The sequence below is a fragment of the Sciurus carolinensis genome, chromosome 8 (genome assembly GCF_902686445.1).
Source record: "Sciurus carolinensis chromosome 8, mSciCar1.2, whole genome shotgun sequence".
Lineage (NCBI taxonomy): Eukaryota > Metazoa > Chordata > Mammalia > Rodentia > Sciuridae > Sciurus > Sciurus carolinensis.
In genome coordinates, this window is record NC_062220.1 from 85,848,242 (window position 1) to 85,920,330 (window position 72,089).

The following is a 72,089-nucleotide window of genomic DNA, read 5'->3' on the forward strand; positions in this document are numbered from 1 at the left end:
TTTGTATTTTATTTAGAGACAGGGTCTCACTGAGTTGCTTAGCACCTCAGTTTTGCTGAGACTGGTCTTGAACTTGCAATCCTCCTGCCTTAGCCTCCTGAGTCACTGGGATTACAGGTGTGCACCAAGGTGCCTGGCCCCACTTTTTTTGTCTGTGTATAGATGTGTTTGTGTGTGTGTGTGTGTGTGTGGTGTGTATAAAAGGGGAGTAAAGCGCCCTTGGGTTCAATCCCCAGTATGAAAACACACACACACACACACACACACACACACACACCTCTGAGTACTACATATTTGGGTTTCTAACATTTTGTCTTTATAACAATTCTGTGATGAACACCTTAGGCTCACTGTTCTCTAGATATCCCCCAGGACTAGCTCTGTTTCAGAGAAGAAGGATCCAGTCCATTCACGACCATTGTGCCTCAGAAGTTCACGAATTATTTACCCAATTCATTGTGTTCACGATCTGTACTTTTTGTAATTTTCCAGGCAGGAAGAAGGAAGTAGTACTGGGATTCCACAGTCTTGGTTAAAAGAGCTTTTTCTGGCTGCTTAGTGAAGGGGATAGAATCCTTTGTTTCTTTCCTCCAGGTCCTGCAGCTCTGGGCTGCAGAGGGCTGGAAGCAGAGAAGACAGAGTGTGCAAGTCACCATGGAGGGAGATGGAGAGGGATTTGTGTCCGCCACAGATGAGACTACTAGCATTTCTTGCAGGGAGCAAGTGTTCATCTCTCAGGTGTGTTTCTCTACCTGAGAGTCTGCCTTGCGTCAGGAGCACAGGGGCCCAGCAAGGACATGGAACATATTTGAATACTCTTGCTCATATTAGATAGTTGCCCCTGAAGCGTGTTTGGAAGTAGTTCTCTTTCCCCCAGGGTTCTTTGATCTAGGCACCAAGGTTGTAATTTCCTCCTAAGGGTCACCTGAATACATGATCTCACTTCCACTGAGTTCTCTTCATCATAGAGCATAGCATCCGTGGTGATCCTCAGACAGATGAGAATTGATAATATTTCTGAATACCCATAAGGAAAAATTTTCTAAATAATGTAGTAAAGCAACAAACACAACGAAAAATGTACCTAAACATGTCTTACGTGTTTTACATACATTCAACAACTTCACTCTTGAGTACACACAGGTAGAATTAATATTTAATCATTAAGTACCTGAATTTATTACAATCCTATTCCATCACTCTTCTTTTTCCCTAAGTGTTTTTTATATTCTAGATTGTACTTCAACCCCAAAGGACATACTTTTGGGAAAATACTCCATTGAAGACATTGTCAGAGCAACTTTTATTATTCATTAGTGTGTTTTAAAGTGGACTTCAATAGAAATGCTTTTTGCTAAAGTAAAACTACATCTGTTTCTATGATCTAATTGTACAATTGGTTAGAATTTCTATCTATCAGTTCAAAGGGAAACTTGGTTTCGGTGGATTTGTTTTTAATAAAAATGTGTTATCTATGATAAATATATTTCACTTTGTTCAAATGGATTTGATTGGGAAAACATATTGAGCACAAGTACTGGTAGAGCTTAATTTCATTGCTTTGAGAAAACGTATTGAATGCTGGTTTGAATTAAATTCTATTTGTTTTAATAAAAGTGTATTGGCCTGAGTGTACATATATTTGTTTTAGTGGCAGTGCATTGGATCCAATAAAACTATATTGGCTTCACTGCTTGTGTCTCCTGTTCAGTGAAAATGGATTGAATGGGAAAACGAAATAGGCATGAAGCAGCCGGCCCCAAGGTCTCCTTTTGGTGAGAGTATCCAAATAAACTGGGAGAGAGGGGACTTTCCATGGACTTTATATCAAGATATGCTTTTAAATTTAAATACCTTTTACTATCAAGGACTCTGATGTGAGACTGAATTGCAACCATAAAGAAGGCAATTTTCTGTGGCAGGCCTTTATGGAGTTATGGAGCTGCCCAGGGTACCAGAGGAAGAAATTCTATGCCAGCCGGAGCAGGTTTGTCAACATCCCCTGAGTTTTATATGGGCCTCATTGGTTCCAGTGAGATGCTGTCCAGCAAGCATTCCTAAATCCCTTCAAGGAACAGAAAAGGGATAATGAGTATTCCTAGAGGATGATGCTGGCCCATCAGCATTGAAGCGGGTCTGACTTTGAACCCATTACAAAGGGGGAAGAATTGAAACAAGTGTTACCCTGAGACACATATCAGAGTTACTAGGCTTTCCAAAGATTTCAGATCTTCACAGAGGAATCAGCTCTCCAGAGGGCGCTGACACTGGTTTACTATCTAGAAAATGGCAGCCTGTGTGAAGTCCCACCACCGCGTTGTATAACTGCATGGGGCTCCCAGGTGCCCAGGCCACAGAAACTCCTTTCCATAGAGCTTTGGCAAAAGCCAGAGTTAAAATAATTGGGATTAATAATAAGTTTGACTGTCATTCTTATGTAACTGTCTCTCTATTAAAAAAGTGTGCTCTCTGAATTGGTTTTCCCTGAAGAAGATGAACTTGATCCGACTCTTCTACCTACTTTCATTTAGCCTTGATGAGAAATAAATGCAAGCAGTACTTTCATTAACACCTTTGCTCCAAATAAGTGTGCTAACAAGCTCTAGACATCAACCTTCCCACTAATAACTGCTAATTCTTAAGTACCATCATTACTAAGGAACCCTAAGTCTTTGGTGTATATTTGCTTATTTTTTGAATGCCTGAATTCTTACAAGACTCTACAAGGTTAAGAGAAGAAAATTTATTCATGGATTTTTTCTCCCCCTGTGGAAATATTCCCAGCTATATATTTTAAATCAAGAAGAAAAAGGAGTTGAATGCTGATAAAGGAATTTCCTGTGTTGTCCTTGGAGATATATGTGGGATTGTGACTCTGAGGGACAGCGAGTGGTTTACTTGGTCAGAATGCAGTATTGATCCACCAGATGATATAAGTATGATTGGGGGTGGGGGGATGATTTCAGGAAATCCCAGAAGATGGGTGGGGGAAATGAGACAAAGAAGGAAGGCAGCTAATAAAGGGTATGCTGTTAAACACGTGACTGTTGTGGTGAGCTGCAGCTTGATCTTGCTGTAGAGATCTGGAAGCCCATGCAGAGCCTGCATCTTAGAATTACTCCACCCAAGGGGCAAGGGAGCTGAAGTGTGTACACACCAGTGCATATTTATATATCAATTCCCGTCCTGATTGGTTGAGAGCTGCTCCTGGGAATGTTAATTCTCTGGTGCGTGAGTCCTGGCAAGTGAGCAGGTGCAATGCACTTTATCTACCAGTAAAACAAAAACAACAACAAAAAGCCCAAATAAACAAAACAAAACCCCTAAGTCAAAGAATGCTGTTGGAATTGGGAAGGCAAAGGGTAAGGAGAAGCCACCACCAAGGTCTGCTTCCCAAGAAGCCCATTTTACAGATAAGCAGTTTTTCTAGTGGCATGCAGCTAATGTGTGGCACAGGCACAGCGCATGCCAGACTCTGTATCCCTCAAAAGTCAATGGCTTAGCCCCTTAACACTGCCCTGGCCAGGCTTTCCAGCTGAGGAGGCTGGCATGCCTTCCCAGATTTCAAAACCATATGTCAGGTGGCGCACCCCTATAATCCCAGTGGCCGGAAGATGGAGGCAGGAGGATTGAGTTCAAAGCCAGCCTCAGCAATGTGGTAAGACCCTAAACAACTCAGTGAGACCCTGTTTCTAAATTTTAAAAAAATATATTAAAAAGGGCTGGGGATATGACTGGGTGGTTAAGCATCCCTGGGTTCAATCCCTGGGACTAAGCAAACAAACAAACAAACAAAACACCATGTGTCAAGGGTTTTTCCCTAAGTCAGAGGCAGGGCCTGGGTATCACAGGTAGGAAATGGGACTGGAGGGCTGTACTGCCTGAGCAGCTGTCTCTAGGAATGGCCAGACACTACTGTTGATCTCAGGCCAAACTGAGTCTTAGTATCTCGGTATCTGTTTAGTAGACACTAAACTCAACTTGCCCTATGGTAGATCTTTGATTAATAGTTAAATGCAAATGACCACATGATCATGACCTCCTGGGTCGTTTTCCGCAAGCCAGGGGCTCCCAGCTGTCTCCCACCTCCGCCAGCCCCCGCGTTGTTCAGCAGGTTGCTCTCTGTCATGTTCATCCTTCTGCGAACAGCTCTTCCATTTCAGCCACGCTTGCTAGAGCTAGCTGCTTTGTAAAGTAAGTTATGATGACTTTGTGCTATAAAATAAAACAGCAATCCTCACAGCTGTTTTGATTCCATTTAATGAAATGGTGGTGACATCTGAATGTCATAGTAGCAGAGAGGCGGACGGGTTGTTGCGGCTGCTGAGAGGAGAAAGATCAGTATTATTCCCTGGGCTAATATCTCATATGACAATTCTGCGGTTATCACTGTTCTGTGTCAGTTGATGGCTGCTGCCAGGCTCCCTCTTACCAGGGAGAGACTTCACGCGTATCGGCAGAACTCTAGGTTTGTTGGTTGGTTTGTTACAATAGGATTTTCGATAGGACAGCCAGGGTGGAGAGGGTGTCTGGTCTCGAGAAGATGGAGTGAAATATTTCCACAGAAAGAAGCACACAACTAACAATTCCTGCCATTCAAAAACTCAAACAGTGTACTATCTCCAGAAAGCCACCAATGTATGTGTCACCCCATCAGAAAGTGCTGGAAAAATCTTTGGTTTCTCCTTTCTTCATCACACATAAAGCAGAAAGAGCAATGCTGGGAAGGTATCAGACTGCAAACGTGGAGGCAAGTCAAGAAGCCAGTCTGGTTCTCAATCAATTATGCGAGAGTATTATCAAATCAATGAATTCACAGTGTGAATGCTCGCGGCAGATGGACGAACACTTGTCGGCTATCTGGAGCCGCGAGAGAGTCAGATTTATTTTCAAAGCTTGTTTGTCTCATTTCTCCTGCCTGGTGCTGGAAGGCAGAGCATGCAGCTGTGATTTTTCAAATGCAAGAGATCTCCAACTATTTTATAGCATGTGAGATTGAGCTCCATGAGCTAAACTCTCTAGGACTTCTGTCTTTTCTTTCCTCAGAATGAGGACAGAGTGGTATGGGTTTAGCAAGGGGTCTCTCTCTTTCTCTTTCTGTGCCTGTAGTTCTCAGCAATGAAGGAATTAAGTTGGATCATTCCATGGCTAGCCTCCCAAGAAGTTCCTGGTTTATGATGGTGGGAATTTGGTTCACCATGACCTCAGGGATGGGGCTTACAGGAAGGCAAGAGGAAGAACTTCTGCTGAGGCATAGCTTGTGTTAGGTTAATTGGTTAGTCAACTGTTATTATAACAAAATACCTGAGATAATCAGCTGATAAAGAGAGAAGGCTTGTTTTGACTCATGGTTTCAGAGGTTCTAGTCTGTGATTGACTAGCCCCATTGCTTTGGGCCTGTGGTGAGGCAGCACATCATGGTGGGAAGTGCATGGTGGGAGAAGCCCATGGGCTGGGGATGAAAAAAAGAAGAGAAAGGACTGAAGTCCCAATATCCTCTTCAAGGACACAACAATGACTGGAAGATCTCCTTCTGGGCCCCACCTCTTAAAAAGTGTCAAGCTGGGGAGCAAGCCTTCAACACATGGGCCTGTTGGGGACATTTGAGACCCAAACCACAGCTGATGAGCTCTTTAGTTCACAGTGATGCTACCAGTGGCCACCAGGTAGTGTGGACACTCCTTCCTGCCTCTCAGGGTTCTGGAATTCTTAGCTGGCAGAGAACCTGAGATGAGCTGTCACCTGAAATGAACTAGTCAGAATTGGTAACTTTACAGAGTGTGACATCCAGTTCAAAAGCACTTTTCAGATTCTCTCTTGTGGGAGGAATCATTGTTCCCATTTCGTGTTTTGAGCCAAGTGGAAGTTTGTTCATGGTTTTAAACTCAAACAAGAAGTCAAAGAACATGATGGCCTCCTGACCTGGTGCATGAAGAAGGAGACTTGTTAGACAAATTCTAAGTAATTCTGGAAAGTGAATTATAGCTCTCCAGGAATAGTGAGGGCTGACCAGAGTTTCAGGATGTGGATCTCAGTGTATTTTCTTATTCTTTCATTCATTCATCCATTCAATCAGTTGGTCAGAAAATCTGGAATAGGCCAGAGGTTCTGAGCCCTACCCCACCACTGATAATCAAATCAGATTTTCTGAGTCATTCTCTCATGTAGTCAAGACTGAATCTTTGTGCCAGGTAATGAGGATCCATATCTTTATAGCCCAGAGTGCCATGATGGAAAGAAGTTCAGCCTCTAACAGAGGCATGAGAAACTGCCCCCAACCCATATAGAGCAAGGATAGGGAGGAGTCCATAATGACTGGTTGGAGAATCAGACACTGAGCAGAGTTCAAAGAACTAGTGGGGATTCTGACCTACCTAGTCAAAGAATGGGAGAGGCAGTCCCTGTCAAATCCTGGAGAGTCTCCATGAAGCCTACTGGAGCCTATGCTACGAGGCAGGGCAGAGCGAGAACTAGGTGGATGGGGCAGGAGGTGCATTGGGCCTAACAATGAAAGCGTAGGCGGGCCAGCCTGGGGTGTTCAGACCATATTTTATACGAAAACCTTTTGAAGGGAATTTTGCTCAGATCAGATTTCAGTTTAATGAAAGGCATTCTGGCAGCTGAATAGAATGACAGGAGGATGCTATGAATAGTTACAGAATGAACAAACCAAACTCATTAAAATTGGTTATTTTTTCCCCAATTAGGGTTGAGATTTAGCTCTTGGGGAAAATAGATGGTGAAATTTTCTTGAAAGAAAAATTGCCATAAAACATCTACTGGGTTGTTTTAGACAAGCAAATTTTAAAAATCAAAGAATTGAGTTTGAAGTTGGAAAAATTAAAATTTGCTTCAAATGTATGTTTACATATGTATATGTGTGTGTGTGTGTAGGTGTGTGCATTTGATTCTCAAAAGAAATCACTTCTTATTTGGGGTATTTTTAGGGTGACTGTGTTTGATGAGCCCTGCCATCTCCCCTTCCAGGTGAAAAGAACTTAATGGTGTAGGGTTAATTATAGCCCAGTTTCTGAGGTTAGAGAAATCTGAATTTAAATCCTTCCCCTGACTAGTTGCACAACCTTGATAAATTTATTTCATGTCTCTGTACCTCAGATTCTTCAACTTTAAATAGTACCTCCCTGTCCTGTTACACAACTAAATACAAGTGTGTACTCATGAACAACTGAACATAGTTGGCACTTTGGAAGCATTCAACAATGGCAGAAGGAACCAAGCGACAAGAGACCCAGAACAAATGACTCAGAAAGGAAATTTGATGATCCACTAAGTGACCCCTATTTCTATTCTGTTCCGTTCTGGCATGATCTAGCAACTTTTATTTATTTTTTAATGGAACTCCTTGTCATTGCGTGGGTCAGAGTCTTTTCAACCAGTCGTTGTAACCTCTGTGCAGAAGAACTGTATGAATCTCGTAATCTCTACTGCAAGTTGCTGAACCAAAACCTTTCTTGCAAAATGACCCGCCTCTGCTCTGGTGCATCTCTCTGTTTTGAAGGCAGGGAGAATTTGGCTCCTTTGCTTATGATGTCTACAGTAACCCATCAGCTGCTGAGCTGAAGGATGTGTTCAGCGCTCCCCTTTCCCCTTTAATGTGCCATTAAATCAAATACTCTATTAGCAGAATTAGTTCATTCGGTGTCTGCACTGAAACATCCCGTGAATTGCGTGATGTCTCTCGCAAATGGCCCTGCACTCTGGGGTCTACTTCAGCAGTTTATATCCTGCGGAGGAGGGCCAAGCTGCCCAAGGATCCGACTGCCTTCCTCTAAGTGAAATATTAAGGCTTCCACAAAGGATAATTATTTGGATCATTTTACCATGTGCAAACCTGGTGAATTTCAAACATTGTCAATCAGGCTCTGGCCCAAAGCCTGCTGTCCTCACACCTGCAGCCCAAGACCTGCCTTGGCTGTGGCCTTCCAGCCCTCTCAGCTTCTCTGCACTATATAGGTCTACTCCAGAGGTTGGAGCCAAAATTCAGGCTTTTGCTGAGAGTTCAAACAAGAAGAGAGTCCCCCTTTCAAATATCAGGGCTGTAGGTTGAAACTCAGTATCCATATTTACATTCTCACTTACTTACAATTATCACCCCTTATGTGGTAAAGCAGACAATGATAACTGCTGTGCCTCATCACAGCAATCTCATGTTCTGAGAATTAGCAAGGACCTCAAGCATACCATGCTGTTCCAGCTGGGGCGTGTTGAACATCAGCATGAGTCTTTGACTGCCAGGGTGCTGGTTGCTGCTGTGGACACTCCGGCTGCTTCCTTCATGCCCAAGTGCATTTAGCCAAGATGCATTTATTATGCCCTCTTAAACTCAATGTGTTAGGGGAGTATTTGCTCTTATACCAGGAAAATCTTAAAGTAATGTACTGGTAAACATTTAACCTTTCCAGGGGAAAAGCATGGATTATAGTGTTTGCCAATTTCCCTGGTGTAAATACTACTACTGTGTTTGATTTCAAGTTACCAACATTACACTATTTAATGCAGAGTTGGAGGAGGGAAAGTATGTAACAATTCAATTACTTAGTATTTCCTTGAATGTAAATTCAAGAGTAGTATATACTAGTAAAATATAATAAAATTATTAGAATGGGATGAGTTTTGAATATCAGTAGTTTTCAAAAACATAAAGCATTTAATTATAAATGTGTATACCTTAGCTTTTAATGATGACTGTGTTAACAACTGATTTGTGAAAGCCAGCTCTTGCACACTACTGGGTTTAAGAGTATAAAATGATAATTCTTATTTACAGACTAGTTCAGTACATACTGGCAGTAAATATTCAGCAGTGGGCCTCCACATGTGGATTTAGGAACTCTCCATCACCCTCTAGGAATCTCGGAGCCCTTCATTTCTGGTCAGGCAGGATCTCACATTGGTGATTTTGAAGAGTTAACCTTGAACTTTTGTCCATGTTCACAGGATGGAATTCTATCACCTGGTTACATTTAACTGCAAGGGAGGCTGGGAAATATCACCTATTCATGTGTCAAGAAAGAAAGTAAATGGAATTTGTGGGCATCTAGTCTGTTTCCTCCATAGTACATCTCATGATTGACTTCTCACTGGCTGATTCTGGGAAACAGATTAAATAAGGGGGAAGCACAGCTGGTTCAGTTTTCCTTATTAAACATTCTTCAAGAGTTTAAGGGGCATAGATAGTGAAATTAATTGTTATGATATATGGCAATTAATAAGTAGAAGCATGCCCATTTTCAGAACCAGGTTAGATGTCACTTAACCATTACTGAGATATGAAAATGATCCTACTGGGACAGGATGCTATGGCAGTTGCATGAACTGATTTTTCTAAGCTCAATGATCCAACCATCCATACATCCATACATCCATTCACATATCTAACAAACTTATTCAGGCCTTGTGTTCACTCCTAGGGATAAAGAGTTGCTTAGGAAGTACTCATAGTCTAGTAAAGAAGGGGATCAAACGAGTCAAGGTTGAGATATGTGCTCTAGCCAAGAAGAGAGCAACTACACATCTGGGAGAGACACCAATTGGGGTTCTAGAGGAGTGTATGGGTAGAGTTTTCTAGGTATAGAAGGGGAAAGCCATTTCAGACAAGGAAGACAATTTGTGCAACCTTGATGGTACGCAACTTGAACTGACTTTTGAGAAGTCCTAAAGAAGGTTTTTCCATCTCTGTGGACAAATGTCTAGTTCTGAACCAATCCTGTGGTCAGCTCAACATGATTCTTCTCATTGGCCTGTGCTAAGTCACGTGCTCACCCTTGACCCTGGATGGTGGACACCCACTCAAAGATCAAGGACTAAGAGAGGGGAAGTAGCATTTCCCTAGAGGAAAATCAAGATATAGGACTGAAAAATAAGGAATGACTGCCAGGTCACCCCACCAGCAGCTGTCACTGTAGATAGGAAGAAGCATATGGACAGCAGTCCCTAGGGCTGCCATTTATAGCAGAGTGAGCCAGGGATAACAGAGGAAAAAACATTTTCTTTCAGTTTTCAATACTTGAATTAATGAAAGGATCGATGTAATAAACCCAGAGATGCTTTTACTAGATAGACCCAGATGGGAAACTGGGGGCAGAGGTGATTCCATCTCCAGTCTGAAATGTGAATCAAGGCCCCATTCTGTTTCCCCTCAGGTTCCTGACCTGGGTGGCTTCGTTCAGCGGTTTCATTGTGGTTGCTGTAATTGTGCCAAGTCATGACCCCACAGGGCTGAGCCAGGAAGGCTCTGCCCCAAAGCAGATAAGCCAGGCTGGTAACATGAGTATCTCATACCTCATGTCCTGCCTGGCAAATGGTTTCAGGGAAACCACAAAGCCCACAGCCTGCTGGGCTGCTTCTGGGAAGGGACCCACAGACTCTGAACTTCAAGAGAGTCATGACTTATGAGGTCCATATGTGGCAGGTATGGTAGGAAGAGCCAGACCTAGAAATCAGGCCAGGCTAGAATTGTAGTTCTACACTCCACACCCATGGGTCAGAGAAAATGGCTTTAGCCCTCAAACCTAAGCTCCTCTCATGTATCTGGGGATGACAATACGCACCTCTCAGGATTGTGAAGATTCAGTGAGATAACCCAAACAAAGCAGCCATCATGGGCCATGGCACAAAGGAGTTGTTATGATTTAGATATGAGGTATCCCCCAGAAGTTCTTGTGTGAGACAATGCAAGAAGTTTAGAGGTGAAATGACTGGGTTGTGAGAACTTTAACCTAATCCTGGCATTAATCTTCTGAGAGGAATTAGGTGGTGGTAATTCAAAGCAGGTAGGGTGTGGCTTAATTCTAAGGAGGTAATCTTTGGGGACATTAAAAAATGTCCCCAAATGGGGATTTATAAAATTTACAAATGGGGATTTATAAAATTTTGTCTGTGGTGAGGGGAGTCTTTCTCTTTCTGCTTCCATGTCCTGAGCTGCTTTCCTCTACCACACTCTTCTGCCATGATGTTCTGCCTCACCTTGGGCTCTAGGAATGGAGTTGGCCATCTGTGGACTGAGACCTCTGAAATCGTGAACCCCCCAGATAAAATTTTCTTTCTCTAATTGTTTCAGTGGCAGCAGTGAAAAAGTTGATTAAAACACAGGTGCTCGGTAAAGACAGTCTTTTCAATAACAAAAAGGTGGGTGCTTGCTATTTAATATGTAGTCACTAGGTACATCCGGTGTCTTCCCATACATTATCTCATCTGATCCCCATGACTGTTCCCAGTGAGTCTTACCTCACAGATGAGGAGAGCGAGGCCGACAGAGGCGGCCTGTTGCCAAGGGTCTCACGGTTGGTGAGCAGAGAACTGAGATTTGAATCCAGGCAGCTGCAGCCTGGGAGGCTGAGGGAGGATGGGTTTTCCAGTGGCAGAAGAATCTGTTGATAAAGGTTGGGAAAGGGATCGACGGGGCTTCTCTTTCCAGTGCTTGGTCCCTCTGGCAACTACCACTTGTGAGTCAATCTGGCTGCAAATCCAGATGTGAGTTCTTGAATGGTTGAGCTGTCCCAGGCTGAGTGCACATGGGAGGAGCATAAATGGTAAGAAGTACCCATTAAAAATTTACAGCCACTATCTAATTTTAGAGCCTTCATTTATTCAGTTTAAAATTGCTGCTGTATGTGTCACCAAACTATGAAGCAAACAGAATAGTGCCATCAGAAAGCACACTCCTTTGGGATGATGGAGTAAAAATGTCCAGTGGGGAAAATCTTAGTATTAAAGTACTCTGGTATCTTTCTTTCCTCTCATTTCACATCAGAAGTGATCCTGAGTTCCTTCTGGAAAGTACAGAAGGCTAAGCTACAAGAATTCTGGAGCATTCTCCTTGAAGTGGTCGTTGCATTTGTAGTGAAGGTCCTCTTGTAATTTCCAGCTGGGTAAGCAGTCTTGGAGGAGGCCATTGCCAGGAATACCAGATTTGACATTATCCTGGTGCTCAGCAGCCCCCTCGTGACCACATGGAGAGAAAACCGAGGAGATAGCATAGGGTGGCAACCCACTGTCACAAACCAGGCTGGCAGTTTCCTGCCATTGTAGTGATAAATTGCTACACTGGTTGAACTAAAAATCGTAATAATAATAACAATTAACATTTATGTAGCATGTACAATGCTTCAGTAAAATATTCTTTTAAGGTCACAATGTACCTTTATCATTATGTTGTCACAGTGTATCTATAATAATAGCAATACTAGCTAACATTTATTGAATAATTACTGTGGTTACTCTATCCACATTATCACATTCATCTTGGAAACTTCATGACCATGTTCAAAGTGGGAGCTTTTATTATTCCCAATCCTCAGCTAATAAAACAGGTTTACATAGTTAGTGGCTCAACTGTGTTGCAAATTCAGGTGTGTCTGCATCCAGGGTTTGGGTTCTTACCCCTGTAGCTACTGCTTCTCAGAAAAGTCCAGAGTGATATCTGTTTGCCCTTTGTTTTTATTAAGCACCTGATCATCCTAAAAACATGTTATGCTCCATGCACGGGCACCATGCACACACATGTCACCTCCAAACTCGTACCTGCTTATTTGCATGGTGTGTTGGGGTCAAAGTTTGGTCCGTTGTCTTCTCCACACACCTAGCTTCACTGTACTCTAGAAGATTGCTTAACTTCTCCAACATTGTTATGAGGTCCCTGGAAACTCACCAGAAGTTTGTACTCCAGTGAGAAACTTGATCCACCTTGTGTAGGGCAACAGGGAGAGGTAAGTTTCTGAGACCAGTGGGAACTGATCTTGGCCTGGAGTAAAGGGAATGGAAAGGACAGAGGACTGACTATACCCCAAGTTGAGACAAAGGGACTAAGACATTTCTGCAAATGTGCAGGGATAACAAGACCTGTGCACCTGGATGGGGTCCTCCCCTACCCTGTTGAAGAAGGTCTTTTATTGGGTCTGTTCAGATAAGACTTTGTTCTAGTCTAAGATGACCTTATAACTTATTATAACTTATTACCCAAACCTAGAAACTTTAAAAAAAAAAAAAAACATTTTAATTGACAAATAAATATCATGTATATTTAGCATGTGCAATGTGTTGTTTTGAAATCTTCATACATATGTAATGACGAAATGGAGCTAATTAGCAAGTGCATTGCTTCATATATATAGCATTTTTTGGTGGGGACTGAAAATCCTAGTCTACTTTCAATAATTTTCAAGAATAACATTAACATTGGTATTAACTAAATTGCACAAAAGATCTCTTGAACTTATTCTTCCTAACCAATAAGGTATATCCTTTGACCAACATCTCTCCAACTCCCCTGAGCCAACCCATGGCTCTGGTACCCACCATGGTACCATGGTGCTCTCTGTTTCTATGAAGCCAACTTTCTCAGTTCCACATATGAATTAGATTATGCAGTACTTGTCTCCGTATTGGGCTTATTTCACTAAGCGCTGTGTCCTCCAGGTTCATTCAGAGGGTCACGAATGACAGGGTTTCCTTAAACAAACAAACAAACAAACAAACAACAACAACAACAAAAAACGCTTAATAGCATTCCACTGTGTACAAGTATAGCATTTGCTTCATCCATTCAGACACCTTTGAGAGTAAAAGGGAACACTAGGAATACTAGACAAAACAGAAGGGGTAAACTGGGACTGTCACAGGCAAACCAAACCTCACAGTTAGTCTCACATCTTATAAACTGACCTGAGAAGACCAATGTATTGCAAATGACCTTTTTTTTTTCCTTCTGAAATTTTGACATCCCTTGGCATGCAGGCCAGCCCTGTTACTGAAGGTGTGTGGCATTGGGGGTACTGTCAGTAGAAACCCAGTAACAAACCCCAGGAACATAAACATGGACTGTTTTTAAAACAAACTTTTAGGGTGAGGTGCCTTATCCTCATACTGGATCATTTTTTTCTGTATCTACCAAATTTTGCAGATTTGCCTCCTAGAATATATGAAGGTTTTGTGAGATTCCTTCCTCAATGAAAGGAGAGATAAAAAGGAGAGAAAATTCAGTAGCCTGCTATGCATAGTTATGTCCTGCAGTCTTGTTGAGATGCCTATACTTCTGTGTATACACACACACACACCCCCAATATTTAGTTACACTGAAATTATTTTCTTGTCTTTAGAATACTAACAATAAAAAATGTGTTTGTATTATTGGATAACTAGGACTTTCTTACTTCTGCTTAGGAACCTAAAATACCTATTTCTATATATTTCATATATATATTTCATATATATATATTTCATATATATATTTAAAAATTCATTTTTAAATTTGAAAATAAAACACAGGACTGGGGATGCAAGTCAGTGGGGAGTGCTTGCCCAGCATGAGTGAGGCACTGGGATAGATCCTCAGCACTGAGAAAAAAAAAAAAGGAATACAAATACAATATCATTATAAAAGAGTCAAACAATACAGATGGTATATAGGGGAAAATGTGAAAAATTTCCCTTTATAGAACCCATATTCCAAAAGGCTCTTATTCCTATTGTTTCCACCCTTCAGAAATATATTATGATAGTTTGGTGTTTATCCATGTGGTCCTTATTCTTTCTTTTTTCTTTTTGGTGCCAGGAATTGAACCCAGGGGCACTTAACCACTGAGTCATATCCCTAGTCCATTTTTTAATCTTTCATTTTGAGACAGGACCTTGCTTAGTTACTGAGGCTGGTCTTGAACTTGTGATCCTCCTGCCTCAGTTCCCAAGCCTCTGGGATTCCTTTTTTCTTTTTCTTTTTCTTTTTTTATTTGTTCTTTTTAGGTATATATGACAGTAGAATGTATTTTGACATATTGTACATTCATGGAGTATAACATTCTAATTAGGATCCCATTCTTTTTTTTATTGTAAACAAATGGGATACATGTTGTTTCTCTGTTTGTACATGGAGTAAATGTGTACCGTTTGTGTAATCATAAATTTACATAGGGTAATGTTGTTTGATTCATTCTGTTATTTTTCCCTTCCCTCCACCCCTCCCACCCCTCTTTTCCCTCTATACAGTCCTTCCTTCCTCCATTCTTGCCCCCCTCCCTAACCCTAACTCTAACCCTAACACTTCCCACCCCCCATTATGCGTCATCATCCACTTATCAGCGAGATCATTCGTCCTTTGGTTTTTTGAGATTGGCTTATCTCACTTAGCATGGTATTCTTCAATTGCATCCATTTGCCTGCAAATGCCATAATTTTATCATTCTTTATGGCTGAGTAATATTCCATTGTATATATATACCACAGTTTCTTTATCCATTCATCAATCGAAGGGCATCTAGGTTGGTTCCACAATCTGGCTATTGTGAATTGAGCAACTATAAACATTGATGTGGCTGTATTTCTGTAGTATGCTGATTTTAAGTCCTTTGGGTATAGACCAAGGAGTGGGATAGCTGGGTCAAATGGTGGTTCCATTCCAAGTTTTCTAAGGAATCTCCACACTGCTTTCCAGAGTGGCTGCACTAATTTGCAGCCCCACCAGCAATGTATGAGTGTACCTTTCTCCCCACATCCACACCAACACCTGTTGTTGCTTGTATTCTTGATAATCGCCATTCTAATTGGGGTGAGATGGAATCTTAGGGTGGTTTTGATTTGCATTTCTCTTATTACTAGAGATGTTGAACATTTTTTCATATGTTTGTTGATTGCTTGTAGATCTTCTGTAAAGTGTCTGTTCATTTCCTTAGCCCATTTGTCGATTGGGTTATTTGCATTCTTGGTGTAGAGTTTTTTGAGTTCTTTATAGATTCTGGAGATTAGAGCTCTATCTGAAGTATGATTGGCAAAGATTTTCTCCCACTCTGTAGGCTCTTTCTTCGCATTGCTGATAGTTTCCTTTGCTGAGAGAAAGCTTTTTAGTTTGAATCTATCCCAGTTATTGATTCTTGCTTTTATTTCTTGTGCTATGGGAGTCCTGTTGAGGAAGTCTGGTCCTCAGCCGACATGTTGAAGATCTGGACCTACTTTTTCTTCTATAATCTGCAGGGTCTCTGGTCTGATTCCGAGGTCCTTAACCCATTTTGAGTTGAGTTTTGTGCACGGTGAGAGATATGGGTTTAGTTTCATTCTGTTGCATATGGATTTCCAATTCTCTCAGCACCATTTGTTAAAGAGGCTATCTTTTCTCCATTGCATATTTTTGGCCCATTTGTCTAGTATGAAAAAATTGTATTTATTTGGGTTTGTGTCCGTGTCCTCTATTCTGTACCATTGATCTACCTTTCTATTTTGGTACCAATACCCTGCCGTTTTTGTTACTATTGCTTTGTAGTAGAGTTGAAGATCTAGTATTGTGATACCCCCTGCTTTGTTTTTCTACTGAGGATTGCTTTAGCTATTCTGGTTTTCTTATTCTTCCAGATGAATTTCATAATTGCTTGCTCTATTTCTGTAAGGTACATCATTGGGATTTTAATTGGAATTGCATTGAATCTGTATAGCACTTTTGGTAGTATGGCCATTTTGACAATATTAATTCTGCCTATCCAAGAACATGGGAGATCTTTCCATCTTCTAAGGTTTTCTTTAATTTCTTTCTTTAGTGTTCTGTATTTCTCATTGTAGAGGTCTTTCACCTCTTTTGTGAGATTGATTCCCAAGTATTTTATTTTTTTCGAAGCTATTGTGAATGGGGTAGTTTTCCTAATTATTCTTTCCAAAGATTCATCACTTATGTATAAAAATGCATTAGATTTATGTGCATTGATCTTATATCCCGCTACTTTACTGAATTCACTTATGAGTTCTAAAAGTTTTCTGGTGGAATTTCCTGATTCCTTTAAGTATATAATCATATCATCAGCAAATAGAGGTAGTTAGGATCCCATTCTTGTGATTGCACAAGACGTGGAGTTTCGTTGGTGGTAAGATTCCCTTTTTCAATGTATGTGTAAGCTGAGCAAAAAACAAAACAAAACAAATTGAAAACCTCCTGTCATACAATTTTTATATTCTATTAGAGAAAATCTCTGTGTTACACTACAAAGCTTCTTCTCCCATCCCATACCTCACTTCCTCTTTGCCTATTGGTTGAACACAGTTTTCAAATTGCTAATGGGTTCTCAGGATCAGTTGTGCACTGAAAGAAAGAACCCGGGTTATGAAATCCATTGAGATCACCATATAGCTGAAGATGTTGGGCAAATTGTGTTCATCCCTTCCCAAGGATCAAGGGCCTGGGCTCTGGAGCCATCATGTTGCCCAAATTCAAATCCCACTTCCCCTCTAACTTAGTAGTTAGCTTTCAAAAGCCACTTGACCTCTCAGTGCCTTAGTTTCCTCATCTGTGAAATGGGGATACCATAATTTCTATCTCAGGGTTGTTATGAGGACTCAGTAAATTAATTCAATCCTGGCACACATACAACGAATGTTTACACACACATTGACTGCTACTGATTATATTCTTGTGCATATGAATTCACAGTTATAAGTCCACATGTAGGTGATAAATTTCCTGCCAGAGGAATAATGGAAATCAAATTACTATAGCCTAAGACCACACAACCTTAAAAATACGTGCAGAAACTTCCTTCCTCAGGATCTGTACAAAATACACAAAGAATTCTGCTTGGATTCATAATCACCGAAGTAACTCCATCTTTTGTTTCATCTTGCACCCCATTAATTCATTCTTTACACTTCAGCGTCTCCCTCTTTCCTTTTATTCTGTCTCTGAAGGTCAAGGCCACATGACCATACACCCATCCCACTGAAACCCTCAACTGTCCTCAATGCCACCACTCTCCTCCTCTCCCATGGGCTGTGAGTTCAGGTCCTAAATTGATACTTGGTCCATAGAATACCCACCACTGAAGCTTTAGCTTAATTGACTCTTTTGTTGATAACAATGACATTCAAAATCCTTTCTCAGGGTTATCCTCAAACACTCCTCTCAAAGTCTTCTTACTGTTCTCTAAGCATGTCTTTCATAATTCCTTCTCCAAGTCAACAAATTCAAGCTTCCAATGATCTGTGGGCAGGATGCTGAAGAGAGATTGCATCAGAAGACCTTTAAAATTCTTCCCATCCCTGTAAACCATTTGTAGACAGTCTACAAGTCAGGATTAATAATTGTTTTGCACTATGTGCTAACCATTACATAAATTGCCTTTGTTTTCTGTTCATTCATCCATTTAATTCCTTGTAACAGTCTTAGGAAGGACATAGTATTATATTATAGTATTTTAACGATGAGAAATTTAGTTTATGAGAAGATAAACCGTGGGTCCGAGCTTACCCAGCCAAGTTGAGCAGGACTTAAATCCAGAGCCACGAGACACTGAAGCCTTGCTCCAGTGTCTGTTAGGGTGTTGCCTCTCTGAGCTGTGACCTACCTGTGTGAAAGCTTCCCACGTCTATGCCCCACCCTTGCTCTCACCTATGTTTTTATTCTAATACATAAACAGATGAAAAGAAAACACTCATGGCTCCTCTCCAGAGTGGTAGCAGAATCACCAGAGGATGTACATCCCCATCTTGCCAGACCCTGGATTAGACTCTCTGCAGATATGCATTTTGGAAGATGCTCCTCAGTGATCCCCGTAGGCACCCCTGGTTAGAACCTTGCCAAGCAACTGTTTTAAGTCATGGTCTTTCTCTGCGGCCAGTAGTACCTGGCTTTGATGAATTGCTCTTAATCCCTTTGTTTTGGTAGAATCCAGAGAGTAAACTGGCAGCTGCATGTTCACAGGAAATGTAAGTATTTGACCACACAGAACAGTGGTGCATCTGGAGGTTTTTGGGTCCAGCTATAACCAGACGTGCTGTCCTAAACAAATGGATTGACTGCTTCCGGCACAATCACTTCACTTCTGCATGGTGACTGACATCCGGAGCTTAACCCCTGACAGCCAGCACATACGAGGCAAAGGAAACCTTTTAATTTATAGTAAGCAGAAATCAGTTCCTTTTTTCCTCCCTGCTGGTTCATTTATAATGCCAGATCCACTTGAAACAATAGAATCTTGTACAGTTTTCTTCTGTGAGAAATTTCTCAGGTAGATACCAAAACCCAAGAAAAATACATAGAGTTGTCAATACACCACAATTCCTACAAGAGATATTTCCAAAATTTGGAGCAGTAAAGATACAAGACTATTAAATAGTATTTATCGTTGAGTGAATCCTTTTTTCATTTTTTAAAATTTTAGACCACATTTGATAAACTGCAGCAGTAGAAAAATGTATTTACTACAAAAAAAATCTACCTTTTCTCACAAAGAATAAAGTTCTGAAGGTAGGAAATAAGCCTAATTTCCGTTTCATTAATAATATTTAAAATGAAGTCATGTTATAACTCTCCCTTTGAACCTTGTAGCTAGACAACTGGAATATTTATTTATTTCTCTTTCTGAGAAAATAAGAGTGGCTGTTACCTTTAAGCAACATACACAGTTAATTAATGAATGCAAGGAAAATGATTCTGTCTGCCTTTAAATCAGGCACAAGCATGTAGGATTTAAGAGATCTGACCTTAAAAATGAAGAAAATATTATTGTAATTACTCCATTTGCTAAAAACAAATGATGTGACATTTGAATTTAAGACTTCTATCAAAAGCAGTTGAGTGGCTCTAATCAGTTCACACCTTTACATTTTAATAGAGTTGAGTTTGAGCCATTGCATTCACAATTATTGAGGCTGACTTCATGCCTTTGAAATGACTTAAAAAGATTAGCATTCATGGATTATTTATTAGCTCCTTGTGAATGTATTTCCAAGAATGGAAACAACATATTGCATCAAAGTCTAGTTTCCAAGTTTAACTCTTTTAATTAACAGTGCAACCGCATGTTGTTGCAAAAGGCGTCTCTGAAGTCACAGGACATTTTGTCATGCTCTTTCCTCCATGTGCATCTTTCATGGCAGTCTTTGTTCCTTGCAAGCTCAGGGAGAATGCTAGCCCCAGCCCTGGCGGCCACCTGTGATATGTTGTAAACACCACGGTTTGCAGAGAGCAGGCTGCTTGGACAGGCGGCTGATCCTGGCCTGCCATAGCTATCACTGATAGGGAATGCCTGTCTCGGGCTCTGCAGAGAACTCGGTGACATGGTGACACTTGCAGTTTAACCCTACCACACTTTCTGCCTAGATAACAAAATTGTCATGCGTGTGTCCCTGACAGCAACCCCAGAGGAGCTGCAGGTTTGAGGCGGTGCTGGTGGCATGTGGCTGGCCTATCTGCCATCGGAAGTCCTGCATTGCCAGCTGGACTGTGAATCTACCTCCTACGACAGTAGAAAACAGTCCCAGTAGAGGACTCCCGGTGGGCAGGCAAGGGACAGTGAATCGTGCAGGGAAGGCCTAGTGCTAGTGGAAATTCAGGCCTCAGATTAAAGCTGACAAAGGCATATAAGCCTGGCTTTGGAGGCGAGCTGAGGCCCTTCCAAGAAAAAGCAGAAAGGGAGCAAAACATACATGGGAGGGCCTGGAAGAGAACAGAGCTAGAGCTGGGATCCTGCAAGAATCTCCTCTGGAAAAGCCGTTTCCTTGCACCAAGTAGGGAGTGTGATCACTCAAGTCTGGGATTTGTCTTCTGAAATTCTGATGCTTGGCAGTGGTTTGATTTACACACACTTTCATGCACAGGCTGTGAATGCATTTGGCTACCATTTTTTTTTTTTAACTAAGTGCTTTACCTTTTCAGAAAATCTGATATAGCAAAACTTACAATGTGTACAAGTGATGGCTGATTACTTGCTTTGCTTGTTTTTAGAATCTTTCTGGAAAGGTCTATCAGAACAGTGATGCCTATGCAACATTTATTTTTTTCATTGATTTATGAAAATTTATTTATACAAAGTGGCACGGCTAATATAAAAAATAAAAACCACCTAAATTTTTTCCTGGATGTTAGAGACATACAAATAGGACCATTTATAATACATACATACTGTCTTGGTATATAACATGTCTGAGATACAAGGTAAAGCAAATTTAATTAATGAAACTTTGGTTTTGTTGGGGTAAAAATGGATTCATATTATTTAAAATATGAAGGTGAGATAGATGATGTCACAAAAATGATCTGTATTTCTTGTTATAATCCTTACTAAACTTAAGCAATAAAAATTGGGGTGATTAAAAAGCAAATTTTGAGGGTAAAGTTTGTTGTTTTGCTTGTGTGTGTATGTGTGTTGTTATTGTCTTGATTTTTTTTTTTTTTTTTTTTTTTTTTTTTTTTTGAGACAGGGTTAACTATGTTGCCTAGGCTGGCCTCTATCACCTGGGCTCAAGTGATCCTTCTGCCTCAGCCTCCCAAGTAGCTAGGACTTTTGGTACATACCACTGTGCCTGGTGAGGACTGCTGAAAACAAATTGACTCAAAACTGATGATTTTTTTTTTTTTTTTGAGGTACTGGGGATCGAACTCAGGGCCTTGTTCTTGCGAGGCAAGCACTCTACCAGCTGAGCTATCTCCCCAGCCCCTCAAAACTGATGAGAAAAATTTGGGTTTGGCTCACTTGATTTGTTGGTTTGCTCCAGAGTTCAGCAATTATGTCATTTATTCATTTACTCATTCAATTCTTTGTCCATCATTAGCTCAGCAACTACCTGTCCAGTGCTTGCTGTGAGGTAGACATTGTGTATGTATTAAGAAAGACAAAAAAAGTCCTTGTGGAACTATGTACAAGGCCAGATATGATAAATGCACAGAGGTAAAGAATGTTAAGAGGGGCTGTGTTCCATGTGAGCTATCTTCTCATAGATGGGGAGAAGTTGGACCATGGTGGTACTGGGACTAGTGGTGGTAAGGAAGATCCTCCCAACACTTTGGTATAGAAGGTCCAGTGCTCCCTGCCACGAAACCATCTGTGACCATGAACGTGGAGCAAGAGAACAGAACTCATGTGCTTGTGGGCTCACTGGGTGAGAACTCACTCAACACTCATGGTTTCCATGCTGACTCTGTGTCCTTGGGCAAGACACCTATGGGTCTCAGGTTAATTTTACCATGTTATTACCATGACAAACTATCTTATGGACAGAATTTCAATATATGCCATTGTAGAAAAAAGTATAAATATAGATATATGAGAAGAAAAATATAAGAAAATAGCATCCTTAATTCTATGCATTGGAAAGATTGCATGGGGTATCCTGCTAGACTTTTCTTTTTATCTATCTAAATTTCTAGAATTGAAATAATAGATTATACATGTGGTCTTATAATACACTTACATCATTTATATCAGAATAGCTTTCCATATCAATAGGCATATATTTTCATCATCATGCTTACTATTTTACTAATCCATCTTCTAATGTAGAATATTTCAATGAACATACTTTTATATAGATTTTTGTGTATATATTCAATTATTTCTGAAAACCATTTCTTAGAAGTATCATTGAAGATAAAAAGGTCTACATTTAATTCTGCAGTGTTTAAAATAAGTTTTAAGTTTAACTAAATTAATCATTAGTTTAAGGGTTTTGCACATTTTGCTATAATGTTATTCTAGAGAATGTTTATCAATTTTTACTCACATCAATGGAATGAAAGTACTATACTCCAATACAAGGTATATCTCTCTTTAAAATTTTTGGAAAGCTGATACTTAAAATCTTGGCAACTTACCTGTATGTCTTCCTGTATTTATCTTCTTCATGTATTTATTTTCTTACCTGGATTTATCTATGATGATTTTTTCCATATTCATTAGTTTTGTGTCTTGTGTGTATGGGAATCATCAGAGCAAGTCCTTTGTCATTGTTTTGCCTGGGGTGTTTGCTTTTTGTTGTTTTGAAGGAAGTTTCTACATAGGAAGAAAATAAATCCTTTGTCATGCAGTTTATAATATTAAGATAAATTTTCAATGGTCTTTTCTGTATTTCTCTCAGTCATACTCCCATAAAAGCAAAGCAAAATGAAAACTTTATCTTTTGAGAATTATTGTCAAATAAAACAAGAAATCAAAGCATTCATAGTTCTGCCATTTAGCATGAAACCTTCTTTACACCAATGTGTATATTCCAGAACTTTCCTATGTTTTTGTTATGAACACTGGATTATAGTATACATTCTTCTGTAATGTGCTTTTTCTACATAGTGATCACAAATGTTTCCATTGCAATAAATATTTGTGTATATCCTTTGAGTTCATCTTGACTATTTTCCCTAGAACATGGTACTAAAAATTTCTGGGTCAAAGAGTAGACACATTTTTAAAAATTTTGATATGCTCTTCTCAGCCAGGCTTTTTCTGTCATCTGGAAGATGCTCATATGGGTTGGCCTCTGTGCTAAGGGTCTGTGTTGCAGTTTCAGCTGAACTCCTCTACATGAGAACTGAAGTAGAACCACCGAGTGGAGAGACGGATCTAAAACAGAAGCCATAGGTGGTTGGGTGTGATGTCACCCAAGGGGACAGTGATCCGACCTGTGGATCTTGGTTCTGTAAGGCCTGGGAAGGTGCACCAACATGATCCAACACAAGGTGCCTCCCTTGTTTTTAGAATGGCAGAATGGCAGTCCTACCTGCTGGACAAAGTCTGAGAGGTGGGGCCATTACTTGGCTTGTCAGATGTTGTCAGAGTGACCAGCAGGCAAGGGAGGGTAAAAAAGGTTTTGAGTGGCAAGCATAGCCAGTATTTTGAATAAGGGTATTTTTAGCATTTGTATTTATTTATATGATGATTTCGGGGTTTTGTTTTTTTCTAATTGTGGGAGAATATGCATAACGAAATTTACCAATCTATTTTTAATTACATAGTTCAGTAGTACTGTATATTCACATCGTTGTGCAACCAGCCTCCAAAACTTTTCATCTTGCAAGTCTGGAACTCTATACCTACTAAATAACAATTTCCCCTCCCTCCAACCCCTGGTAAATATACATTTACATTTTGTCCCTATGATTTTGCCTATTTTAAGTAAGTACCTAACATAAGTAGAATCATATAGTATTTATTTCCTTTTGTCTGGCTTATTTTACTGGCTTATAACAGCTTCAAAGTTCATCTATGTTGTAGCATGTATCAGAATTTTATTCCATTTTTTCAGGCTGAATAATATTCCAAGGTACACATATACCACATTTAAAAAAATCCATTCATCTATTCATGAACATGGGTTACTTCCTCCTTGCTACTGTGAACAATTCTTCTATGAACATGGATGTACAAATACCTTTTCGAGATCCTGCTTTCAGTTCTTTTGAATATAGAATCAGAGCAGTTCTTTTGAATATAGAATTCAGTTGCTGAATTACATGTTAATTCTAATGCTGCATGGATCTATAGGAATGACTTTTGATTTTTGAAGGAAACACCATACTGTTTTCCATAATGGCTGTACCATTTTACACTTCTATCAATGGTGCTCAAGGGTTCCAATTTCTCCATATCCTTGCCAAAACTTGTTATTTTTCGTTTTTGTTTTGTTTTGTCTTGTAATAGTCATCCTAGTGGGCGTGAAGTGATATCTCATTGGGGTTTTGATTTGCATTTCTCTAACTTAGAAAGAGTCCTACAGAGAAAGTAGAAGTAGCTCTGCAAGGGAGAGCCTGGCTCATACGCCAAAATATGAGAACTGAGTTCACAAAATAGCTCTGATGTTGGCCTGTGCCCGACACAGCCTCGTCAACTCTCTCTTCTCTCAGCCATGCAGATGAGGACCTAATACCCATCCAACCTGTTTTCCAAGTCACTACTGTGAGAATTGAGCTAATCTCCAAGGACCACAAAGACACTACCTCTGCTCCAAAGAAACAGAGATGAATGCAAATATGAGATACTATGGGCAACTTGTCAAAATCTGACTAAAGGCCCACAGAACAAGGCAGGACCCTAAAGTCTCATCAGAGGAGACATTATTAGTGGCTCACTCTAAATCCTGCAGTGACATCTATTTTAAAATACTGTAATCCACTCTAAACCAGGCACTTATCATTTTATCCACACCATGAGCCTGACCATATGTCTCTGCTTGTCTTCCTTCATAAACTAAAACAAACTCAGAATTTTGAGTTTCCACTGTCCTATTCTTATAGCCACAAAGACAGTAACAGATTAAATAGGATGAACCAAGCAGCCATACTTCTTGTAAAGTTATCCCCAGAGATAAATGTACAATGTTGTTCTGGAGGCTGTGGTGGTGTCTGCAGTGTAACTGAGGTTGACAGACTGCCTGCATGTGGGTGGCTGTCTCCTTTCCAGCTGTGACCAGCTGAATTATATCACCTGTCCTGTTTGATGTATTAGGATATGCCCAAGCTCAAGATGCATGTTGCTGCAATAGGGAAATTAATGTCCACCACTGGAGGCAATTAATAATGATTAGGAGCAAAACAGCAGGGTTAAATCTGTGCATTTAACAGAGTGTTCATACACTTTTATACTATATTTCAGCCTCGTTGCTCAAAGGGGGGAAAAAAACCTTTGGGAGACTAGAACAATCTTATCTTAATTAATGCGTAAACTTAGATGAAATGTCAAAGTCACTTCAATGAGACATGCTTATTCATTATTTACTTAATCCTCCCTTTCTGGGGTTGTAGACAAACAAGCACAAAAAGTAGCACACTATACAGAGAAACGCTAAGATTGAATAGTGAGTAGGACTCTTGGACTTTGGAATTGCTGCACTCAACTATGAACTGAAATGATAAATTTTCACCTCTTTTATTTTATTTTATTTTATTTTGAGTGCTGGGGATCGAACCCAGGTCCTTGTGCTTACAAGGCAAGCACCACTCTACTGACTGAGCTATCTCCCCAGCCCCATCCTCTTTTATTTTTATCATCCTGTAGTTAAAGCATTTAAAAATAGCAGAAAAATGGTACAACACAGATTTGCAATGCTGTTTGATGCAACTACATGAAAAATGCTTAGTGGTGGGCAACTAATTTTCATTTGGTGACTAAAATCTAGATACAAATTTGAATATTAGAAACCTAAACTGAGTCTGGTGCAGTGGCACATGCCTGTAATCACGGAGACTTGGGAGGCTGAGAGAGGAGAATTCCAAGTTCAAGGCCCACCTCAGCAATTTAATGAGACCCTCAGCAGCTGAGTGAGACCCTGTCTCAAAATAAATAAATAAATAACAAGGGCTGGAGTTGTGGCACAGTGGTAAAGTGTCCCTGGGTTTAATTCCCTGTACCAAAAAAGAAAAGAAAAACCTAAACTGAACAAGGCATCTTACTCCCCAAATGGAGAAAACAGTGAAAACTGATAGATTACAAATCTAAAACACAAAAGAACCTAAACAGTGTTGATGTATGTATACATACATGCACCTCTGACTACACATTTTTATCATCTGATACAAGTATAGAGTATACACAATTATTTATTTATCAGATATTTTATTAAGAAATGTCATTAAACAGATTAAAACATATTTGGTCACCAGCTGGACTTTATAGCCTGGAGAAGATTATATTCTTTTTTTGCAGGGGGTACTGGGGATTGAACCCAGGGGGGCTTAACCACTGAGCCACATCCCCAGTCCTACTTTGTATTTTATTTAGAGACAGGATCTCACTGAGTTGCTTAGTGCCTCGCTTTTGCTAAGACTGGCTTTGAACTTGAGACCCTCCTGCCTCCGCCTCCCAAGCCACTGGGATTACAGGTGTGCATCACTGTGCCTGGCTGAAGATTATATCCTTAACCTAAGTGATAATGCAGTTCTGGTTAATTGAAAAGTATGAGACAAAGATCTTGGAAAACTTCTTAGTTCTATTTTATTATGATGCAATCCAAAATTAGAAACTCTGAAATAATTCCTTGACTGGGAACCTGCAAGGACTGTGGGGACACTGGGGTTCTGCCAGCAACCTGAGCTCATGGAGCTGGCCAAGTCTACCCATGGGGACGACTCCCCCTCTCACTTCTCCTTTACTGTCCTCAAGAGTGGCTCAGTCTGCATAACCCCAAAGAGACTCAATTAAAAGTGAAAAATTTAGGCAATGATCAGTCATTTGGCTTACTTAATCCAGATATCTAGATCCTTGGACATAACTGAAATATATGATTGAATTTTTAATAGCACTTATAAATACTTGGCACCATTTTTCATGTAGATATCTAGCATCCTGTGATTCAAATGTTCACATACTAGTTTAGTTTCAATAATTCATTCATTTATTCATTCATTTGTTCATTAGATAGTCTTTATGTCCTCATCACCATCATTTATTCATTTGCCTTGAAATCTCAACATGGTTGAGCAGAGCTGAGTTAAATTTTAAAGGCAAGATAAACCTTCTGCTTATCTTTTCATGAATAGCATCACTTTTAATTTTAATTTTTTTTTTTTTTAGGGATCTGTTCACTCAACAGAGAATTTTCGAGTGCTTTCTATGTGTGTAGCATTCCTCTGGATGGTCACAAAGATATAAAAAACAAAACTCAGAAACTCTATTCTAACTTAACAACATTAACTAGATGTGAACTTTGTGCCAGGCACTTTCTGTTCCTTCTCTCGACCTTGTGGAGTGGGTGTTATTCCCACTTGCATTTGAGGAAATTCAGTCTTGGGAGATGACTTTTTTCCAGATGACTTTGACCTATGCAGACTCAGGAAACCTTGGGTGTTTTTCAGCATCTCAAGGTATTGCCAGAACACAGCAGCCTCGCTGAAGGAGATGGTCCAACCAAGAGCAGATCTAGTGGATGTGTCCATGCAGCCAGAGAAAATGCTTATGTTACATGGTTCCAGTGGAATTTCATAAGTGCTGGGCCAACAGTGGTTACCTTGTATACTCAGAAGAGAAAAATGTATGAAAATACAAGGATTTAAAAATACAAATTAGTAGACATATAATACTATCCCCAATAGTAGAATAGAAACTATTTTGAAGCACATAAAAACCATTTATGAAAATGTACTACATTGTAAGCCAAACACAAATATTGACAAATTTTAAATTATTGGTATGAGTTAAGTCACAATCACTGACTACAATGAAGTTAAGTTATAAATAAATTATTAAAAACAATTTAAAAAGCTACTTGTTTTTAACATTTAAAGAATATATTATTTAAAATAATCCATGGCTCAAGAAGAAATCTTGTTGGAAAATTCGAAGATGCTTAAATTCTTTTTTAAAAAGGGAAACATTATCCATTAAAACTTTCAGAATGAAGAAATAATGTTTAGAATAGATGAAGAAGTCTCAAAACACAATTGTAATAAACAAAATAAATCAATTATAACATGGGAAAAAAACATAATGAGACATTTCACTATTATATGGTAAATAACCACATGAAAAGATGTTCAACATCATTATCAGTTGGGGAAATGCAAAATTAAAACCACAATAAAATATCCTACAAATCTCTCAGAAGGTTAACATAAAAAATGGTGATAACACCAATGCTGGCAAGGATTTGGAGAGACTGGGTCACTTGTACATTGCTGATGGGAGTGTAAAATGATATATCCATTCTGAAAAATAAATAGTTCAGTTATTTCTTAAAAACTACATGTGCCAGATATGGTGGCACGTGCCTATAATTCCAAAAACTTTGAAGGCTGAGGCTGGAGGATCACAAGTTTGAAACCAGCCTTAGAAACTTAGTGAGACCCTGTCTCAAAATAAAAAATAAATAGAGATGGGGATGTAGTTCAGAGGTAGAGTATCCAGAGGTAGAGTGTCCCAGCACCGAGGAAAACAAACGAACCAAAAAACCCTACACAAGCAATTACTAAACCTTACAATAGTGCACACGGAAACAGCCAGATGTCTCTCAGTGGGTGAATGGTTAAACAAATTGTGGTACATCCAGACCGTGAAAGAATATTCAGCAATAGAAAGGAACTAACTGTTGACACACGCAAGAACCCAGAGAATTATAGTAAGTGAAGAAAACAATCAAAAAAGGATGATTCCATTTACATAACATCCCAAAGGACAAAATGGTAGACATACAGATGAGTTGTTTCTAGGAGTTAAGGAGAGGGTAGGGGCAGGAGTGAGAGTAGCCATCAAGGGCAACATGGGAGTTCAAGGGCATGTGCTGGACTTGTGCTGATGGGAATGTTCCATCTCGGTCAGTCAGTGTCAATATCCTGGTTGAGACCCTGTGTTATATTTATGAAGTAGGTTACCATTGGGGGAAACTGGGTAAGGGGTACAGGGGATTTTTCTGTATTATTTCTTACAACTGCATAGAACTTTGCAATCATCTCAAAATATAAAATTCAATTTAAAAATGTGGGAATGCAATCAAAGTGGTACATTCAGAATTAAACGTTTATGTTAGAAAAGAGGCTTAAAATGAATGATGTAAGGAATTAGAAAAATAGCAGCACAATAAGCTCAAATAAAATAGAAGGAAGGAGTAGTAAAGAGCAGAAATTAGAAATAAGAACAGCAAAAATACTATAGAGAAGATTGATCAAATTAAAGAGTTTCTCGGCAAAGACCCAATAACATGGGCAAGCCTCTGGCAAGATTGGCCTCGAAAAGAAAGAAAGGCCAAAATTGACAATGATAGGAACAAGAAAAGGGATATCAATAATACAGGTGTAAGAGATACAAAAGGAAGATTTTAGATAATTTCACAACAAGAAATTTGAAAATATAGATGAAGTAGACAGATTTCTAGAAAAACAGAACTGACCCAAACTATCTTAGGTGAAGTAGAAAATCAGGTTGAATAACCATTCAATATTTTTAAATGTTCTCACAATGAAAGCTCTGGGCCTACCAAATTTTCAAGACATAGATGATTGCCATCTTTATGAGTTCTTCTCAAACATTAAAAAAAAAAAAAGATGGGAAGAGAAGAAGGAAGAAAGAATGAAAGGAAGGAAATTGTATTAGCCCATTTTCCATTACTATAACAAAATACCTGAGGCTAGGTAAAATTCATAAAGAGGTTCATTTAGTTAACAGTTCTGGAAACTCAAGGGAATGGTGGTGGCACTAGGCCAGCTCTGGTGGATGGCATCATAATGGTGGGCCTTTGCTCCAGAAGAAAGAGATCAAATCAGGAAGTCAGAAGAAAGAGATCAAGAGGCAAGTCAGGAAGCCAGAATGGGACTGTGGTCCCATGAGATCTCACTTAATCCCTTCTGAGGGTATGCTCTTAATGACCTAAGGACTTCCTACCAGTGCCCACCACCAAAAGGTCCACTGCCTCTCATATCACCACACTGCGGACCAAGCTTCCAAAATATAAATTGCTGAGGGACAAACCCCATCCAAAACATAGAAAGAGAAAGGGAGGGGAGAAGAGTGGAAGAGAAAGAAGAAATAGAGAAAAGAAGGAAGCAAGGAAATACTTTCTAACTCATGTTGTAATACCAACTGTACACAGATCAAAACCCAAAACACTAAATAAAATAACAGTAAGTCAAATTCAGCCACAAATTAGATTGAATAGTGTTCATTCCAGAAATACCATGTTGGTTCAATAGGAGAAAATTTACCATAGTAAGAAACTAAGTGAGAAAAACCTCATGACCATCTTAACAGGGAATTTGATGAAATTCTAAAACCGTTTAGTATTAGAAAATTTATGGTCTGTTAGCTGCTGGGGACATTTATGAGAGTGCTCACAGGAGCTTGGAGCTAGAAACGACGGATGTCCAGGAGCAATGGATTGGATGAGTTAGTCGTGGCATATTTGGACCAAGGAACACACCAGCAAAAGTGAATAGGCCAGGACTACAGACAGCAACGAGCATGAGCCTCGCAAAGAACAGCTGGACTCAAGAGCAGGACAGTGGCACACCTAAAACCACACCCTCGAGGGAGATGCAGAAGACCTGAGGTAAAGCAGGGGAGGGGGCACGTGGCAGTGTTGCCTCAGGGGTGGGGACAGACACAGGTGCGAGGGTGGCCCTCAGGACTATATTTCATGCAACAGGCAGGAGGCTCCTAGATGTTCATTTTATTAGTATTCTTTAAACTGGCATCAACTTAGTAGATCCTGTTTTAAGTGCATGCTAACTTGTTTTAAAAGAGGAAAAGTTCTCTGCGTCCTGTGCATTCTGAGGGCTTCACCAAGTCAGTCACTTGCTTTTCTGCTATAAATATTGCTTCTTTCACAAATCAAACTGAAAGGGGAGGTGGTGGTGAAAGGAAGAGCAAGTCACACTCCTTGGGCCTTTTCTACTTCTTTTGGGTCTCAAATCTGTGGACCAGGGTTATCTCCATGGCTCTTTCGAAATCTTTTTATTGGCTTTGAGAAACCTCAGTCTAAAGCAAACCTTAGATGATCTTAATTGCCCTTTACACTTTCTATTAGAATCCACCTAGCACATGTGTGAGTAGCTACCATTTATTCCATGGTTTTATTGGGCACTTACTATGTGCCAGGCACTAGGTGAAATACATTGCAGACATTAGCTCATTTTCCTTTCCCCTCATGAGACACCTACCATTATTACCCTCATTTCTCAGATGAGGGAAACTAGTGGCATGATTAGTGTATGGTAGAGCAGCGATTTGGATCCCATGCTGTTTGTCCATGTGCTATATTGCCAAAGAGTACAGAAAAAAAAAAAAAAAAAGAACTGGCACTTTTAGAGACTTAATTTGGGTAAAGCAAAATGGCTTTTGAAATAGTATCCAGAGCTGAGGAACATGGTTATAGCCCTCGTGTGGGGACAGGACCTCTAATCAGTAGAAAAACCACATTATACCAAGCTTTTATTGAATGTAGTTACTGGCTTTGATTGGCCCACATGTGCGTCTGCAGCCAGGGAAGGTCACGGAGAGTTGTAACTCTGTGCACTGCTGTATTTCTTTATAATTACCCAAAGGAAGCTACAGAACTTAAAGACCAAAGGCGTACTTTCTTTACAATCCTCATACCAGCCTAAATCAACTATAACTGTCCTGAGGGTTCCAAAGTGACCTCTTATTAAAATGATCTATAATTTTGATTAGTTTCTATTGCTCTCAGCAGAGGCCTGGGCCTATTGACTCCAAATTCATGTGTTTTCTTGCTGAACACAGGTTGGACCACTCCTTTGTTGGAGATGGTCCTCTGAGAGAGGAAGGGGTTGGGCCTCCAAATCCAAGTTAATTTGCCTTTGCTTTTATTCTGTTACTCTGGATTGCTTCTGCAGGTTCATACCTAGTTCACTTCCACTCATTTTCCCAAGCTCAATTCTGACTGGGCTTATGATGGGGAGGGCAGCTCTGTGACTTTGTGCTCTACCTCAGGAGGAGATAGTTCTCATCTGCAACCCACTGTGTATGGTTCGGGACACTCCATAAACATCATCTCATTTGATAATGTCTTCTTTTTCTTTCCTTTCTTTCTTCTTTTCTTGTGGTGCCGAGGATGGAACTGAGGGCCTTGTGCGTACTAAGTGTGCTCTACCACTGAACTGCACCTCCAGTTCTGATAATGTGTTGTTTTTAATCTGTATTATAAAGTTGAAGAGCCTGTAATCCCAGTGGCTAGGAAGGCTGAGGCAGGAGGATTGTGAGTTCACAGGCCAGCCTCAGCAACTTAGTGAGGCTCTAAGCAACTTAGCAAGACTGTCTCAGAATAAAAAAAAATAAAACGGGCTGGAGATGTGGCTCAGTGGTTAAGTGCCCTGGGGCTCCATCCCCAGTACCAGAAGAAAAAGAAAAAAAAAAAAAAAAAAGATGAAGAGCTGAATGCAGACTCAGAGAAATGAATTGTATTGACTGAGGTCACAAAGAAGGCTGCAGAGGTTGAATTTGAGCCTCCATCAGCCAAAGCCTCCTCCCACCTCATCACACATGATGCCTTCATGAGAATTCTTGATCTGATGAGTTGAAATGAAGAAGTCGGTTTCAAGAACCTCACACCAGAGTCAGAAGTTTGGGACCACTTTTCCAAGTGCCCTCTCTACCGCACGGGCAGCAAAGTGGAAGTCTCTTTCAAATACAGGCATGTCTCTAATGCAGAGTATGTAATGGTGCTTTTGTCTTTCATTATCACCAGGAGAGGAAGAAAGAAAAGAAGGAGTGTTAACAAGTTTGGAGGAAGTTGGTAATCCAAAGTTGATCTACGTATGCTAACGTGGAAATGGTTGCTTTAAAACAATTTAATGTTTTCATTTGAAAGCTGATTGAGACATTGGATTCATTTCAATATCTTCACAGTATTGTTGGCTCTATAACTGGACAAATAAACAGATAGACCTATAATATCACCATTCAAATGATTAAAAAGAAATAAAATGATGCCAGATGTTTATTTGGAATAACCCATAGAACACATTGAAAACAATTCCTGTTTCTGCAACTGGAAATTGGAACTGATCATTACTGGGCATTAAATGTGCGTATGTTTTCCTGAAGTTCCTAAATCTATTTAATTTCTATGTTGACAGAGATATTAGACAGCTGTTTGAAAATCTGTCTCTCTTTTCTGAGCTATGCACAAGAAATCTTTATGTTAAGCCACGAAATGTCAATGAGAGCTCTTCAGTGCACTAATCAGCCCTCGAGTGGAATGTGCACGGCTGGAAGCAATAACCTTAACTTAGATTCTCAATGGTCTTGATTGCCCCACGTGCAGCCCCTTAAGACATGGCTGCGGAAGGCGACGTCTCCCAAGTGCTGCTGTGCAATGCCAGCTCGGGTGATTAGAGTCAAAGACGATGAGTTAGGGGATGTGTACTCTGTAAAAGGCTTCAGCAGTGACTCACTGTGCACCCCGGGGGAACATTCCGGAATCCTCTGCTCTATTACCCTATTACCCATCTCAACCCCATGCACCGCCCTCCAAATGGGATCAAATGCTTCCCTTTTGGAAAGCCTGTGGCAAACCACCGTAGGAACCAGGTGCAAGAAAAGAGAAAACCAACTTCATGCCTTTGAAATCTTTCAGGGCAGGTGGGGGAACTTGCTGATCGGTTTCACTTAGCATCTTTGAAACCATTTCCACAGCCCCACCAATGGAAAAAAATCTCCAACTTTTATATATAATGGTGTTTTTTTGTAGTGTCATTTACAAAAATTGGATGTGGGGGGGATTAAGCCTAGATGTCTTAGAATAGAGAAACAGCCACATAAATTATGCCAAATTCAAACAATGGACTACAGTATGCCTGTTAAAAATAAAGTCTACTAGAATCAGAAATTTGAAAAGAAAAAGGTTCTTGTATTCACTGACTTGGTGAAAATTTCCATAGTAAAATTTGGCCTTTTCTCTCTGAAGACCAGAAACCTGACTATTGGCACATTGGGAGGAGTCCTATTTCTCAGGAATGGCACATGCTAACCAAGCCTTTGAGATGGATCCCTTAAAGCAGAATGACAATACGTCATTTTATATTGGGATACTGTGACACACCTGGAATGCTTAGACAGATGCCATCAGCACATTCTCTCCCTAAACAAAATTTGCATGAGAAGTAAATGTCTGTTCACTACATACATTTACCTGCTGCTATTTATTGTTTATTGTGTGTTAAATACTACACTAAGAAATTATTGATACCTCATTTAATGAGATCATGCTTGCAAAGCACCTCACACAGGCCCATACCAAGTGCTCCATATTTTTTTTAGCAGGCGTTATTACTACCACTTATCCTCCTCATCTCATTGTGGAATCTAGGTGACAATGTCCTCTTAATGCAAATGAGAAGACTAACACCCACCGGTTCAGTAACTGCTCAAGCAGGTTGGCAAGTGGCAGGGCCACAGTGAGAAATATCATCATCAGAGGAACTGGACTACTCAGTTCACAGCACCAAAGTGCACTTGCTCAGCAGACCCTGGGGAGGCGGCATTGGAAAGTTACTTTCTAAGTGTGAAGTCTCAGGTAGTTAGATGAACTGAGTACTAGCAGCATCAGGCCAAAATAAATTGACATGCTTATCTCCTTTTAGGATGATCTTGAATTTGAGACCCATTTTCTGAGACTCCCTCTTTCCTGAATAAGAAGGAGAAGCTAACATTTACTGAGAACTTGTGTGACAAGTCCTCATTTCAGCTTCAAAATGACATCACGAAGTAGTTAGTGATTTCCTCCCACCCTATTTACAGATAAAAAAAGAGAATGATGTGGTTAAGAAAATGTCCCCATGACTCTGATGAATCATTTGCAGAACCTGGATTCAAGTTCTGGACAGTTCAGTTCCAAAGTCCTGTCTATGAACTTGGAGCGCCAGCACCTCCCCTGTGAAGGGAGCAGTCCTAGCTCAGCCTCTGTGACCTTCCTTCCTCCAGGCGTCTCTCCTCAGGACCCCTTCCCTCTGGAGGGAGGGAGGTAGAGGATACCAGTCTGTCCAATTACAGTCACATGGCAAGAGCCTCCATCTCTCAGGGACTCTCCAGCTCTTGGCTCTGATCCATTCTATATTTAATGCATGTATTTTGATTGTGAAGTTTTCCTCTCTGAAGATGAGCTTATTTTCATAATTTACAAGTTCTTAGAGGAATTGCCTCATTGTAATTTCTCTAACACTGATACAGCAACCAGTTATTACCCTTTATTTTTAGTAGCCCAGGGGAATGCTTATGATATAATGTAGAATAAAATAAAGCAGGTTCTAAAATTGTATAGACAACACGATCCCAGTTATGTTTAATAACAGGATGGGTAGAGAATTACCAAAATGTTTATAGTGGCTCTACTTTGGTGATGGAGCAATGTACATTTTTTTCTCCTGAATGATCTGTAATTAATGGCTAAATAATAGTCTTGATGTTATATAAGCTGCTGTGTTGTTGTTCTGCATCATCTCATTTAATCCTCCCAACAACACAGAGATATAGGTGTCACTGTTCCCATTTTACAGATGAGAACACTGAGACAAGTAACTGGGCCAAAACACTGTGACTAAATGATAGACAAGGGATCCTAAATTGACCTATACATATTACATTGTACCCATTGGGGCTGCCATAATGAAATCGCACAGATTGGGTGGCCTAAACAACAGACATTTATTTTCTCACAGTCCTGGAAGCTCAAAGTCCCAGGTCAAGGTGTTGGCAGGGGTGGCTTCCCTTGAGGCCTCTCTTCATGGCTTGCTGATGGCTGCGCCTATCTGTGTCCTCACAAGTTCACCTCCCAGCCTGTGCACATGTCCAGCATCTCTTTCCATGGGTGTCCAAGTTTTCTCTTCTTACATGAACACTTCATATCGGATCAGGGTCCACACTACAGATTTTAACTTAATCATATTTTTAAAGATCTTATCTCCAAACAAATTTGAGGAGATGCAGTTTAGTCCATAAGGTGCCTCTTCTTAACCAGTAATAGTAACACTGCTGTCCATAAAGAACTTGTTCAATAACTTTAGAAAAATTTTACTTTGCAGCCATGTAAAGTTAAAGGATGACTTGCTCATGGTGGGCCCCTTGGGTCACTTGCTAGTTTAGGATGGATTCTGACTGGTGATTGGAGGAGAACTGGAATCCCAGGATTTTCAAAATGGCTCCCCTGGTCCTCTTGCTTTGACCATTCTTCATGAATTATCTTGTTATCCAACCAGAGATTAAGTCAAATAGCAAATGTTTTAAAATTAAGGCAGTACAAAGAATATTCAGAAGCATAAAAAAACCTAAAATTTAGTTGAGGAGACAAAAACACAAAGACATGGAACGTTAGTAACAATACGAGGCAGTAATGCAAGAAATGCCCCAAGGCATCATGGGACGGTTGCAGAAAGTAGAAGCCAGAAACTCAAGGCTGTGAGCTCAGAGCAAGATAAGTGACTAGGAAGGGTGACCTGAGAAGGCTTCCTGGAGAAGGAAGAACCCACCCTGTTGATCAGGTGGGCAGCCCTCTTCCCCATCTCACAGGTGCTGTGAGAGTCCAGACACGCTCTGTAAAGTCCCAGTGAAGTCCTGTGTCTAGGAGTAGCTGGCAAGATGGGCAAGGGAGAGAGGGATAAGTATTGGGCAAAGCTGCAGCAGGGGAGGGTGGAAGGAAGTTTCCAGTGTAGCAGTGTGACAGGTTGAATTTGGAGATGCAGACTCATGCACATTTTACTCAAAGTTGGGGGCAAAGGCACCACAGTGGTCCTTGGCGAAGTCAGCTAAAAAGGGAAAAGGACTCAGTCCACGTTTCAGATTGTGATGAGGGAAGACGTGCATAAGGATTTGAGCATCCAGAAGAAGATGGACTGGCTGCTTGCTTTCTCACGTTCCAGAGGAGCCACAAGAGGAGAGACAGGAACCCCTGCAAAAGATAAAGGGGCAAAAAAGAGGGCTGCTGTGTGAGAGAAGACCCCTTACCTGCGACAAGAATGCAGGTTCAGTCAGCCAATCTCTAGTTAGCTGTTCAATGGAATAAAACCAAGGGTCCTATTCATAACCATTCTATCCCTGAGTTTCAGGAGCAGCTCAACAAATTGGTTTTATTCTGGAGGTCATAAAAATGAAAAAAAAAAAGTGTCAGGAAAGTTGGAAGAACTTTATTACAGTGCAACTTAGTGAGCTAATGTCAAGTACCCTATTTATTCTCTTCGAGGGAATTAGTAGAAACAGGCCACCCCATGACAGGGAGAGAAGCAGATGGTGACATGTTATAAGGAGTTAGGTGGGCTATCGTGGTTAAAATGCTCAGGAGTCAGTCTGCCTGGGCTGGAACTCCTGCCTCTCACTGACAAACTATGTGATTTTAAGCAAGTAACTTTACCTCTCTGGGCCTTGGATCCCTCATCTATAAAATGGAGCTCAGAATTGAACCTATGTCACGGGGTTGTTATTAGGATTCCTTGCAATCACACGTCTGATATTTAGGTCACACTCAAGAAATGGTAGCAATAATAATAGCCTCACTGAGAGAGGCAGGGCATTTTGGAAATGTGAACAGGGCATGTGGGGTGAACTAGAGCAGAGGTGGTGACACTGGGGGGAGAATTTCAGTAGAGCCAAATGGCTCCTTAGACCCTGCATGGAGCCCTCAGCTGTGCTTAAGGACAAACAAAAAGCCATCCCGATGCAATGCCTAACGGGAAAGATGCTCCACGAATTGAAGAAGTGGTTTTGGCAGAGGCCGCACTGAATCCTAGCATGAAGTCACCCCAACACACAAACACCCTGGGACACCATCGCCAGGACGAGGAGGTGGCCTAGGCCGGCAACATCCGCAGCCCCGAGGAGAGGCAGGACTGCAAGAAGCCACGTTTGCAGGGGTGCTGAAGTCAGGCGGTGGGTGTGCGGGACACTTCACCACAAGGACGTCCAAAGAGAAAGCCAGCGAACTTCAGGATGGGAAGAGAAGGAGGTCCTGCCGCAAACAGCGACTTCCTGGAGTCTGCGCAAAAGGAAGCGGCTGTGAAGAGCAGGGACTGACTTCAGGGGACAAGACCAAGGGAGCCAGGGTGAGGAGCCAGCCTCAGGTCTTGCCATACATTTAATTTTGTCTTCTCTTGTTAAATTTGAGCCACTGTGCTCATCTGCCATGGTCGGCCAGTCTCTCTACTGTCCTGCTTTCTCTGTGATGCTGCTCAGATCCTCTTCGCTGCCGCCTGGTCCCTCTCTCAGCCATTCTGTCACTGCTCCTCTGGGGTCTCCAGCTCACCCAAGACCCCAGAGACACCTCCCACTGATTCTGCTTTTTAGTTCAAAGTTCCATGAAAAATAAAATCTCATTTGCCTGTGAGCTCGTCTTTTTCAGACCAGGATTTGCTATCAAGGGTGAATTAGCTGCTGGCTACGCATGGGTCAGGGGGCGACCCTGGACTCACTCAGCTGTGACCAGGAACCCACAGGGGCCTGGGATGATTCAAATGGCCAACAGCCAATGCTTATCCTTCAGGGGATGAGCAAGATAGTTTCTCTTGGAGGGAGGGCTTAAAGAACTACCAGCTTATCTGATTCAAAAATATGCATAAAACTATAAATGAAGACCGGAGAACACAAAAGGTAGAAAATGAAGCCTGGAAGACATTCTATGCCATTCCAATGCATTGAAAATGTGAAACCTTTATCCAATAAAAGATTTTTACAAGGCTTTCCTTTTTTCTTTTGGTCCACGGGGAAGTCAGGAAATTAAACACTCGAGGTGGATGTGTGGGAAGATATGTGACTCCACTCATTTATTGAGTAAATACTAATTGAAAATCTTCCCCTGTGTGAAAAAAGATGCAATGATTGAAGTTCCCAAATGGAAATGCCCAGTTTGTGAATGCTTGAGCTTCTTGAAGAAACACAGAATTTGGACCTTTAATGGCCATAGTAGTGTGCATAAAATTTGGCAGGCACTTGGGGAAAAGGAAAATGGGGAAATAATTAAAACAGAACCTAAGAGCCAAGTCCTTTCAATCCATCTGTAAGAACCAAGAGCTTATCTACCAACAGAAGTTGGACAAGTAAGATGAACAGAATTTATGTGCAAAATGGAATAAAAATACTAGCTCAGTTTGATTAAATCAAGAAAAATATTAAATAGATGATAAGACACGATACTTGTAAGTGACTGAACTGGTCTTCCTGACCATATTTTTGGTCACTAAATCTAGAGATTAGGAATTCGGAGGCTCCTGAGCAGATGAAGGAACTGGGAGAATTTGCCAATGGGTCATTACACCTTGAGAAGGAAGAGAAACAGGAGCCAAGTCCCACAGAGCATCAGGGCCCACGCCCTGCTAATGCACTTGTAACCTGTTTGCATCGTGTGTGCGCGCGCGCTCCCTTATCCCTGTTGAATTAGGTGACAATCTGGGCAGTTAGGAACCTAGTGTTATGGTGTAGATAGAGGTGTCCCAGAAAGTTCATGTGTGAGACAATGGAAGAAAGTTTAGAGGTGAAATGATTGAGTTATGAGAGCCTTAACCTAATCAGGGCATTACCTCCTGATAGGGATTTACTGGGTGGCAATGCAGGCAGGTAAGATATAGCTGGAGAGGGTGATCACTGGGGCATACAAAGGCATAAGCGAAGCTTGGGCTCTCTGCTTCCTGGTACCACTTCCTGAACTGCTTTCCTCCACCACACCCTTCCACCTTATTGTTTTGCCTCACCTCGGGGCCTGAGCAATGGATCCAGTCATCTGTGGACTGAGACCTCTAAAAGCTGTGAGCCCCAAATAAACTTTTCTGCCTCTAAAATTGTTCTTGTGGAGTCTTTTGGTCACAGCAACAAAAAACAACTGACTAAAACACCCAGGGTACCAGCTCTTCAGAAGTTCTAAAACTTCCAGGGGTGCTCAACCATGGTGGGGACTGAGATGAAACAATCACAACTCTTTCTCAGGAGAACACTCTTCTAGAAAGGACAGCCAAGGCACCTGTCCTACCTGATTCTGCTGAACAAATTGTGGTGAAAATTCGAAGACTAAGCAGAATTTCTTAGAAACAGCAGTGGAGACACAAATCCTGTAGCCAACGAATCCCCCTCTCACTTTCTTGGAACCACACAGTGCTCAGTATCTTTGTCTGTATAAGAGTGGAAAGAGAAAATAATTAACTAATAACCACTGTGAGGGCTTCCCTGGCATCTCTGTTCACATATATGTGAATCTAGTCACAGTAACCCAGTGATTAGGTCCATGGCTCTGGCAATTCAGGTTTCTGTCTGTATCCAGCTAGGTTTCCTCCATTGCCATCTGGGTACCTTAAGGTGGGAAATCAGCAAACAGAAGCAAACAAGCCCTCAACAGTATATTGAAGGGGGAAGGGGGTGGGAGAAGGAAAGGTGGTGGAATGAGACAGACGTCATTACCCTATGTACATGTATAATTACACAAATGGTGTGAATCTACATCATGCACAACCATAGGAACAAAAAGTTGTACCCCATTTGTGTACAATTGAATCAAAATGCAGTCTGTAAAAATAAAAATAAATAAAATTAAAAAAAAACATATTGACTTTCAAGAATTTGATTTTTTTTGCCAGAGTTTGAATGGGGTTCTATTCTGGGGATGCTTTCCTTATTTTTGAAAGGGGTCCCACAGGTGAGGAGTCATAATGTAATAATGATTTATTCAACAAATACTCTGAAGCAGTAACTTTTCCTCTGCATTTTGGAGGGTCCTGAAGATCTGCAGAGGTCCACAAATTCCTTCTGGAGAGAGCGAGGGGAGAGTTATAGAAATGGAGCCCTGTTAGCCACCTCCTCTGCAATTCCAACTGAAGCAGCTTAGTATTTTACTGGCAAAAGAACATTTCAAAGGACTCAGTGTCACAAAACACTTGAGTTACCAGTTTTGGAATCCAGAAGTAACCACATTGTGATTTAGAAAGAGAATGAACTCTTTGATCTGAAAGGTTCTCTTGATTTCTTTCTATCACAAGCTATAGAAGATGGACTGGTAGTAACATCTTTAAGGCTCATCTGTGAAAATGGGATCTCAGTGCCTACTTCCTGAGGACATTATGAAGATTAAATGAGATCAATTCATATAGTAGGAGGTCAATAAATGCATGATGATGTATTATAGAAGTTTAAGAAATACAAGTTCCCTTCATTCTCTTCTTTCTGGATGTGAAGGTTACACTTACCTGACTTATCCTGAGTAGGAGATAAAGTTTTCTCTTTTATACCTATAGAAGGGGCCTACTCTATCCCTTACTTGTGCCATGATTGTGGGAAGATCACTTGACCTCATGAATAAAGTGAGTATAGTAGAGTGTCCCAGAGAGATCCCAGGATTGTTGCGTAGCATAAATAATGTATGCAAAAATGTTTTGTCAATGGTAATGCCACAATATAGGTGTAATGCCAAAAAACTCTCCATTAATAAGATGTCCTCTCAAGAAGTGTCCATTTTCCCTTGTAAAATGTCAGAGATGTTCAGGCAGATCCCTAAGGTTATTTAATTATTGAATAATACACTAGTGGCAGAAATTAATTACATAGTACTAAGGACTATCCTGCTTTGTTAATGATGACACTCAACAGTACAGAGAACATCGGTGAGTCCCGACAACCCTGGTAACTGTGGCAAGGGCAACAGCTTACAGCCACGAAGCTTCCTCCACACAGGTCTGTAATTAGCTTATGCCACCAAGGGGCCATAAACAGAAGGTCCTATATATCATATGGGCCATAAGATAACAAGGTAAATAGAGGGCAGTTGTTGAATTTCTCTAGCATGAGAGAGCACAGCGCATGGCAAATAGGTTTGTAAATACACTTTAAACCATCTTAGTCCAGTAGGGTTTTCCCGAAGGAGGCGAGCCCTGAGCTGTGGCTGTGCTTCTTTTGATCCTACCCAAAGGCATGATCTGGGAGTCTCCAGGTGCCTTCCCCAACATGGCAGATGTAAATGAATTAGAGGGACAGGGGGTTGAAAACATGTTCTGTTCTCTAACTTTGGATTGAAGTTTGTTATATCTTGTCTCTGAAAATGTTTCAGTATGTAGAGTCTAGTTTAGTTCTTTTCATGTCAAAACAAAGCTTTATGATGAAAGCAAAAGATTTACACAGCTTGGGAATATAGAGATCAGAAATGGATAGTTTCCAGAGGCCCCCCTGCCTTATTTTGCAGACCAAGTCCTGGGCACTTCTCATTCTCTTTAGCTAACTGCAGCCTGCTCTGCAGTGCTCGGGAATAGCAGACTTCCTTCCCAATGGCACTGAGACTACCTTCTGCATTATGCTGTAGGAAGAGAATGAACTCTTAAATCTGATAGATTTTTTTGATTTCTTGCTCTATCACAAGCTATAGAACATGGACAAATAACACCTTGGAGGCTCATCTATAAAAATGGGGTCTGAGTATTTTACAGTGCTCAGGAATAAGCAGGCCACCTCCTCCCAAGTGGCACTGGGGCTACCTTTTGAGTGTTAAAATCAGAGGACTATTGACACACGGGTAGATAAACAAAATGTGGTGGATACATAACCATGCACTATTGCTCAGCCTTAGGAATGGATTACTTCACATGCCACAACATGCATAAAACTTCAAAACATTATGATAGTGGAATAAGCCAGACACCAAAGGACAAATATTATATGATTCCACTTGTGGTACCTAGAACAAACAAATTCAGGTAGACGCAGTGGAGTAGTCATTGCTTTAATTGGTGCAGAGTTTCAGTTTGAGATGAATAAGTCCTGGAGATGGATCATGGTGAGGATTGTCCAACGGCACAAATGCGCCTAATGTTGCTGAATTGTGCATTTAGAAATGGCTAGTCAGTTTCTTGCTGTGTATATTTTTACCACAACAAAAGAGACACAGTTCCAAAACTAGAAAAATAAATAAACATACAAGTTAAAAAAAAAAAAAAAAAAAGGAGCCTCCACATATCATAAGGAACTTGCGATGATGAGCTCGAACCATTTCTTAGAATCTAAGAAGGTTGGGGGACACAACAAGAAGAGAGGGCTTTGGATAGGTTGTTTTATTGTGTTTGGACACATAAAAGCATTTCTGTACAGGTTGACTGTTCCAATATTTTAAGCAATTTACAGGTAGTGTTAAATACCTGGTTAAAATCCCTCTAATGTGTCTGCTAATCATTTTAGTTGTTAAAGCATAATGCGAATTCAGACATACAGTTATACTACAATCTTTCCCACTTGCCTACCTCTCATGCAGATTACAGAGGGAATGCGTTATAGACAATAAAATCTAAGGGGAAAAAAATTGCCACCCCGCTTCAGTTCTGCCATTAAACCCAACGATGGCGGCCATTGCCGTGTAAAAGGAAAAACAACAAGTTTACAGTTCCTCATTTCCCATGGTAAACAGATTGCTTATTTTAATTTTGAAAATAAAGCGATGGAGGCTATGTAGGTCTGTAAATAAGAGTGTGCATCTCAATTTTCTGCAAATGCTTAAGTGGTTTACATCTGTTTCCTCCCAGTTGTATTTCTCAAACATGAATTTCCATTTTAAAAAGAGTCGTAAAATCACTACTGTTTCTCTGTGGATCTATTAGCAATAAAATAGCCTACAGAGGTTTGCACAGCCATGGAAAATGTACAGTGATAATAGGCTGTCCTGCTGTTACATGGCTTATGCAAACTTTACATTTATCACGGCAGAACCATCTATCCGCAGGGTTGTAGCACAGCAAACAACTGAATAAAAAGGACCAAGAGAAGGAAGATGAGACTGAAATCTCTATGTACACATCATTAATCAGACAAGATGAATTCTCAAACTTGGAAGCGCATTTCCTCAAAGCCAACTGAGAGAAGGAGCAGGAGGAAGAGAATGTGTCAGGCTGATCTCAATCTGCAATGTACAACTTTCCATAAAAATTAATCTCCAACAAACAGAAGCGTTGGCTCCTCTCATTTGCATGCAGTGTGGTTCACTCCTCTTGTGATTTTTTTTTTTTTTTTTTTTTTTTTAAGAACCAAGCCGGTCATCTGTTGAAAACTTTTAGTCTAGCAGACAGCGCAATTATTCTTTCATTGCTCCAAGTAAAAGGGCTCAAAATAGCCCATTACCTTCTCACACACCAATGCGGCCTTCTTAATCCTCCTCCACAGACAGGGTAGCACAGCCCAGGCCCAGCAGGTCCCTAGAGCCCATTTCATAAGTGGGACTGAACGTTCATACACCTCTGTCCCCAGTTTACATCCCATGAAATTCTACCACTACTCAGAAGATGGTGGTGGTTGTTTTTCTGAGTCTAAATGCACTAAAGGTCTGGAACAAAGGCGGGAGCAATTTCAAAATGGCTCCCTTCTGAAACACGTGGGCATGAGGTACGCCTGTTCCTTTGTCCAGAAGGTCATATGTCCCTCAGTCCTCCAAGTGGCCTCAATTTTCTGAAATAGAAAAGAATCAATGTGATATTCTAGTAGACTAAATTGCTTCTCATACCACCGCCTGTTCTATTGAGTGGGGTATTTATATATATATTTTTTAAGTATATCTTTTTACAAGTATGTTAACCACAATAAGGTGGGAGAGGAAGAATAGAAGTTCAGAGGATTAGACAAAGAGGAATGAGGGAAGGAAGGGGGGACAGAAATAGGAAAGACAGTGGAAAGAATCTGACCTAACTTTTCTTCATACATATATGAATACACCACAGTGAACCCACTATCAGGTACATCTATAGGACTGGGGCCCTAATTAGAATAAGGTATATTCCATGCATTTATAATTTTATCAAAATGGTTCTACTGTCTTGTATAACTAAAAAGAACCAATAAAAAATTTTTTAAAAGTCTATTATGTTTTTTGTTTTAATAGTTTAATGGAGGCAGGAGTTTGAGAAATAGTTCTGGGGGCTCTTAGGGGAAAGAGGGAAATGGAACTCTTCGGTTGATGCCCCCATGAGTGACTACCTAACTGTGCTCATCCCTGCAAGTTCCACTGTTGTGGGAACTGACCAAGATAGGGAGGAATAAAAGGAAAATGGTAAGCAAGGCGACCCAGGGGAGGGCAGCTGGCACATCCAGCAGCCTAGTGGTTCCTGCCCCTCAGTGTGTGGATTAATTCATATTACTCAATTCCTGATGAGGCCTTTAGCCATGTGTCCCCAGATCATCAGATCAGTTTAAACCACTGGATGAGAAAGAATCCAACAATGACTCTCAACCCATTTGTGAGTCAGGCAACTAGTTATCAAGACTTGATCATTTTTAATGTTCATTGCTGCTCAATTCACCATAGCCAGATTGTGGAACCAGCCTAGATGTCCTTCAATTGATGAATGGATAAAGAAACGGTGGCATATATATATATATATACAATGGAATAATACTCCACCATAAAGAATGATAAAATTATGGCATTTGCAGGCAAATGGATGAAATTGGAGAATATCATGCTAAGTGAGATAAGCCAATCTCAAAAATCTAAAGGATGAATGAGAATATCATGCTAAGTGAGATAAACCAATCTCAAAAATCTAAAGGATGAATGATCTCACTGATAAGCGGATGAAGACATATAATGGGGGGTGGGAGGGGTTAGCATTAGGGTTAGGGTTAGGTTTAGGATTAGGGTTAAGGAGGGTGGTAAGAATGGAGGAAGGAGGGGCTGTATAGAGGGAAAAGAGGTGTGGGAGGGGTGGGGGGAAGGGGAAAAATAACAGAATGAATCAAACAACATTACCCTATGTAAATGTATGATTACACAATGGTATGCCTTGACTCCAAGTACAAACAGAGAAACAACATGTATCCCATTTGTTTACAATAAAAAAAAAGATTAGCTAAAAAAAAATAAAATAAAATCCAATGCAAATTAAAAAAAAAAAAAGACTTGATCATTTTTATCTTGGTTTGACAGCATATGCACATCACCTAAGTATATTGTTCTGGGGGTTGGAAGCAGTATATCTGCATTCTAGATCAGAGGTTGTCTTGTTGAGTTGCTCCAGTCTGCCCCAAGGAGGGGTCTCAACATTCTTTGATCAATAAACCCGAAAGGGCTCACTTAATCCAAATCCCAGTTTCACTTACTATCCTCTTCTGACATTTCTCCCCTCGTGCTATTAGTCACCTTTCTTTGGATGCTTAGCTCCTCTGTCATTCATTCTCCATGAGCAGTACCATGTTTGATGCCTCTTCCAGTGGACTCCTGTAGGCCTGGCAAAGCTTGCAACAAGACTATATAACCACATGAATTGTCCCAGCCTTGTGTGAAATGCCAGGAGCAGAGATACAATAGGTTCAGCAAAGACCACTCAGCCCCACCTCTACGTCTGATGCCTCAGAAAGGAACGGGAGCACAGTGAGCAGCATTGCTTTCCAACATAGTCTCAGGATTTCTTGCTGGAGATAAGGACGTGGGCTTCGGTGATCACTTGTATATCACCCTGGTCCCTCTTCCATACACAGAAATCCAGAATTCATTAGCTGCCACCTCTCAACAACTGTTTTTAAGTTGAATTGAGAACCCATAGCGGGGGCCTTGGCAATACTGGGACATGTCCATTTGACCCTTTTCAGTAGTTCCACAGGGGTTTTAGATTCTCATTTCTCCCGAATCTCTTTGGTGATGCCCTCCCCTCAACCCCTGCCGCAGGAAATCCTGACTGTTGAAAAACCATACTTCGATTATATACCAAGTCCTTCTGCAAAGGACCAGGTTCTAATAATAATAGCAGTAGTAGTAGTAATAATAATTGCTCTAATTATTTAGCGCTGTCTATATGCCAGGTAGCACAAACTGAGGCCCAAACAGGCTCACAAGCTCGCCAGTTTATAACTGCAGGCGCTGGGATTTAAAGTCATTCTTTTAAGCCCCATGCTGGGTGTCTTCTCCAATCTTAGCATCTTCCCTATATCTTATGTTTGCTTAATGGGGAAAAAAAAGTTTCTTGTCTCCGTCTATAAGAATGTGCCTGTGGAGACCCCCATACACGAGGCGCTCCCCGTCCCTGTCCCTCTTAAACAAGCCACTTTCCGCTTCCTCCCGCAGTCTCCCCGCCGCTCCTCCCTCCACGCCGCCCCATCCCACTATACATCTTTTACACAGCAGGGCAGGGTAATTCGCTGCATGCTAGGCAGTAACTACGTAGTAATAACAATAATTCTTGGTACTTAGAGCTCCTCATCCGAGGATGTCACCCAAGCTTAAAGAAATTTAAATATATCTGTTCACAGCAGTATGGTGGGGGTGGTTTTGGTCTCATTTTCAGGCCTGGAGAGAAGCAGACACATATAAAAGAAGGAAGCACCTGGCCCTTCCTAATGAGGCCCTCCTAACCACAGCATGGAACTAAGAAAGAGAACCGAATAGGGGAAGGCCACACAAAGAGTAATGGTCTCTCATTGCCCTAAGTTCCTTGGCAGGGTGCAGGTGAAGCTTGGCAAACTTCCCGTCTCCAAGAGCCGTCTGGTTTCATGGCAGTGAGGAGAAAGGGCTGCTCACCAGATGAATCCATCAGTGTCTGAGAATTCTCTCCTGAAATTGTCTGCAGGAGGAGCGCCACTGGGATCTGATGGGAAAGAGCTCTGATGGGTGCCAGAGTCTGATGACTTCTCCACGTCCCTGTTACCTTCCATCCACAGGGCTCCCCACGCCTCTGCACGTGTGGGATGTCCCCTATCCCTCCTCTGAGGGTAGATTCGCCTGCAATAACCCATACCTCAAACCCTCCCCAAGGGAAGCTAGAAGGATGCAGTGGGTGCAGGGACTTTGATCCTCTCTAGCCAAAAGTCCAAGTCCCAGACCCTCATTTTCTATTCCTACCCACTGACTAGCCTTTCTTATCAGAGCTGAGCTTACTCCTCACCTGCCTGGACCTAGAGGACCTGCCCCTCTGCTCTTTAGTCTAAAGGGTGCACCTTTTGACCAAACACATCTGTCAACATCTGCATCCCCAAGTGACACACTAGAGAGATGGATGCACTTGAAGGAGAGAGTTTAACTTGTTTCATCAGCTACAGAACTACTCTGGGATCATGAAGTAAGAATAAGACACCACTGAGTCTCTGAAATATACAAGCAGTAGGTGTCTGGTTCCCTGCACACCATACCCGACTTGGGCAGCACAAGAGGCGATGACGTCCCCTGCTCAGTGCAGGCCATTGTCCTGGAGGCTGAAAGCTTTGCAGAGAAGGAGCAGACTTTGGCTTACCTCTCAAGGAGCATGCTGTCTTAGGGAAATGACAAAGAAACACAGAAACAAAGACACACTTAATTTCCCGTGTGCTCCAAGTCCTTGTTCCCAGCATGCACCGAGCTTAGAGACCAAAAGGTGCTTCCCATTTCAGACTTGGTCACAGTGAGAAATTCAGAAGAAAGAAGAGCAATTTAGTCAAGGTAGATGAGAAACATTTCAACGGTGAAATCACTGGAGCTTTTCCTTCTGACTCAAAGCAAATGCATTTGTCAAATACACCATAAATATACATTTGCACTATTTATTACCTCTGCCTATAAAAGAAAATTGTATTAGGTGATTGTGCTGAAAATGTGTCAAAAATATAATTTGCATCTCTTTTATGTGGGTGTTTTTGTGTGTATTTGCTATATTTCAATTTGCTAATATACATATATATCTCTGTAGAGACATATATAAATGCTGTTTAGTTCTTCTGATCTTTGTTTTTATTTTCTTGGTATAAAAATTTCAATATAATTTGTGATTCTAAAAATATTGCTTTTGAAAAATACGGTATGGATCCTTCGTTCCCCTAATTCCCATAATCCAATACAATAAAACATTTACTAAAAGTATATTAAAGAGAATGTCCTGAAGGATTTGCTTTTCTTTGACAAACTGCCACAGGAGGATTATGCAGAGTATTTTGTGTGTTGTACTGAGTTTCACAGAATCCATCTCTCTTTAGTTAGGCCAATTTACCCAAGCTTCCCCTGAACCCCCTAGATGGGAAGACTCATTTTCCCTCTTAGCCATCCTATAAACTATAGGGAACTGAGATTTCAGTTATTAGAGCTTATGGTTTATTCTAGAGATGTCATGGATTTCGAAGAGGTATATTTCTTCTGCATTACTTTTATTTATAGTATCTAATAGCATTTTTATATATTTGCAAAAAAGACTTTTGCATTTATGTCTTTGCTGGTACCTCTCAACCACCTTAGGAAACAGTCATTACATTAAGGAAGAAGGGATAAAGCCCAAGAGGACATGGCCACTTTAAGGTCACACAGAAAATCATTAAAAGATTAAAACTCAGGTCTCCCAAGTCTCAGGCATTCTGCTTTGCTGTTAGAAATGTCATCTTAGTTTCTTTTCCTCATCTACAAGCCACATACATATCATTTCTTCTGAATCAGACAACTCCTGGGGCCAAGAGAGGCCAGTGTCCCTTCTACCTTATTTTGAACTCTGGAACAAAATCCCCTCTCAGATTTCTCCAGGGAACTTGACCTCAGAGTGTGGTCATGTGGTCAGGCAGAGAGACAGCTGGGGACTGAATTGTGCCCCCAGCTTCCAAATTTGTATGTTGAAGTCCCAACGTTTCTGGTGATTATATTTGGAGATAAGGATTTTAGGAGGTGATTAATGTTAAATTAAGATGTAAGGGAAAGATCCTAGTCCAATAGAATTGTTGACTTTATAAAAAGAGGGAGACATCTACACACACACACACACACACACACACACACACAGGAAAGGCCATGTGAGGACACAGTGAGAAGGCGCCTGAGAGTGAACCCTTACCAAAAACCCACCCTGCTAGAAGTTGATCTGGGACTTCAGAGCAGTGAGAAATACATTTCTATTTTAAGCTGTCAGTCTGTGGCATCTCCCTGTAGTAGTCTGAGACGATTAAGACTGAGATTTTGCGGTTTGGCTTTCATATCTTGGGGTCCATGTGAGATGGACAGAACTTAGAAGCTGTTCAGAGTTTGGCTAAAGAAACACTTGCCAGAGGGGGGTCCCTGTAAAGAGGGATGAGTTGACCCTATAGTAAGGACAGCAAAGTAGACCGAGTTCAGGCCAGGTGAGCCGGTGTCGGCAGCCAGGGGGCACTAGAGAGCCCTCTGAGGCAGGAGGAGAAGTTCAGCGGACAGGACAAGCAGCTCCTAGGTGGCCTCAAGTGTCATCCTGGGAGCAAAGAAGGCTGAGGACATCATCCGAGGACTCCAATCTGCCCTGCTCAGCATGACCCCAGTCCTCATCCCTTCCTCCAAGCAACTAAACATCTTCAGAGCAAAAGGGACAGAAAGGATGTCTCAAAAAGATGGGATGTGACCACCAAAGAGTCTCGATGTCATCTAAAGGGGATGTCAGGTTATCTGAACTGAATGTCAACAGGATTGGAAGTTGGTGCACTTTTTCTTCTCTGCTGATGGGGGCTAGAGAGAAAGCCCTGCTTAATCACAGGCAAATAAAGGACTCCTCTTTACTCTGCCTGTACAAGTTGTGATTTAGGTTGAATTTGTCATCTTCTAGAGAGGAACCTGGCACCTCTTCCCCTGGAGAGGTGGGGTTGCAACCAGGCCCACTATTACCATATCCTGTGAAATTAATCAGCTCAGGAGGTCGTGAGGATGGTGCCTGCACTTCACCCTTGATTCCGTCTCCCACATGCTTAGTGTGAGGAGGTTATGCCGTTGCTTAATGCAATCGGTGATGTTAACCTTCATCATCATATACTTTTATCTTTCAACTGTGTTATAAGCTCTTCTTGAACAGAAATATAAAAGGGTGCCAGGTACAGAGCTTTGCTAAATATCTGTCAACAAAGCAATGATGTTGCTTTGGGAACTTAAGTCTCTGTAGATTTTGGCAGCATGTTTCAAAATCCCAGCTGAAGACTCCTGAGGTGGGTACAAACCTTGACTTTAGCTATGGGACCTTGAAGTAGTCAGTTTCCATTTCAGGACCTCAGTATCTGTAAAACTAGGGTTGGACGAGGGGACTATTCAGATTCTCTGGTAAGTCTCCAGTTGTCTGAGGGTGTGAAGCAACTTATTCCATCTTCTGCTGTCTTTCCAATGGGCCATTAGGGGAACCGGAGCAGAGTCATTACTACAGTTACAAACCATTGAGATGGCTCCATGTGCTTTATGTTAATCACCCTGTGAAGAAGGCCTGAATGCTGCCATAGCATCTTACTCACAAAAAAATAAAGACACAGGGAATAACTTACCCAGGGAAACAGGGGTAGCAAGTATTAGCTGGGACTCCAGGGTGGACAAGTGGGCTCTACAGTTTCGCTGGGCCACCAAACTGTGCTGTCTTCAAGATTGGGAGTTCACAGCCAATAACTATGACTCTGGGGAGAAAGTGGCCCACACACCCTGAGTTTGGAAGCCTCTGCAGCGGTCCCTATGGCTAGAGTTCACTTTTACTCCAAGATGCTCCTTTGCCCAAAAAGATTATTCTGTAACTTATTCCACAAACATTTATTGAATGTTTCCTGTGTGCCAGGCTGTCCTGGGTTTGGACAGGAATCTGAAGTAAGAGCTATTGAAAGGGTCTGGAGTGGGGGGCAGGCTGTGCCAGTCTCTCTGCAGAAGGTCATTTTCTAAGATGTTTTTAGGGACTTCAAATTTATCACCCTCATTTCAGGAAACCTAATTCTGTCATCTCATAGGACGTTGAAGGACAACTCCAGGTGCTCTCAGCTGATCCCCAAAAGAACCCAAGTAGGCCTTCTTACCCTGAAATTTGAAATTTTCCTAATCCTTACATGACTTATTTGGCTTTTGCAGAGAGGTAGTAGGGAGGAAAAGGGAGAAGTGGGAATAATTGGTCCTATGAATAAATCAACTTGCAATTCACTTTAATTCCCTTCTATGAGAAAATGTGCACTTCTTTAGAGAATAGTAACTTTTTTCATGCAAAATAGGCATTCACGAAATGACTGATAGGAGCTGAACTGGAAGCAATATCCTATACTGAGGAAACAATGGTAGAAGTTACTTTTCTAAATAATGCCAAGGGCATGTCTGAGGAGCCTTGCTGTCATTCCCACAGAATTTTACACATTTCAGCAACCTGCTCCTCTCCAGGGGACATCATCTGCTGCCCCACAGCTGGAGGGAAGAAGGAGTACTCCTCCTTCTCAGACTGAATGCAGATGGGACTGGGTCCCACAGGAGACTGAGGAACTGCCCGGGTACCTGCCCAAACCTTGTGGATGGCATAAATGACTCAGATCTTTCTTATCCAGGTTGGCCATCCTACTCCAAGCCACAGTTCATGCATGTTTGCTGGGATGGCAGCCACTTCTCCCATGAATGCTCAGGGATAAGGATGCCTGCATCCCATGCCCAGGGCTGACAGGAGAGCTCGGACGATAGCACGGGAGCAGGGCTTCAAGGCCACAACAGGCTGAGACTCAAGGGCTGGGAAGCTCGGCTCACATGAGTGATACAGACCCCAGGAGGAGCTATGTCCCTGAGCACTGGCGCAAATGGCAGAAGGGTGTGGCCTTTTCTCATCACAGTAATAGTGGTGACTTGGATAAGAAGGAACTGAGGACCATGGAGTGGCCTAAGTAGGACCTAAAGTTTACTTGGAGATGTGTGGTCTACCCTGACCACCTTGGGCCCCTTCTTACGAGGTGGGGGATAAGCAGATTTTGTAAGTGGCAGAGTCTCCAGAGCAAAAGACCCTTGTGTCCACTTGTCCTGTGTCACAGCCATTGGGCTGTACTAACCTGGGTGGCTCAGCTCCTTCCTTAATTCAGGGAGAGCTTGTTGGCAGATCTCCCAAGGAAACGTTAGCCTGGAAGACATCTCTGGCCTGTCTGGCTCCCTAAAGCTGGCAGTGGCAGTGACCAGGAGCCAGCAGCCACCTTCCTGTCCCTGGAAGATGGCATTTCATCTACCTGGTGCTGCATCAGCCAGCCATGGTGCCTGTGGGCTGAAAAGAAGCTTCCAGGGACGTGGTCCTCAGGCCACAGCTGACTCTCCAGAGTCAACAACACTGTCTTTGTCTCCAGGAGAAGCCAAAGGTTTCCATTGTCTACAAAAACACCTTTTCCTTCTAGAATATGGTTGAATGTAGCCAGAGGAAGAAAAAGAAATACACACACGCAAGACACCAAGTGCAGAATAATGTCAACACGAAACTCGCTTTTGCTTTTTCATATTATTTCCTATTTTCAATAGCTACTGGGTGCCAGAGAGGAAAGGAACAACTTTAAAAAACAATTAGCGGGACATGTGGTATTCATTCTTGGCTGGAACTACGCAGCCTCATCTGCCGACAAATACTCTGCAGTCTTTCATGAAAAATGTTTTAGAACTAATGAGCTATATTTGCATTCCCTGTAGAATGGATTCAGAATTTTTCATCTACGCCGCACCATGAAAAATGGATGTGTTTGGCACAGAAGTCATTTGAACATAAAGCCCAGCCTCAGTGGAAAGACAACCTTCAGAAAAACTTTCCAAGTAACTTAGCTCTTTCACACTAGTTTCCACCGGGGAAGGTCAGGCTCATGTGAAAGATGGAAATTTCCTGCACAAACCTAGATGCTGATGAGATTTGTTTTTGTAGATAATCTGCAGTGGCGAAATTTTTCATAATGTCACTGCAAAATAAATTAAAATGTTCATCTTCATATGGCTGGTTCCATTGCATTAAAATAAATGTTGCAAGCTCATTTAATTAGTATAGTTAGGAATGTCTCTTCCCTGCTTCACTGACTCTCCAAATCACAAGTTAATTTGTCAAAATCAGACCATTGTTTTTCCTTCATTCTTCATTACTAGAGACAGCCCCATTTAAATAAATGTTTATGCTACAGAGAGCAGAGCAGTGAACAACCCCAAATATTTTCATAAGCCAGTGCTGGAAAAGTTTAAAACGCAGGGAGTGAAGACGTGTTTTTTTTCTCCCTTTGTGGTTATTGGATATTTGACTGGCTGAAAAGGTACAAAATTGAGCAGTCTGCTGTAACTGATGATGTTCCGTCCGCCATTGCTCATGTTGGCGGGCTACATCCTCTTGAAAGCAGTTTTCTTCTATGTTTTCAAAGACAAATGATGACAAAAGATACCATCTCTATAAATTACCCTCCTCAAATCATTCTCTTCAGAACCCTTAGTTAATCAATTAGTCTGTGTTGGGAGGGAGTCTGAATGGGGGGGGGGGTGCATATCCTAGTCTTCACAGCCACTTGCTCATCATTACTGGCTGTGAGCAGTCAGGCATTCCTGCTGAAATTTCAGAAAAAAATAACCAAACTTTAGGAGCTTCTGTCTTTCCCTCTCCCTTTCTGACCTTCCCAAACCTCCAAGAAAAATCAGAACTTATGCAAACATGGTAGCCATTAATAAAGCAGGAGTTCCTAGCGGTAGAAGTGTGTTGGGGTTAATGACGAAGACCAGGGGGAAGGGGGTTCATGTAATTGGCTGAGGAGCTATGAGTGTGGAGGTCTCCTGGAAGGCATCCATCAGTAATGGATGAAAGGGCTTATCAGATCATTATCAGCACCCCATACTAATGAGATGCTGCACTCCCACTCAGGAGACTCCTCCGTTGGAAAATGCCACAGGGCTTGGCTCTGGATTCAACCCCAACCAGGCAAAGGTTGACTTTCCTCCCTGAAGCCTTCTCCTCCCACGTGATGGAGTGATTGGACCGCCCCCATCTGTAAGGAAGTTGCAAGATAAGTTAGCCTTTTTCTCTTTACTGGATAAAGTTTTCTTGCCTTGGTACCCATTTTCCACACTACTTCTGCCTTGCTTGGTTCTTCCCCTTGGAGCAAAGGAGAGTGAGTGTGGTTCTTCAGATTTCTTGCAATGCAGTGAGGAAGAAAGACTTTCAGAGTTGCCCTTTGTGTGATTCTGAGGAGGTCTAGTGGGCAGAATCTCTCTCTGTGCCTCTCTCTCTCTCCTTTTCTTTCTTTTCCTTTTTTCCTGAACAAATCCTTGGGAGCAACTTTGCTTCATTAATAAATTATTTGATTAACCAGAAGATTTAATTACTGTTCATTGTATAAATGTGCCACCTAATGACTGTATATTGTACAAATGTACTTGACTTTCTGAAGTCAGAACTCTGCAAGGACTCAGGGAGGCAGGAAGCAGTAGAATTCCTGGTCTGCCCCATTGACAGTCAGGAGCTATTGAGAGTAGCAGTTGATCATGAGGCTGACATTCATTCATTTACACACTCGCTTCTTCATTCATTTGATAAGTATTTGTTGGTAGTCACCCAACTAGACATTCACATTAAAAACAAAAACAAAAACAAAAACAAAAAACAGCCTTCTGAATAGGCCAGCGTGTCCTGTAGCCAAATGGTCTGATTCCTGAACCATATTACCTTAGCAGCTGATGGTGCAATTTACTACAAGTAACTTGGACCTTGGCATGGCTCTGGAGCAGTCTTTGTGAACCTAGGAAATTGGAGAGCAGAACCAGGCACATAAAAGACAAGTGAACTGAGCTGAAGCAGGGCAAGCACTGGCCTGGGTGGAAGTCTAAAGAAAATATAATATGTCACTCAGAGTCTCTTCTGCTTGGGTCAGTTCATTCTACAGTGTGTTTCTCAGGGAGGGTGAGAAGGGTTGACATATACTCTGGATGTTCAAAAGACCAGAAACGGGAATTTCAGTCCGGAAAGGTGAACCAAGAAGCAGAGGAAAAGTTTTCTTAGTTAAAAAAAAAAAGTCATCACATAGTTTCAACCTGGTCATCTGTTCACAGATCAAATGCCAGACTGGAAGCATGAAGCACATCAAGTAGAGCAAGCAGCTGCAGGCAAACCTAGCCAGCTCTGGGAAGCCTCTGCCCTGGGAGACCTGGGTTCAAATCCCACACTCCACTCACCAGCTGTGACCTTAGGCAAATGATGGCTCCTTTGGGTCCACTTATCACACATGAAATGGGCATAATAAGAACGATACAAATTTTTGCATTGTTCCTGTGAGAATTAAATGAGATACCCTGTGTAAAAGTGACCTGGCACGTACCAAGTGCTTGACAAATGTTAGCTCTCTTCTGGGAACTTTTAGAAGAGACAAAACAGCAAAAGGGAGGACAGACGCGGGGATCAGAAGGAGACTGAGGTAAACAGAGTGTCCGTTGAGAAAAATTAATGTTTCATGCAAGTGACTTTTAAAGTCTGTTTGCTGAACTCTTCCGGAATGGGACACAGCCCAGAGATGGAAATACATCTGCCCCCGTTTTATACAAAATTCCTATCTCTCTGATTGTAGTGATCATCTGGTCAAAACGCACTCACAACTTGCAAAAGATGAGATGCCTCCCAAGGTCATGTGCTAGTTAGCAGCTCCTCTTTGCAATTTCCCTTCAGATGGGGGAAAAATACAGACCACACCTACCCAAGGCTGCCCAGACTGACTCTTTCTCATATGATGAGGTTTCCTGATCCCGCTTCTTTAGCCCTCTCCCATTTTACCATTTCCCTTTTAAATTTGGTGCCCAAATAAAATACACCAAGCATTTCTGACTATGGACAGAATAAAAGGAAAAGTGACTTTTTTTGTTCTAGAGAAGTCTGCTCTTCAGGTGACCTGTTGGCAGCCTCTCTGTGTTGCCTTGACCATCAACAAAAATGCCTAGGACTTTTTACACCTGAGTGGATGTTAGTCGGCCCCTCTCATCCTGTAGGTGTGTTGCCCATTATTTATCCTGAACGCCGAACCTTACGTTTATCATCATTAAATTCAATGAGTTTGGGAACATCATTTCAGTCTGTCAAGGTCTTTTTGCATCATAATTCTGTCACCTGGTGGGTTAGCTTTACTCGCCAGCTCAGTGTCAGGTTGTTACCTGCCAGTCACACACCTCTCCTTCTGACCCTCAAGGGTAACATGGGAGGCTTTGGCATAAGTTACCCCCTCCTCTGAGCCTCCTGTTCTCAAAGATGCCACACACACAGTCACACCATCTCAAATCCCAGTGTCTCCTGAGGATGAAGACCTTTAGAACACTGAGAGTTCCCCTCGAAGGAGGTGGCCACTGATTATCACTGAGTAGGTTCATTATCAGCTGACACTTGGGGTTGAATGGTGAGCAACAGAAGCTAGGAAAGATCTGTGGTTTGAGTAAGTCCTCTGAAGTTCATGTGTTGAAAACTTAATCCCCAACACAATGTTGAGAGGTGGGTCCTTCACTAGGTGACGGGTTAATGTTTCCATGAGAGTGGTTTGTCATAAAGGGGGCCTGGCCCTCTCTTGGTTCCCTTACTTCCTCTCACACGCTCACATGTGATACCTTCTGCCACACTATGATGCAGCAGGAAGGCCCTGACCAGAAACCAGCACCTGGATATTGGACTTCCCAGCCTCCAGAATGGTAAGAAACAAATTTCTTTCTTCATAAATTACCTAGTCTGTGGCAGTCTGGGATAGCAACACAAAAAGGGCTGAGACAGATAGGGTCTTTGAGAAAAAAAAGAAAGAGAAAAATAGACAGTAGAGGGAAATGGATGCAATCTTACCTGCTCCCTACTTTTCTATGCTCAGAAATTAAGCAGTATAATGAATGAATATGGAAACATAAGAAAGCGTAAAAGACATTTTTTTTAAAAATCCAGTTTAGTCAGAAGTGAAAACAGGGATTATAATTCTCTCTTTTAGATTAGTTCAGTCTTTGTCACTTAGAATCCAAAAATTGTATGTCAGACAAATTTTTATAAGACTGAAAATTTTGCTTTAATTTATATTTTGAAATATAAGTGAATATATGTGGTGGGGTTCCACTTATGTAAAATTCAAAAACTGAGCAAAACTCACCTATGATGTTAGAAATCAGGATAGAGGTCACCTCTGGAGATGATGGTGGAGTAGTGCCCAAGAGGCTCGGGGGAGGGTGACAAGTGGCTTTAAGTGGACTCACTCTGTGAACATTCTTCTAATCAGACAAGACTGAATTGTACCTCTTTATATGTAAATGGTAAACAGAATACCTTTTATAGGTTCCTCTTTTTTTTCCCCCCCTTGGAGGACAAAGGATAGAGGAACATTATTATTTAATTCATCGAGTTTCTGTGTTTTGAGTGCCTTCTATGTGTGAAGCATTGGGTTGGTGTTCTGGAGACAAAATAAAGATGAAGCAGATGCCTGCAAGTAGCTTAAAGCATAGTGATGGATAAATTCGTGTCAAATGTGGCTCTACTCCAAGGGAAAATGTTTTGGGTCCTATAGGGCTCAGGCAGCTGGTCTGTAGGAAAAGCCATCTGAACTGCATTTCATGTATTCAGGGACTGCATGTAATCTTTAAATGCAAATTCCTGTTTAATGATTTATCATTTTAATACCCTACTCATCTAACAAAGACTTTCTTAGATTCTACTTTTCCCCTGTGTTGTGGTAAAAGCTATAAGAAATTTGTATGCAATTAATAAGTGATATATGATAATTATTATTGTAGATATAAAGATATCATGCATTATCTCATTTTTTCAAGGTTCTCACTTTTTTAAATATTCCAAACAGGAGAATATGCCTGGGAATTAGTTAAGAGCCATCTTTTGAACATGTAAATGAATTTAAAAAATAAAAAATAAAAACCCTATCCATAAACCAATGAAGGAATAAGCAAAAGTGGTCTATCCATATCATGGAGTATTGTTCAGTCACAAAAAAGGAGTGAACCACAACGTGGGTGGACTTGAGAAACGTTAAATTAAATGGAAAGAACCAGATACACCAGGCCACACATTATGATTCCATGTATATTAAAAGTCTAGAATAGGCAAATAAATAGGGACATAAAGTAGATTACAGGTTGTCAGGGGCCAGGGGAGGGGAGGAATGGGAAGTAACTGCTAATAATATAGGGTTTCTTTTTTGGATTATGAAGATGTTCTGAAATTAGAATGTGATAAGATCACACAAACTGTGAATAGGCTTAAAAACCACTGATTGTTCACTTTAAAATGGTGATTTTTATGGTATATGAATTGTATCTCAATAAAAAATATAAGGTAATTTTTGAACATATAGATAGAATATTTTGTCATAAAACTTTAACTAGAAATTCTCAGTACAAATTTATGATACATCTCATGAATTAGTACTAAAAACAAATCCATGTACATATAAGATAAAAATGAGAAATGGGTTTCCACTTTTGTGGAGGTGAAATCAGGAGTGAAGGCACACCCGTCTGTAGAGTGATCAGCCATCACTGCAGGCACCTGCATCTCTGCGTCTTGACTCGACGACGGAACTCACTCAGGGTTAGATTACCTGCATCAGTGAACATTTTATAGACTCCTGCTTTGCTTAACCTAATTGGCAACAAAACCACTTTGGGTTTACCTCCTTTATAAAAGCCCTTTCTCTGATCCCTGTTTACAGAAATTTGAGAACACTTTGTACAAATCAGCCTTTACAAGTAAGGTGAGCCTTCCACTAGAAAGAGAGAAAGAATTCAAAGCAGCCAAGCAAAGGCTGGGTTAGGAAACCCAGGTAGGCCCCCAGTAATAAATACATTTATTGCTTGGACAGTAAAATGTACTGGAGAGTTTAAAATAAATTCAGAGTTATTTAAACTTAATTTATGACCAGGAAAATAAACCCTCTCTTCCACCATTAATGTTTTTTATCTGGGCCATCAAATGTCACACGCTACTGATTTTGGATGTAAGGTCACTGGAAACAACATATCAAAGGTGTCAGCACTACAAATCAAGTGAAATTCCCTTAAAAATAAAAACGTCAGGAGTAAAATAATAGGCAATGGTTATTTCATGCTATGAAAGACTTGTAATATATCAAAGGCTTCACCTTTTTCTACCTTTATGATGTATCACTCCGAACACTAAATATACTTCTGCTTAACAGATAAAGTAAAGAAAACAGGCATTGGGATGCTGATGGTAATAAGAACGATGACACGTAATAAGACTATCCGGAGGCACATAAACATTAGAAGGCAGACCGCTGAATACATCAAAAGGCGAACAATGACCCTGCATATATGGAGATCTGCTGTCTGGCATGTCAGTTATTTTAAGGTCGCCTAAAAAGGCGTCTTTGAAATCAGAATACAAATTATGTTGGGTTTTGGGTAAGAAAAAAAAAATGTCTTAGGGCTTGTGAAGCTAGCTACTGTAGTTCTATACAGAAGTCCACATCCAGAAGCAACCCTTAGGTCTTTTATCCCAGGATTGAATAAAACAGAAGCAAGTGCCAATCTTCAGGGAGAAGATGAAAGATAAGGGAGACTCAGTGCAGACGGGTTCTTTATGATCCTCGTGTGATGCAGCTGACAGGCAGTGGCATTTGCCATAATGCATGGTTGCTAAATGCATTAACTCCTGGCAGGGTAAATTCACCCAGGATTATACTTTATGCAAAGGCATCTGACTAAAAGGGTTATCAAAGCCTCAGGTAGAGATGACTTTGTTTCATCCTTGTGACATATCTTACAGCGATTTTCTAGGACGTTAAAGGTAAAAATCTTGCTTCCTGATTCAAGGACTCATAATCTGGTGGATGAAATGGCTCTGGGGAAGGATAAAAGAGGATGGAGCCATTCACGTATAAGTATAAATTTCGCCCAAGATGGTAGTAAGCAGTTAGAGAGAAGCTATAACACTTTAAGCCTCCCAAAGTCCTTTTATCATGGGGCAGGGAGAGGGAGAGGTCGTGTTTCCCTACCAGCAGGTGACGGGAGGCAAGGGATGACCAGCACCATCATTGTAAGTTTTCCACTGGGTCACAGCACAGTTTCCCTACCTTCTAGAAAGGTGAAGTATTGCTGACTCCATAATGAAGTTTTCCTCTTGACCGTGACGCCTGTAGAATTTTAATGATTAGATTGTAACACAAAAGACCTGGAAATCTAACTCTCTTCATTTGATAGCTGAAGAAACAAGGCCTAACCCTTAAAGGGAAGATGGGTACCTCACTCACTATGCTCCGGGACCCTGGCCAGGTCACCTCTGTGAATGCCACATGTGTACCTCATGTGCATGAAGCAGCTGCTCCAGTTGGGAAGTGGGTTCCCTGAAACCGTTTCCAACCACACTTGACTAAATGTATGTTCTGTGCCACCAAATTCTTTGCACATCAGTTTCCCCAAGAAGTTACTTAATATCTGCACCTACTGACTTTTTGGATCACCTCTGTTGGGTATCTAGAAGAAGACTCCCTAAGAATATGCCTGCATTGCCTGCATAATCTAGTGGTGAAGAAGTTAATTGTTTAAATTCAAGTCTGGCTCTGGCACACACCAGCATTAGGATCTCTTACAAAATGCTCAATCTTTCTAAGTTCTAGCTTCCTTATCCTCAAGGTAGGGGTGTTAGTAAAAATAGTTACTTGGTGTGGTGCTGTAGGGATTAAGTAGAAAGCTCTCAGTGGTGCCTGACCTGGAATGAGGGACCACAGATAGTGGTATTTATGAATCAGAGACCCCAAAGTCCCTCAAAGAACAAACCTGGAAGTCTCAGAGGTCCTGGCCCCCTATTTTCCTGCCACCAAGTGCATCAGTTTTCACCTGCAGACAGGAACCTGCATTTATAAGGAGGACTGGACTGAAGAGGGTAATATGGGGAGGGCAGACCCATGATGGCCCAGGGTCTCCTACCCAAGCTGGTCAACCTCCTTGAAAGATGGATGGATCCTCTGGTCAAGACAGAGTTTGATTCAGGGTCATGTCATGAGAAAGAAGAGCCTTCATGGCAGCCAGCACCTTATTTGTTTGTGGATTTGACTTATTAGAGACAAATAATGCTGAGGCAGTTCTGCGGGCATCAGATGAATTATTTATACATCTGATAAAATGGTTTTATTGGAGATTTCAAACCTCTTTTACTCTTCAGTCTGGCATGTAGAAAATCCACCAAGCACTTCCTAATCACTTTCTAAATAGTACTTTGGGGTTCTACCCTGAAAATTCATGAGCATTAGGATGACATGCAAGATGTCCATATTTAAGGATCTATAAAGAAAAAATCAAAACCAAAAAGTCTTGAGGAAAATCATTGGTTTCTACCAAATACTTATTGAAGAATCTGTGTATTGAGCTAATGAGACCTTTCAACATCTAGAGTGAGAGGTATTTAAAGTCACATATAAAGATTCAGCACTTTTATTTATTTTCCCAAAGTTCAAGGGAAACTTTCACTTTCTTGTGGCATATAATTTCACTCAAAAGTAATTGCTAGCCCTGCCTTATTCTATTATTTGAAAATTCAATATAATTAGAGACATATTCTTTACTAGCTTAAATTTTTGCCCAGCTTTTTTCAGCCTGTTGCCTTTTCAAAACACTTTATTAAAAACTTGTTTTAGTGTCACATTCTTTAAAGGAAAATAATAACTCCCAAGCACATTTTATGGGAGTTGCTCAAAACACAGGCCACAATGCCAGAAACTAATAAACTCAAATCGCACGGCTTCCATCAGAAGCCTGCCATAAACTCTTGCAGAGCAGCATGGGCACGTTTGACCTGAAAATTGAAATTCGTGTGCTATAATACATAGTTTTACTGGAGAAACTGTCACCAGGCCCTGCAATTTTAAAACCGTGTTCTTATTCTATTGGCTGTAATGCAAGTTAGCTCCTAAATATCCTTTTTCCTCCAAAGAACTCCATTCTACCCATCATATTACCTTGAAGCGTCAGCCTTATGGGCTGGCATTTATTAGTCCTGTTTTATGGCGTGAGACTCAGTGGGCAGTGGTTTTCAGGCCAGATCCTTGAGATGAGGAGTCGCGACCTTGAGGCTGCTTTGGTTGTGGACAGAGGGAATTTCGGGTGAGAACACCTGGGTGAGAGGCCTTAGGATGAGTCCAAGTGAATGTCTGAAACCAGAGGGGGGTCATCAGGCTTCATGGCCCATGTACTAAATGGCCTTCAAGGTTGACAGCTCCAGCAAATGAGCCTGTGTGTACACATGAAGCTCAGTGACAATCATTCTCCAAGGCAGGTTCCTCAGAGAGCTCAGTAGCAAGGCAGGTCCTTCTGGAACAAAGAGCCAGGGCAGGAGGCTGGCCCCATGGTGAAGAGCCATCCACGGCAGTGACAGAAAAGACAGAGCTGCTCTAGGGCACCTTGTTACCTGGGGAGCTGAGTCCTTGCCAGGTGGAAGAGCACAGTTGACATTACAGTCTAGACAGGGCCATTCGTGGGGACTCATTTCTTAAATTTGCTGTTATTTCAAATGGTACACACTGGAAAGAGGTGGTTTAAATACCTTATTAACGACCCATCATGGATCAAAATATGAAAATTTGCCTCCTGGAATCTGGTGTTTCTCTGATGCTGTACTCTGCCTCCACAGCATGAAGATGAGGAGAGCTTGCCACATAGCTTCCCAGGTGAATAGCATTTAAGAGCTCAGATCTGAGGATGGTAACTCTAGTCACTGAGTAGAGAAATTGAGGCTGCAATGTGCCTTTTTTTTGTGTGTGTGTGGTGCTGCGGATTGAACCCAGGGCCTTGTGCTTACAAGGTAAGCACTCTACCAACTGAGCTATATCCCCAGCCCATGCAATGTGCCTTAAGTTTAAATGAAATACAAAAATTTAAGCTGCATAAACTACTTTTCCCTTCTAATATCCAAGGCATTTCCTGAGCCAGGAAGAGAGGGACCCATCAAGAAGAAATAAACATTTTCTTACTCTTCTGAATTCTATCAGTGGTAGGGATGGAATCCAATACCCAATGAAATATTTCGACCTGAACAATGCATTTTATTTTTATAATAAATATAAATTCTAATACATTCAATTTCAGGATCCTCTAACCTCATGAGGATGCAAATAACCAAAAGTAAAGTCTGGTGGATAATTTTTCTATATGAGCAGAAGCATTTGTTATAAATAAGAGTTGAAAACTTGAGTATATTTTCACTACTGCAAACCAATTTGGCTTAATTTGCAAAATTAGGGAAAGATAAAATCAAGTCATTTAACAACAACTCAGTTTAAATTACTTTCAAATTGATTTGTTTAAATTAGCACAAAACTTTGAAACACTTAGGTATAAACCTAGTAAAGTGAGTACAAGATTTATATGAAGAAAACTACAAGACTGATGAAAAAAATCAAAGTTCTGAAAAAATGGAAAGACATTTCATGTTCATGGGTGGGAAGACTCAATGTTATCAAGACTTAAGTTCTTCCAAACTTACTCTTTAAACTCAATTTCAATAAAATTTCAGCAAGTTACTTGTGGATATCAACAAACTAATTCTAAAGTTTATATGGAGGAAAAAAGACCCAGAATAGCCAACATGATATTAAAGAAAAAGAATGAGTCAGACACACCCTGTTTAAGACTTGCTATAAAACCACAGAAACCAAGACAGAGTAGTAAAAGCAAAGAAAGAATAAGCAAATCAAAAGAACAGAATACAGTTCAGAAAGAGACCCATACATATATAGTCAATTGCAAAGGCAAAATAATGGAGCAAAGATAATTTTTGCAACAAATGGTGCTGGAAGAACTAAATGTTCATATGCAAAAAAATAATAATAATCTAGACATTGCTAGACATTGACCTTACTCCCTTTGCAAAAATTAATTCATAGACTTAAATGGATCAAATACCTAATTGTAAAATGGGAAACTACCAAAGTCCTAGATAACATAGCAGAAAAAAAATCAAAGTGACCTTGGGTTTGGCAGTAAGTTCTTAGACACAACACTAAAAGCATGATCCATGAAAGAAAAACTTGATGAGTTGAACTTCATTAAAAATTCAAAACTTCTGCTCTGTGTAAGACATTGTAAAAAAAAGAATGAAAAGATGAGCCTCAGAGTGGGAGAAAATCCTTGTAAAGCACATATCTGACAAAGGACTTGCATTCAAAATATATAAAGAACACTTAAAGCTCAACAATAAGAAAACAAAAAAACCAATTAAAAAGTGAACAAATGATCTGAACCTCCCCAAAGAAGATACATACAGATAACAAATAAGCATGTGAAAAGATGCTCACCATCAAATGTCACTAAGGAGAAGCAAATTAAAATAAGGTACCAGCCTCAGTGAGGTGGTGCACACCTGTAATCCCAGAGGCTCTGGAAGCTGAGACAGGAGGATTGCAAGTTCAATGCCAGCCTCAGCAACTCAGTGAGGCCCTGTCTCTGAAGAAAATAAAAAGGGCTGGGGATGTGGCTCAGTGGTTAAGCAGTTAAGTGTCTCTGGTTTCAATCCCTGGTACCAAATAATAATAATAATAATAATAATAATAATAATACTATTTAGTAAGCTCTTATATTAAATGGCACCATATATAAAAAGATCCTAGCATGATGCCTGACATACAATAAACATTTTATGAAAAAAAAAAAAAGTGTATCACTATACACCTGTTAGAATGGCCAAAATCTAAAACAACATCAAATGCCGTCAAGGATGTGGAGCAATGAGAAACTCTCATTTGAAGCTGGTGGGAGTGCAAAATGTACAGCCACTCTTGAGTGGTTTTGCTGGTTTTTTTCTTGTTTGTTTGTTTCATTTTTGGTTTGGTTTTCAATACTGGGGATTGAACCCAGAGCCTTTTTCGCGCTAGCCAAGCACTTTACCACTGAGCTACATCCCCAGCCCTACAGTCAATTTTGTGGAAGACAGAGTGGCAGGTTTTAACAAAGCTAAACATAGTCTGAACTGAACTGCGATCCCACAAATTGCACTCCTTAGTATTTACCCAAATTAGTTGAAAACTTAGGTACACATACACAAGCACAAGTGTGCACACAATGTTATAGCAGCTTTACTCAAAATTGACAGAAATTGGAATGAACCAAGATGTTGTTCAGTAGGTGAATTGGTAAATGAAATGTTGTAGATAGAGACAATGGACTAACAGTCAGCAGTAGAAAGAAAAAAGTTATCGAGCTATGAAAGGACAAAGAGGAAACTGAAATGCATATTACTAAGCAAAAGAAGACAATCTGAAAAGTCTTCATAATGTAGGAATGAACTACATAACTTTCTGAAAAGGAAAGTCTGTGGGGACAGCAAAAAGATTAGCAGTTGAAGATGGGGGTGCACACCTGTCATCCCAGTAGCTCGGGAGGTTGAGGCAGGAGGATTGTGAGTTCAAAGCCAGCCTCAGCCACTTAGTGAGGCCCTAAACAACTTAGTGATATCTTGTCTTTAAATAACATACTAAAAAGGGATGGGGATGTGGTCCAGTGGTTGAGCACTTCTGGATTTAATCCCTGGTAACACATACACACAAACACACACAAAAGATCAGTAGTTGCCCAGAGTTTCCTGGAGAGGGGAATGAATGGATGGAGGGGGACAGAGGATTTTTAAGCAGTGAAACTACTCTATATGATACTATACTGGTGTCATTTGCATTTGTCCAAACCCATAGTGTGTTCCTTAATGCCAACTATGGACTTCAGTTAATAGTAATGTATCAACATTTGTTTACCAATTAAAACAAATATACCCCACTAATATGCTAATTCTAATAAAAGGGTAAACTGGTGCAAGGGGAGACAAAGTATAGGGAAATTCTCTCTGCATTTTGCTCAATTTTTCTGTAACTTGAGAACTTCTGTAAAAAACAAAGTCTATTAATTTTTATTTTTAAAAAACTTGATTTGGTGGACACTTGGTTGACCAGATGATTGTAATTGCTTAAAACATTTCACTTTGTCTTGTTCTATGGATCTTGGTCGGTGGTTAGTTTCCTATAAGAAGAGCTTTACTAGTCTTCCTTCAGGTCTAAACAATGCACAGAAAATACTTGTAAATAATAGATAATATTATCATCTCTAATCTACAGATGAGAAAATTAAATTTATGAAGAAAGATGAGACTGGAAGCAGTGGCTAGAATTCAGGTTTCCTGACCTCAGGCACAATCACAACTGAGTTTATGGTTCTCACTCACAGGAGGGGTCAGTCATTTTAAGAAGATAAACAGAGGTATGACTACATATTAAAGGAAGACTGTGCCTGCTAGACACAGCAGAGGCAAATGCACTTACCACATCAGTCACTATATAGTCACATACTGGTCCCACCTGTGAACTGGTCACATGGTGGAGGACCTTGCACGCCTAATGTAAGAAGTTCCTGGGAAACACAGAAGGGTGAAGAGGTGAGTGTGGGGACAGCAAAACAGAGATAGGGAGGAAGAACTCATATTTTCTAAATCAGAGTGTGCCTGGCTGATTTCATTTATCAGTCAGGATGGATCAGGTTATGCTGCTGTAACAAAGTTTCAGTACTGTAAAACTGTAAAGGTTTATTTCCCTCTCACTATCCATGAGATTCCCTGGTGGTAGGAGGGTCCTACCCCATTTTGTCCCCACTCAGGGTTCTAGCACTATGGAACTGTACCTCCCATCTGGAAGGTTTCCAGTCACCAGAACAAAGAAATGGAATGTAAGACTCACACTCTTGCTCTCAAAGACTTATTCTGAGAAGTGGCTCACATCATTTTTGCTCATATTTCATGGGCCAAAACAAATTTCATGGCATGTCTAACTTCAAGGGCATGGGAAAATGAAATCTACTATGTCCCTGGAAGAAGGGGAAGGGAGGGATTCGTGAATGACAATCATGACTGACTTTCTTCTGCCTCTATCAAAGTTCTCTTTTGATGTTACAAAAAAAAAGTGGATTTTATTGGAGGAGGTAGAGAAGAAGGGACAAAATACAATAAAATTTAATTGATACTCTGTTCCTTTGGGCACTACTGAAATGGGAGCTAGACCAAAACTTGCCTCGGTTTGGAAAATTACATGTTTTATTGATAATGCAAATTAGTCTTAAAAATGGAACTTATGGAGAGGTTGTAAATAAGACTTGTGAGTTCCTCAGGAAAAAAATGTTCAATATTCATTCAAACTGAACCCTGTAGGCAAGAATCATTGTTGAGGCTCTAGTGAATCAATGTGTCTTGTGGTCATCCACAGCAAAACTTCACCCTTAATTCTAGGTGACTTTCTGACAACTGATGGAAAGATCCAAAAGGGAAGCCATTTAAGAGATGCAATTAAAAACTAAAACACATAAAACATCAGGAGAGCAAAACTCAACATACCTAGTTGTTTCATCTGTGTGCCAGGGCAGTGGGGTAGGTTGCAGACAGGCCAAAGAAAGTGCCCAGAGACAGCATGGGAGGCCTATGATTTATCAGGGGAACGCTTACAGGAGATCAGCGAGTGCTCCAAGAAGAGATCAGTGGTGGCTGACTGACAGAGAGCAGCTCTGTTCCTTGTGATGCTTTGCCAAGCAGTGCCTCCTTTCCCTCACGGTGTTTTGTCCAGTGGAGGCCAGCTGGACAAGTGACAAATATCTTTTCCACACTGCCCTCAGATCCATGCCTGTCCCTGTTCAGAGAGGGTGCTGTGTTAGGCTGCAGGAGCAGTGACATCATTAGCATTCTCTGGCTTAGTTTCCTTATATAACCAGCATCTTTAAGAGCAGCTGTCCTGGTGTGCATGCAGGAAAGTAGCTTTCTACAGATAGCACTAAGTGGCCCTAGTACCCAGTGTGCATAAGAGAAAGCCGTTGTCCCTTAAGATATGGATCTGGACTTTTCAGTCCAGGCTTTTTCTCATTGTTCCCTTAACTTGGGCAGGTATCTGGAAACAGAAAGAGGACATTCGGGGACATGATGTTTTCCTGTCCCTCCTTGTTTTAGGGCTGATGCATGTGGTTTAAGGGAGGAGAAGCGGGAGCTTTAGCTTGGAGGGCTGTATGTCAGGATCAATCATCAGCCTCATCACTGATAAGCACACTTATGGATCTTTTTAAATTAGACTTCTCTAGTCATTAAAACAGAACTCCAGTGGATCTTACCAAAGTAAAACAGGAACAAATGAACTCATTTATTCAGCAAATATTAAGCATCCACTATGTGCCTAGCAATGTTCTAGAAAACAAACACAAGTTCCTACCCTGAAAGAATGAATGAAAAATTTCATTTCATGGTTATTTATCATGAAATATCTGATAACTCAGACTTTTCCATTGGTACCTTAGGTAAACTGTTTCAGTCTTTGAGAAATCTGGGTCAGAGGGCTGCCTCCAGGCCTCAGGACAGAGGCTCTGACACCTCTGAGGCACAGCATGAACCAGAGGAGAGACAAAATGTAGGGAGCTGTCCTGTGTCACATCAAGGAAGGCTCCTGACAGTTCTGTGCTAAATTTTCCCCATTGGTAAAATGAGGACAATGTTTCTTCCTGTTCCCGCTCCTCCAGGGTGTGCATGGATTAGTTAACTGTGGTCTAGGAGGCTCTAAGTGCCTCTTAAAATGGAGTTGTTTTAGGTGCAATGTCCTACTTTGAAATACCTCTTAAGAAGACAGGCCATGCTGGGCACAACGGTACATGCCTGTAATCCCAACAACTTGGGAGGCTGAGACAGGAGGATCACAAGTTCAAAGCCAGCCTTAGCAATAGTGAGGCGCTAACAACTCAGTGAGACCCTACCTCTAAATAAAAATTACAAAATAGGGCTGGGAATGGGCTCAGTGGTTGAGTGCCCCACCCCCCACCCCTCTACTCGGGAGGAAGGCCTTTCAGAATGGGAGGAAAGTATAGGATGAGGAAAGGTAGGACCATTGGGTGGTGAGACGCTGGGTGGTGTGGGAACATCAGCAGAAGAGAGAGAAGCACCATCAGAGAGCAGGGTGAAGGTATGTGGAGCCTTAGGGGACAGTGACATGTAGCAGCCTAGTGGAGAAGAGGACCAAGGAGGCTCATCTGAGTTGGGGAAGGGACATGGCAGCTGGAGAGGATGGATATAGGGCTCCTGGCCCTTCTTCCAGAGAGCCGAAGACCACCCACATTAAACATGGCCTTCCTCTGATGTCCCTTGTCTCCATCCTCCAAACCAGTTGGCCTTTATCTTTTGGGCTCAGTGTCTTCTTTGAATCTCCCTTACTCCCACGGTCAGTGAGCTGTCAGAAACTAGGGATTCTACTTTTATTTTTCCAGGTACTGGGGATTGAACCAGGGGTGCTCTATCACTGAGCCACATCAGCCCTTTCATTTTTTTATTTTGAAACAGGGCCTCACTAAATTGCCAAGGTTGGCCTGTGACTTGTGATCCTGCTTCAGGCCCTCTAGTTACTGGGATTACAGGCGTGTGCCACCGTGCCAGGTGGGATTCTATTTTTTTTTAATTTATTGACTACATGATTTATTGATTCCTTGGGTAATGAAATTTTATTTTTTTAATTATTTATTTATCTATTAATTTTTTACAGAGTGCATTTTGATTCATTGTACACAAATGAGTTACACTATTTCATTTCTATGGTTGTACACAATGTAGATTCATACCATTCGTGTAAGGATTCTATTTTTAAAAGAACTCTCTAAGTCCCTCTCCTGCCTCCAGTTCCATCACCAGGACTCCGGTTGACATCCCATCCCTCTGGACTCCCCTGCTCTTTTCACCGTCAAGTCCACGCCCATCCACCATGGCACCCTTAGAGGCTGCAGGTCAGGCGCTCCTGCCCTTACTGCATAATCTGGAACCAACCCTTCCTCTTCTTCCTGGTTACCTGACCCCTCTTCTCGTTCTCACTGCTACCTCCCTGGCATTGGACCTATGGAAACCTTACCTGCCTCCCTCAGTAGACCTGGGATTATTTGGTCTGTTTCCAGTAAGGTCTGGCATGGGCTTGGCACAAGGACGCATCAACAGATAAACGTGTTTTTGGTGCAGGAGTGAGTAGCTCCCAGCCTCCCTGCCCACATTCTAACATGGTGCTGCTTTTCCTGATCAGAGCACAGAATCTGGGAAATCTTATTACATGTTATGAAATGATTTCACCTCTCCTGTCCCTTTGCTCCCCACAACTCTAGGGAGTGTTAGAGAATTTAACCAAAATTTAATAATTTGGGTTATATGACCTGCCCAAAGTCCACAGATGTGAGGGTGGCATTGGAACCCCAGTGGGCACCACTTCACCCATTGTGCTGGCTGCCTGCTGAGAAATTGCAAAACTTCAGTCATAACAGCTCCAGATCCATCCTCACTGCCTCCTTTTGCCATTGCTTTGAACATCATAACCAGGGTCCTCACCAATTACCCACCTCCCCCAACCCAAATTCTGAGGAAATGGTTATCTTGACCTTCCCTCCATCTGAAGCCCTCTTCTTCCTATAAGCTCTGCCTCCCCCATGCACCCGCCTTCTCCCCACAACTCTGAATCATGCTCCCTTACCTTCCACTCCACTCTCTTTATCCCAAACTGCTGCCCTAAGATGCTCCCAGTTCCGTGCATTTTTCTCCTTGGTTTTAAAGGAAAAAAGAAAAAGAAAACAAAAACCAACTCTCTCCCAGATGGATTTGCCATTAGAATTCCATAAGTAGTTCATTTTAGAAAAGTAGGAAGACCATTCTGGAAGGAACTGGACTTGTCTGTCACACAGGACAGTGGAAAGGGCATGGTGTTCAGAAATCTGAGCTTTGGTGCCTGCTCTACCAGAGTGGGTGTGATTTCCATGAGGGGACCTCATTTAGGTCTCTGGCTGCTTATGTAAAGCACATACTTCCCAAGGTAGCTTTCTCTGCCAATCACCTGGGTTCTTTCCAACAGAGGGTAGAACCTGAGCGCACAGGTCCTACATTTGAACTCAGGGGCTGCCACTTACCAGCTGTGGGACTTGAGTGGATTCTTTCCCCCATTTGAGTAAACTGGAGATAATAATTATCAACGCACAGAGCGGGGGGATGCTTAAGCCCAGGCAAGCAAAATATGAAAGCAGCCTAAATGCTCACCACTTTTATGATTCCAGTGGGTGGTGGTTTGTATGGGACATCCCTACTGTCCTTGGCCTACTGTCCTTTTCCAACACATAAATTTAAGGTTCTCAAAAAGATACATGACACCCTCTACACATGGTGCTGTGTGCAGAAGGCTGATAGCACGACATTCAGCGTGAATCATCCTGCCGCCCATGGAAGCCAGTTGGCCACATGATGGAGAAACAAAGCCAGAGCAGGGATGGAGAGGAGGAGG